At 44.6% G+C, this 72089-nt stretch overlaps 2 protein-coding genes and 2 pseudogenes across 2 annotated transcripts; 2 read left to right on the top strand and 2 right to left on the bottom strand.

Annotated features, from left to right (window-relative positions):
* Positions 1-10337: 10337 nt before the first annotated feature.
* On the top strand, positions 10338-12618 carry LOC136538495 (thaumatin-like protein 1b). The gene is made up of 2 exons (XM_066530456.1): positions 10338-11237; positions 12059-12618. Exons 1-2 carry the CDS (start codon positions 10429-10431, stop codon positions 12237-12239), a joined length of 990 nt encoding a protein of 329 aa, XP_066386553.1. The 5' UTR covers positions 10338-10428; the 3' UTR covers positions 12240-12618.
* Positions 12619-16519: 3901 nt separating this feature from the next.
* Positions 16520-20667, top strand: LOC136538485 (pentatricopeptide repeat-containing protein At1g63330-like). The gene is made up of 2 exons (XM_066530446.1): positions 16520-19932; positions 20009-20667. The coding sequence occupies exon 1, from the start codon at positions 16525-16527 to the stop codon at positions 19063-19065; it is 2541 nt and encodes an 846-aa protein (XP_066386543.1). The 5' UTR covers positions 16520-16524; the 3' UTR covers positions 19066-19932; positions 20009-20667.
* A 6567-nt stretch (positions 20668-27234) lies between these two features.
* Positions 27235-64929, bottom strand: LOC136461012 (polyubiquitin-like; annotated as a pseudogene).
* LOC136510412 (uncharacterized) lies at positions 45903-49519 on the bottom strand (annotated as a pseudogene).
* Positions 64930-72089: the final 7160 nt, after the last annotated feature.

The raw sequence follows: 72089 nt of genomic DNA, 5'->3' as shown, positions 1-72089 counted from the left end.
AGGAGTTCCTATTGTGCTTCCTCCTCTATACAAAAAGAAGGTGGGTAGACCTCCTAAGAATAGAATGAAAGAACTAGTGGAATTAGAAGGAACTAGTGGAACAAAAATGTCAAAACATGGAATGCAAATGACTTGTAGCTACTATGGGTATCAAGGCCACAATAGAGCAGGCTATCAGTTAAGGAAGTCAGAAATAAGGCCTAAATTGCAGCCTGTGAGGAAAACTATGGAAGAACCACAAGAAGAGGACCCTATATAGCAAATGGATGACAACTTAGATGAAGAACCAGTTATTACACAGGTAGTATGGATTGACCAAATATTTTACTCACAATACACCAATTTTACACTATGCTTGCACAGCTAACTGTCTATGCTTGCAGGTTGCCATTCATTTTCTAGAAACCAACACACCACTACTGTCATAGTTAACAAACACTATGCTTTCACAGCTAGAAGAAGAGGTAGGACACTATGCTTTAACAACTACTATTGTCACATTTAACAAACACTTGTTTTCTTTCAGTCTTCACAGACCAGCAGCATGGTGAGGCAACAGGAACCCATGCCAGCTTCTGTATTCATTGGCCCAAACCTACCAACCACAAGACCACTGTCACCTACAACTACAACAAAGCTGGGGACGTCAACAACATCTGAGAGGAGTGCCAAGTAGTGTGACAAGTCCAAAGGTTAGCAGAAGAAGGGAGGAGACCCTAAGAAGAAGAAGACCTAATCTCCAAAGTCTACAAACCAACAGTAGAAGATGACAAGTCCTTTTGTGCTTTTGTGTAGTCCTTCTATGCTTTTGTTCAGCACCAGCATAAGGCTTTAGATTGTGCTGTACAATCTTTTGTAAAGCTTATCATGGCCCCAAAACAATGTTTGAGATGGTGGCAATAGTCTTTTGTTTAGATCATCACATGAATCACTGACCAAAACAGTGTATGTGCACATGGATGCTATTACTGCTATCAGGTGAACTATGAAATAGATGGAAAATTGAGATAGAAAGGATGGTTTCCATTGCTTCTGATGTTCACATTACACAATGAGTACTCTTACACAGTTGTGTTTGAGTTTATTTGCACAACTGAACAACCACAACACAAGTGCCAACACTATACACACGCAGAGAACACATATCACATTCAGCAAATGAACTATGTCTTGGTCCTTCCCTTGATTTCCTTGAGCTTTGTTGGCCACTGCATTGTCCATCAGGCCAGCATAGGGACGTAGGTTTGATTCTCTTTTGGACTGAGCTTCACATGTGCCATTGCCGCCTTCTGTAACACCCTAGGTATTAGCCTTGCATAAATTGACTTGCATTGCATGAGCATGAGCATGAGCATCAAGCATTCATATTTAAGCTTTTACAATTGAAACATGTGTTTGAAACATTTGCAACATTACTTGTTATTTCATGTTTCCCTGTATATATGCATATGATCATGAGTGAATACATGTAAGTGATGGATGTGAGTTACTAAAACATATTAGCTACACTTGTGATGACTAGTGGAACAATGTTTATGAAGATCATTTTGACTAATCAAGTACTTAAGTGATGCTAGGTGTGTTGAACTGAGAAGCTCTATGTGTAATCAATGCATGACCACAAAAGTCTCAAGTATATCTTTACCCAACCAGAGCTAAACATGAGACAGCGAAGATGGTTAGAATTAATTAAGGACTACAATTTGGAAGTACATTACCATCCTGGGAAAGCTAATGTTGTAGCTGATGCACTCAGTCAGAAATCTCATTGCCACACTGAGGAAGCATTATTGGAAGATGGCTTTAATTTGTTACATCCTGTTGTACTGCATAATATCAGTATCAGTTGTTCACTTGAGAGCAAAATCATAGACCTGCAGCAAACAGATGTAGGTATAAGTCACATCAAGAGAAAGATGCAAGAGCAAGAAACCAAGCATTTCAGGTTGGACGAAAGGGGTGTGCTATGGTTTGAGGACCGACTTGTGGTACCGAAAGATCGTGAGCTTAGAAATCAAATTCTAGAGGAAGCTCATTCGTCCAAATTATCCATCCATCTGAGTAGTAGTAAGATGTATCAAGATTTAAAAACCCATTTTTGGTGGACTAAGATGAAGAAAGAGATCATAGCCTATGTCGCTAGGTGCGACAACTGCAGCAGAGTAAAAGCCGTTCATATGAAATCTATCGGATTACTTCAGTCGTTGCCTATTCCAGGTTAGAAATGGGAAGAAATCAGTATGGACTTTATCATAGGCCTTCTATTGACACAGCAAGGTCATGATTCCATATGGGTCGTTGTAGATTGTCTCACCAAGTCAGCCCATTTTATACCAGTTAACACAGGGTATGTAACTAGGAGGTATGCCGAGTTGTACGTTTCTCAGATTGTGAGGCTACATGGAGTACCTAGGACCATAATCTTAGACCAAGGACCACAGTTCATAGCTCGTTTCTAGGAGCACTTACACTAGGCCTTGGGGACTAAATTGATCAGAAGTTCGGCATACCATCTGCAAACTTCAAGACAAACAGAGCGAGTGAACCAAATCTTAGAAGATTTGCTAAGAGCTTGTGCTATATCTTCCAAGGGTTCATGGGAGAAATGGTTACCTTTAGCTAAGTTCTCCTACAACAATAGTTATCAAGCAAGCATCAAGATGGCTCCATTTGAAGCCTTGTACGGTAGAAAATGTAGAACTCCGTTGAATTGGATTGAGCCCGGTGAAAGGAGATACTTTGGTATTGACTTTGTCAATGAAGCTGAAGAGCAAGTGCATGTTATCCAACAGCATATGAAGGAAGCTCAATCGAGACAAAAGAGTTATGCTGATAAAAGAAGAAGACCACTGACTTTTGAAGTGGGTGACTATGTATACTTGAAGGTATCACCCATGAAGGGAGTGAAGAGATTTGGAATGAAAAAGAAGCTTGCGCCTAGATATGTAGGACCATACAAGATTACAGAACGAAAAGGAAATATTGCTTATAAGTTACAACTTCCACCAGAGATGAGTGCAATAGTTGATGTCTTCCATGTTTCTTAGTTGAAGAAATGTCTTCGTGTACCTGAAGAAGCTATTGCACCCACCAACATGAAGCTTCAATCGGATTTGACTTATGAAGAAAAGTCAGTCTGAGTGTTAGAAGAAATGAAAAGAGTAACACGGAGTAAGATCATTAAGTTCTATAAGGTGGTGTGGAACAATCACTGTGAACAAGATGCTACATGGGAACGAGAGGATTATTTATGAGAGGTTTATCCCGCCTTTTTCCAAGAATGGTAGGTCTTACAAATCTCGGGACGAGATTTTTATAAGGGGAGGGGTTGTAACACCCTAGGTGTTAGCCTTGCATAAATTGACTTGCATTGCATGAGCATGAGCATCAAGCATTCATCTTTAAGCTTTTACAATTGAAACATGTGTTTGAAACATTTGCAACATTGCTTGTTATTTCATGTTTCCCTGTATATATGCATATGATCATGAGTGAATGCATGTAAGTGATGGATGTGAGTCACTAAAACATATTAGCTACACTTGTGATGACTAGTGGAACAATGTTCATGAAGATTATTTTGACTAATCAAGTACTTAAGTGATGCTAGGTGTGTTGAACTGAGAAGCTCTATGTGTAACCAATGCATGAAATGATTGTGTGACCTTACAAATAGCTTAGACATGTTCAAAATAGCATCATGAACAACTTTGGTATTCATGGTTAAGGGTAATTTGGTCACTAAGCCAAAGTTTGAGTGTATACCATCATTTGAATGTAGCATGTTTGACCAAGTTTGAACTATGTGCTAGAGACCTTGCATGGAGATGGTCACTAAAGCAAAGTTGTAGTATTTGGCAAGAGGAACAACTTTTATTCTTGGGTCATAGACTAGTTTAGCTCCTAACATGCTTGAATTAGGCTCACAAGAATCATCAATTTCTTGTTTTCAACACTCTATTTCTAAGTCGAGTTAACTGACAGTTTGGTCGCGTCGACTTTGGGAGGATATAACTCGATTTTGGTTGAGAGTTAGCACATGGTCCTTCAAGAACAATTGAAGCTGGTACATAGAGCTACAAGTTTGGTTTAGATCGTTGGCGTTAATTCCTCATGGTTTAGGAGATCGAGCGCTGTCAATTCTAGCTGTCAGGCTTGCATCGCGGTTACTGAATGAACTGAATCAACGCCTTCGGTGGCCGACCGTCGCCAGAGCATGCGCACTGCGTGGACGCGAGGATAGCCGCACGTCGCCAGCGTCCTGCCCAGCGCGACCGTGTTGGGCCAGAGCGCAGTATAACGCGTCCCGCACCCGCTGCTCCATCCCCGCGCTCTCCATTTCATTGCATTGCTTCCTCTTTCGCCATTCCCATAGCGCAGCCTCGTCGCCGAGCTCCGCCTTGCCTCCACCGTTGCCTTGCGTGCGCTCCACCGCACCGCCGCCGTCTCCATCTCGCCCGTAGTTGCACCACGTCCGCCTCCACCGCCTCGACGTAGTGGCTGGGTCAATTGAGCCTCGGTAAGGGCGTATTGCCTTTTCCCCCTCTCACTGGAACCTTGGCCGCCATAGCCGCCTCCACGGCAAGCTTGCCACCGCTCGGCACTCGACGCAATTTTGAATTGGCGGCGATCGACGCCATTTGAGAGTTTTAGCATCATAAGTGTGATCTTGAATATAAATACAATTAATATTAGGCTTAAAACATTATTAGTGCCAGTTTAGGCTCTTAGCTTATTGCTTTAGGTGTTAGCATATAGTTAGGTGATGTTTTGCATATCTCTTTGTTTGTCGGTGGTTGTGTGCACTACGAGTTGTAATCCATGGTTTGCAAGTATTGCGAGACCCTCCAAACACGTTGTGGAGTAGTCATAGATGTTGTGTGAGGGAGGAGAGTCTCTTGATAAGGTCTTCGACTATCCACGGAGTTAGCTAACCAGAAACTTGGCTTTGCAAGGATCTACATCAAGGACTAGTGAAAACTGTGAGCTCTTGAATAAATAAGTAAATAAAATGAGTTATGGTGCGGTGTTCTATATTCTCTACCTATTCTTTACATTCTGCAGTTACTTGTAACTTGCATGCATGACTTTACCTTTCCTAGGATTGCACGCTAGTTGATAGAATTGGAACTAGAGTACAAAATTTTTGTTCGGTAGAGAAAGCAACACTATAAAAACCTGGAACACATGTAGATAGAATTAGTATAAGTTTTTACATGGGTGAAGAAGTTGGCTATAGATTTAAGTAACCCTAGTTGAACCACCCCCTCTTAGGGCTTGTGTAAAATACTAGAAGCCTTCATTTATAAATAGGTGTATAACTATAGCTTGAAGAATAATAAATTGTTTTGCTGTTTCCTATTTATTCTTTTTCCTGCAAAGAAGAAGCTTCCTGTTCCTGCGGAGTGTTGATGTACTGAATTTAATTATGTAGCTCTGGAAACACGGATAAGATAAAACAGAATTCGCGGAAGCTTCTTTATGCTAATTTTAATTTGACTCAACGACCTTGTGATCTAAGCGGTGGCTACGTACGATTACGCACATGGTTTAACTGTTAACGTTGTTTTTGTGCAGGGTGTTAGTTGGGCAGGAAGAAGTATGAGCAGAAGCTTGAGGCAGAAGGTGGCGACGAATATCAGTTAGGCTGTGTTTAGTTCTAAAAAAAAGTTTTCCAAAAAGTGTTACAGTAGCCATCATATTAAATCTTGTGATGCGTGCATAGAGCATTAAATGTAGACGAAAAAAAGCTAATTGCACAGTTTGGTTGGAAATCACGAGACGAACGTTTTGAGCCTAATTAGTCCATGATTGAACACTAATTGTCAAATAAAAACGAAAATGCTACAGTAACTAAATTCTCAAATTTCGCAAAATAAACACGCACTTAGGCTACAAAACACCAATAAGTCAGAGTTGTCCATGCCCATGCATGCGCTGGAAAATAATCCAGCATGTGTGCTAATTAACCTAGCTAGCTAGCTGATTCCCGGTAGGGTGTTGACTAACTAGAGGCAGCCAAGTTGGAACGTCAATAATAGACCACTGCGGTGAATCGAGAGAGGTCGTAGTCGCAGACGTGGTTGCGGTGACCGGTGAGTAGGTATTTTTAGATGGGGAGACGGAAGTGACTTCGTGTGTTACAATACGTTTTAAGTACGATTCATAGAGCTAATAATTAGATGTGTTAATAATTCATTTCTTTATCTAAATGAATCCAACAAATAGTTTAGTGAATGGTTAGCTATACCTAACTAGTGGCCGACCGAGCTCGTCAGTATAAACTTAAAAGAAGATTTTCTTTATAGGTAATATTTTTTATAATAAAAAATTAACCAAGCTCCCAAAAGCTTCGGAGCTCCGCTATTGTACCTGACTAACAAACCAGCGAATAGTTAGCTAGCCTAGTATTAACTATAAATTACTATTAGCTAGCTAACTATTAGTAGTTAATGGATACAAAGATGACCTTAAGGCTCCGTTTGCTTTGCTGAAAAAACAAGCCGAAACACTGTTCCGGCTAATTTGTTGTGAGAGAAAAATATTGTTCCCGCTGAAAAAATAAGCTGAAAATCATGGATTATAAGAGAAACAAACTGGGGCTAATTTCCTTCGTTTTAGGTGACTACAACTATGGTACACTGTAGTACTATTAAGTGGTAGGTAGCTGTTTGGGATGCAGTTTGCCAAGTGCGTTCATTCTCCGACTGAGCACTGCCGGTGCCGGCCGATAACCGAGCATGATCGTCAGAATTAAGATTTGTGACATCTGACATGCATGCATATGGCCTGCATGCCATCACGATCGAGCGGGACGGACGGACGATATAGTATGATATAGACCGGGGCGGCCGGAAGATGCTAATGCTACGCTTCTCTGCTGACTTGCCGAGTGCTGATGCAGAGGAGAGGCGAGCATGCAATTGGAACGGACGGACGGCCAGCGTGTGCCAGGCCGGCTGGCCGGCGCTGTGGATGATGTGCAAGCACAGACAACGGGAGCTGTGCGGGAAGATTTGCCGGCGGGCCGGGATTCCTTCCTTGCCACCATCGACGGCTCACACTCACAGCGAGGAACGTAGTCTGTACCCACCAGGTTCCGTTGTTTTCCGGTGAGGCGAGCCGGGCAAGCAGTGCCGCGGTGGGCCCAATTTTTTATATTTTAATTTTTTTTAAGAAATTTTACGTTTAGCTCTTTGAAAGACGTAAACGGACTCTGGGATCGGCGTCAGGACTCATGGCTTCGAGGTAACACGTCTCGGCGTCATAGATCTTGGCTCCGAGGTGTCTGTCCATGCATAGCAGGACATCTTAGATGGTGTTGACGTGGCCGGTACATCGGAGCCACAGATCTTGGCTCCGAGCTCAGAGCCATGGATCTCGGCTCTGAGCTCGGAGCCATGGATCTTAGCACCAAGCATGGATTCAAAACCTATGGCCAAGTTTTCCTTGCCAAGACTGTTTTCATTTCTTCCTCCTCCCTCTCGGGTTCTTCCTCTCCCTAACCCGCCCAATCTTTCTACCATAGTTTAGTCCAGGACATCTGTACCCTAGTTTGATATAAGTTATCACATGCCATTTCATGTGTTGTGTGTGTTGAATTAGATAATACACTACTTCGTTACGTTTTATTTGCACTATGTGAGCTCGTTTCACTACCTATACAATATTAAACTCAATATTATGACAACAAATAATGAAACCAACAACACTATGAAAGGTCAATAATAGAGCACATCAATCAACATAACAATATTTGAAGTACATGACGACAAACTAAATAACGCAAAATATGCCCCAGGTACGTCCATACTTAAAGTGCATTATATGACAACACAATGCAAAGTCCAAGATTAGACAACATTGTTCATGAATAAACCATAAAACTAGCAAGTTATGAAGACTACTGAGTACAATGAGACTACTTTCCCTTCCTCTGGGCATCGGAATTCTCCTCCATTGCTGCCTTCACTCGGAGCGCACGCTCAAGGTTCCTCTCTCTCCTCCCTGTACGCAGCAACACGCCTCCTTTTCTCCTCTTTCTTGTCCTCCTTTTCTAGAGCCTCATCTCCGCGTCTCTTGTCCATCATCACCTTATCCTCTGTCTCCCACCGTAATAGTTCTGCATCCACTCCTTGTCTTCTGGCTTGATCTCAGTGTCGATCCACTGCTCAAAATCACAGAGCAGTGGAGGGGTCTGCAACAAATGCAATTGTTACAAAACAAATAAATCATGCAAGACTTCATTTGACACAAAATAATTATTACACAACATCAATTTCTCACCATCTTGTTAATGCGGCGCTGACGAAGTGTAAGCTTAAACGCAAAATTGGCACAAATATAATACATCTGCATATACGTGTCCTCTTCATCGGACTTGGCTACCTTGCAAGGATCACCACATCAGCACATAGGCAATAGAACACCACTTGGCAGAGGCAATAGGTTGAAGGCATTTTCGGTCATCCGGCCATAACTACAATTGAACCAAATTTTTTTCTAAGAACCGAAAGCAATGAACATTAAACCCTAAACCTAGGGTTTTTTCCATTTGTTGCACACAAATGAAAACATAATATAACACGATGATAATAGATTACCTTGGCTTACTAGCTTTACCACGCCTTGACATCCTACCGTTACATAATATAAAAAATAAAAAATCACTTCAAATATTAGGTAATAACGTATCTAGGGTTGCAAAATAGACGTAATATATACCAAATCAATGCGTAAAAAATGATAAGGGGAGAGATGATACCTTGCTCGTGAAAATGTATGGATCAAATCTAAATACCAAGGTCAAATTCGACGATTCAAGAGATTGGGCGGGTTAGAGAGAGGAAGAACCCAAGAGGTAGGAGGAAGAAATGAAAAGCGGCCTCGGCAAGGGAAACTTGGCCGTGGGTTTTGAATCCATGATCGGCGTCAGGATCTATGGCTCCGAGCTCGGAGCTGAGATCCATGGCTCCGAGCTCGGAGTCAAGATCTGTGGCTCCGAGGTACTGGTCATGTCAACGCCACCTAGGATGCCCTGCTGTGCATGGCCAGGTACCTCGGAGCCGAGATCTGTGGTGCCGAGACGTGTTACCTCGGAGCCATCGGTCCTAACGCCGCCCTCCAGGGTACAAAGATGAGTTTACATCTCTCAAAGGGCCAATTTCTTTAAAAAAGGACTAAATTGCAAAAAAATTGGGCCGGGCAGGGGTGGGTTTTGGATTGATGCAAAGCGGATTTGACTGGAACGATCAGGTTACAATTAACCAGCCGCAGCCGGTGTGTACTGAATACTGATCCGATCGACCGCCCCCGTTTCGACTACTTTGCACCTGCCTGCCCGCTAGTACCTCCTTCGCATGGACAAGGAGTGAACTGAACTCAATGTGCAACGAACCCTGCCGGCCTGCAATATTATCTTACATTTCTGGACCTACGTTAACGTTACTCTTTCCTTCCATTCCATACTATAGGTCAGCTTATCTTTTTATTTTAAGTCAAATTTATCTAACTTTAGACTAACTAATATTATATGAATATCATCGATGTCTATAATACCAAATAAGTACGCTGTTATGGAATATTGTACGATGGATTGAATTAAACTAATTTGGTGATATAAATGTTGGTAAATTTATAATAGACTTGATCAAAGTTAGAAATTAGAATAGTTTGATTTACTGCGAACACAAAGTGATTTATAATTTGGAAAGGAGCATATATATATACAATGGTCAAATAAAGTTGAAAATGTTTTGTATAACGGTACAAAATATAAAATTAGCATTAGCATACAGTAGTACGGAGTAAGTATGTACTACTAGTAGTATAATCAAGGGGAACGAGCATCAGTCTACGGGACAGCAATTACTTTTTTACAGTCAATTACTAGCTACTACTAGTGACGTAACCCAAGCTGTTATATTATAGTAGGTGAGGTTGCAGACGCGAAGCCACTGCTAATGGCTGCCGAATTAAGCTTTGACCACTTTGCCACCCTTGCTGCTCTTTTTAAATCCTCTACTTAACTAGTTTAGTATTTATTAGTAATCGCTGGTCGCTGCTTGGAGTATGAGTGGCAGATGAGACTGGATTGGTCAGTTTCCAAGCGGCAAGAGCGAGCACGGCGGTGAGAACATGAGTCAAAGGACAACCGGACAAGGTACACCTCCACGTAAGACACAACGCACCAATGCACCTCTCCAGCTCTGCTTCGCTTCGCAGCCAGCTCCTCCTCCCCTGCTTCTCCTGCGCTTCCCCTGTCTCCATCCTCCACCGGCTAGCTACCTTACCTTGCCTTATAAATACACCCATCCATGGCTGTTGTTAGCACCGTCATCCACCGCATCCATCCATCGACTGAATTCTCCAATCACACTGTTGCCAGGTTCTCCAGCTGCAAGCGCGCATCAACATTCCACAAGCGAAATGGCGGCGCCGGCAGCGGTGCGTTCTTGGCGCCGGGCATTCGCGGCGTTCGCGCTGCTCCTTCAGCTGCATCTGATTCAGCTGCGCGGCGCGCGGTCGGCGACGTTCACCATCGCCAACAGCTGCGGCTACACGGTGTGGCCGGGCCTGCTGTCCAGCGCGGGCTCCGCGGCGCTGCCCAGCACGGGGTTCGCGCTGGCGCCGGGGGAGTCCCGTGCCGTGGCGGCGCCCGCGGGGTGGTCGGGCCGCCTCTGGGGCCGCACGCTCTGCGCCGCCGACGCCGCCACGGGGCGGTTCGCGTGCGCCACGGGGGACTGCGGCTCCGGCGACGTGCAGTGCAACGGCGGCGGCGCCGCCACGCCCGCCACGCTGGCCGAGTTCACGCTGGACGGCAGCGGCGGGCTCGACTTCTACGACGTCAGCCTCGTCGACGGGTACAACCTGCCCATGGTCGTCGCGCCCACCACCACCGCCTCCTCCACCACGGCATCAACCGGCAAGTGCGCGGCGACGGGGTGCGCCGCGGAGCTCAACGCGGCGTGCCCGGCGGGCCTAAGGGTGGAGGCCGCGGCGGACGGCGGGCCCGTGGCGTGCCGTAGCGCGTGCGACGCCTTCGGGGACGCGCAGTACTGCTGCAGCGGCGCTTATGGGAATCCTAACACATGCCGGCCATCAACGTACTCGCAGTTCTTCAAGACCGCGTGCCCGCGCGCCTACAGCTACGCCTACGACGACGCCACCTCCACATTCACCTGCGCCGCCGGCAGCACCGACTACACCGTCACCTTCTGCCCCGCCGTGCCCACCAGGTACCAGCAATGACTAATTCGCGCTGCCACTACACTAAGAACGACTAGTTTCATCCTTCATTCCCTGCAATTAGCAGTAGTATATATAGTAGTTAAAAATGACTAATAAGATACTATTAGCAGTAGTACACCATTCTGTCAGTACGTACTGTAGCAGTAATTGTGGGAGTGGCTAGTCACTAGTGACAAGTCACAGGTGGGCTGGGTTGGTGACGCATTTCGAGGAGGTAAGTTACCAACGGCTAGTGAGAAAACGGCTAGGAAGGCAGGCACGCGCGGTTGTCCAGTCCACGTGGTCATACTACGTAGGACAACTGGACAAGGGTTGCCTCTGTTTTAGCCGTTAGGGCTCTCACAGGTGGTCCTGGCAGTTGGCACGCCCCAGCAGGTCAAAATAACAGAGCAAACATGTTTTAGCCCTTGTTTAGTTCCACCTCAACTTCCAAAAAGTTGCTATAGTACCTGTCATATCGAATGTTTGCGGCTCGTGCATGGAGCATTAAATGTAGACGAAAAGGAAAACTAATTGCACAGTTTGGTGGGAAATTGCGAGACGAACGTTTTGAGCCTAATTAGTCCATGTTTGAACACTATTTGCCAAATAAAAACGAACGTGCTACAGTAGCCCCAAAATCCAAATTTCTCCAACTAAACAAGGGCTTAGTTAAAAATATGGCACCATGCCACCAATTTTTATCTACTCTTTTTTTTTTGGCAACAACTCATATATAGTATTATATTAAAGAGAACAGCAGCTATCAGTTACTGATACCGTGTACTCGCTGTGATACTGACCACTTGAATACTGTTGCATGCAACAGCGTAAAGTCGACGGGGCAGAACCCGCAGACCGCCGGGTTACCGCAGCAGCTGAACAACGGCACCACCATGGTCTTCTTCGGCGGCAACACGCAGACCAGCGGCGCCGCCGCTTCCGCCAACCTTCTCTACGCCGTCACCATCACCGTGGCGCTCGCGCTCTCGGGCTCGGCTCTCGTGTGAGCGCACCCGGTCCGGTGCTACCGCAGCACTAGGTTGATCGGTCACCGTCGCTGCTAGGTGGGGCCACGAATATCATGTGCTTTTGACCGTATGTTGCAGCCCCCTAGCGACTGGGACGGAACAAGAGCATAGTACTGTACCGTATTGTAGGATTGTAGCCTAGGTAGGACAAGTAGAAGTAGACTAGTTTCTCTCTCTCTCTCTCTTTTTGGCTCCGAAAATAGTCTTTTCATCTGTTGGGCAGAGACAGGCGGGTAATTCTTTCACCATCCTTGCTCCTACTGCAGGACTAGCTAGATAGGTCGTCTCCATCAGAAGGATTTGTTGTAACCTCAGAGTGATTATTGGTTGATTGATTCTATTGGGGGAAAATAATCAAATCTTAAGCTTCAATTGGTTTTCTTCTCTCACTTAAGCTCTGAACATTTTTTGCAACAATTGATAGCAACTATGCCCGTGATGAAAGTTTGGGAGTGCTCTGGGGCTAAAAATAATGTGCTGTTGTTGACACTCAAATTTGAATTGGACTCATGTATTGACACTATTCCTGGAGGAAGCGAGCAGGCAACGGTGAATCAGCTAGCGTCACGTGTATATGTTGGTTGCTAGAGGTCAAATATATCGTGTGCGTACGGTTTTTTTTTCTGCATGTAAACTTGCTAATGGGCCAAAATTTGAACCACGCCCACATCAAACCATTCCTTAAAAAAACTATCAATTAACCCAAACTGATCCAACCCGTCAATCTCTTGGGCCCGAACTAAACCAATCCATTTTCTTCTAAGCAGTGTCAAGCTATTTTTAAACCATGGGAGATCTAACTCTCACAAAAGTGCTCTGTCTCAATCTTTCTTCTTCCTCAATCTTTAGCTCTCGTCTCGGATGATTAGGCAAGTAAAGTACGTCGCCGCCGCGCGCGGCAAAGAGGGTTGGCCGCTGTTGCCATTGTCGTCGCCGTCGCTGTCGGCCTGCTACGATGTCCAGCTCCCACGCGTGGCGTGGTGCTTCTCGAATGCGGCTGCTGAGTGTGTCGTGGCTATCCTACGCTTGGGCACTGAAGTGGTCGACCTCGCACAACTCGAGCACATGTGCACCGCGTAGCAGCACAGCTCCTGTTATTGCGACTATGCACCGCTGTAGCAACTATGCACCGCTGTAGCAGCACAGCTCCTGTTATGTGCGTGGGCTTGAATCCATTAGCCAAGAACCGGTTTGAGGTGAGGATTGAACCCATTATGCACCTGAACGATTAGAGTCCAACCTAAACTGATTCAAACCTTTTTGACTTCAAAACCAAATGGGATCAAACTGTTTGTGGATGATAACCCATTCCCACCGAGCCAAAGCCTAACCACGACAAAACCATACCATAAAAACCGGTTGCACACCGAACTATTAACACATTTAATAGTTCAGGTGTGTTAATGGTTTTAGAAAGAATATGAAACCGGCTTTGTATTTTTCGAGTAAAAAAACAAAATTGCTATGAACTTTTGAATATTAAATCAGATTTTAGTATTTTTAATGCAAATTTATTATATAAAAATATTTGGATATTTTTTTTGAAAATTATTTCTGAAACTTTTTATAAAGTCTATCATGAATGAAAGTTTAAAGCACCTTCCTCGTGGAGCCATGTAGGATGGCTCTACGCCGTCGCCATCACCGCGGCCGGCGCGCTCTAGCTCTCGCGCTCGGCTATCGTGCGAGCGCACCCGGTCCGGTGCTACCGCAGCACTAGGTTGATCCGTCACCGTCACTGCTAGGTGGGGCCACACATGTCATATGCTTTTGGCCGGGTCACCGAAGAGAAGACATATACATATGTTGCAACCCCTAGCGACCGGGACGGAACAAGAGTAGGGATGATAACGGATCGGATACGGACGAATATCAATGATATTACATTTGTTTTCATATTTTTATCCAGCTTCAGATTCGAATACGGATATTGTTAACTATGCCGGATAGGATACGATTGGATATCGACATCATAAATATGTGATTTGAGTATTCGGATACGAATACGGTATCGGATGTTGAATATCCGAACTCGGATACGGACAGATCTCAACTCCTCTAAATGGATTCGGTCTCGAATACGGTTGGAAAATATCCGTACCGTTTTCATCCCTGAACAAGAGCATACTAGACTGTAGCTATTGTAGGCTGGTAGCCAGGTAGGACAAGTAGAAGTAGACTAGTTTCTCTCCTCTCTCTTTTTTTTTTTTGCTCCAAAAATGTTCTTTTCATCTGTTGGGCAGAGACAGGCGGGGTAATTCTTTCACTATTCTTTCTCCTAATGCAGGACTAGATAGGTCGTATCCATCACAAGGATTTGTTGTAACCTCAGAGTGATTATTGGTTGATTGATTCTATTGGGGGGAAATAATCAAATCTTAAGCTTGTCACACTGTATGTATCAGTAGTTGGTTTTCTTCTCTCACTTACGCGCACAACATTTTTGCAACAATCGATGGCAACTACTCCCGTGAAAGTTTGGGAGTGCTCGGGGGCTGAAAATCAACATGTTGTTGACACTCAAATTTGAATTGGACTCATGTATTGACACTATTCATGGAGGAACGAAGCGAGCGGGCAACGGAGAATCAGTTAGCGTCAGGTACGCATGTTGGAGGTCCAGTGTGTCGTGTCCGTACGCTATTTTTTTTTTTTTTTTGCTGCATGTGAACTTGCTAACGGGCCGGCCTGTTTGCTGGATGGTTTCTAGGCTGATAACTTATTGTGAGAGAAAAATATTATTTGCCATAGCTGAAACCAACAAACGAACAGGCTGAAAATCTGAACCACACCACACCAAACTTTACTTAAAAGATCTATCAATTAACCCAGTCCACCCCGTTGTAGCAGCTCATTTACCTAAACTGATCCAACTTGTCAATCTCTTGGGCCCAAACTAAACCAATCCATTTTCTTCTATGCAGTGTCAAGCCATTTCAAAATCGTGGGATCTAACTCTCACAAAAGCTATGCACCATCTCAGTGTTTCTTCTTCCTCGATCTTGAGCTCTCGACTCGGATGTTAGGTAGGTCCAGTACGGCGGCGTGCGTGGCAAAGTGGGTTGCCGTTGTCGTTGTTGCCGTCGTCGTCGCTGTCGGCCTGCTGTGATGTCCACCTCATACGGGCGATGAGCGTGTCGTACTGTCGAGAGCTCGCACAACAACTTGAGCACGTACGCGCTGCTGTAGCAGTAAACTCCAATGACGAGCGATGCACGCCCAGGTATTGCGTGAAAATGCCAGTCCTACCACTTCTGTGATTCGTACCGACTTAGCTACCACAGCGGCGACTATGAGCACGCGCGGAACTCTTCAATGGAAGCAGCGGTCGTGATGACACCGGGGCATTGGGGTTTCGGACCTCCTCCCGCGTGCAGTAGAGCTAGGTCTTGAGGTCGAGGATGGAGACAGTGTTGACACCCTTGACAGTAGAGTTTTTTTTTCAGACAGTGTGTTGGCTTCAATCCATTAGCCAAGAACCAGTTTAAGGCAAGGGTTGAACCCATTATGCACCTGAACTATCAAAAGTCCAACCTAAATTGATCCAAATCTTTTTGACTTCAAAAGCAAACTGGGCAAACTATTTGTGAAATATAGTCCATTCCCAAACAATAGCCTAACCACGATAACACCGTACCATAAACACCAGTTGTAAACTTTGAGCATAGTTCAGATGTGCTATTGGTTTTAGAAAAAAAAAATGAAACTGGTGTTGCATTTTCTAAAATTTAAAAAAAGTTCTATGAATTTTTTAATATTAAATCATATTTTAATATTTTTAATGCATATATTTATTATATAAAAATATTGGATATTTTTTGAAAATTATTTCTAAAGCTTTTTATAAAGTCCATCATGAAAGTTCGATGCACCTTCCTCGTGGAGCCATGATGGCTGACGTGGTGTCACATTAGCCACGACTATTTGGAGAGATAAATCGAACGTTTTCAACAGTTAGAAAAAGGCTAAAAATCTGATTTTTAATTGAGAGAGATAAATCAAACTCACGCTATAGTTTGAGAGGGCGATCAAATGATTTTTTCCCACCAAACTAATATTCCGGGCCCAAAACAAGAGCTTTAGCACAAAAGTAAGCCCAAACAGGAAAAGAGTTAATGTCCACGTAAGTGCCACGCAGGATCCTACATAGCCACTGGCCCACTACCGCTGCTGACTCACCAACGGAGCCTTCTTCTTAAAAAGAACTCCACTTGCCTCCGTTTCCGTCGCCCACCTCCTCCCACTGCCGCCGCCGCCGCGCCAGATGCGCCTCCTCGCCACGGCGGCGAGACAACCCAATACACCGCACCGTATTCTCGTTAACCTCCACCACCTCATATCCACAACGACGACGACGACGACCTCCTCCTCCGCATACGATCCAACCGCGCAGTTCCTCCATCCCGACCACCATCGCCTACTGTCACTGCCAGCATCTCTCCGCCGTGACGCCCTCCTCGCACTCGCGCGCCTTCTCAAGACCTCCCTGCAATGCCACCTCGCGCTCCATGCCGTCAGCCCACTCTCTGGCTCCCCCTCCTCCACCCCGCTCGCCGCCCGCTTCGCCGCCGCATCGCGCCTCGCCACGTTGGCTCCCGCGCTTCGCCCCTTCGCAGCGATCCTCATCGCAGCGCTCCTCCCGGTCGCCTCCTCCGACCTCCTTTCGTGGTCGTCTAGTGACAGTGCCAGCGGGAGCTCGCGCGCGCGGTACGGCGCGCTCCGGCTCGCGCTCCACGCATTCCTTGCCGCGGGCATGGCAGCCGAGGCACTCGATGTGCTCAAGCGCGTCCGCCGCTCTGGGAACACGCCCAGCCTCTCCGCGTTGGCGGCATTACTGCGCCTTCTATTCCGAAGCGGGGAGGTCCGCGCAGCCTGGAAAGTGTTCGAGGAAATGGCCGCGAGGGGACCGCGGCCGAGCCTTGCCACCTTCAACGCCATGCTCCTCGGTTTCTGCCACAGGGGGCTGGCGCGCGTCGCCTCCGGGCTGCTTGGGATCATGGGGAAGTTTGGTATCGTCCCAGACGTGTGCAGCTATAACATCCTCATCAAGGGGCACTGTGTGTTTGGGTGGTCACAGGACGCCTTCAAGCTGTTTGAAGAAATGCACAGGTCAGGGTGTGAGCCGACAGTTGTGACATATAACATACTAGTGGATGTTCTGTGTCATGAAGGGAGGATGCCGGAAGCAAGGAGGCTGTTCGATGAAATGGCCCAGGTGGGGATCCAAGCAAATACAATCACGTTCAATGTTTTGATTGATGGATATGCAAAGACCAGACGGATGGATCAGGCCTGCGCAGCCTATAGCGAAATGAAAGCAAGGGGATTAGTGCCAGACTCCTGCACATTCAACATTATTGCTGCTGGAGCTTACAAGTTCGGGCATGCTGCCCAGTTAGTCCATGATCATGACATGTTTGGTTCACATATGTTGGCTGATGGGTTGGATATGTTGGTCTGTAGGCTTTGTTGGGATCGTCGATTGGATGATGCCTGGGAGCTTCTGCGTGGTGCTATTGAGCAGGGTGTTCCATTGACTGTTACAGGATTTAATGCATTGATCGCTGCTTATAGCAAGGAGGGACTCCACGAAGAAGCTTTTGAACTGTATAGAGTTATGAACAAGTTAGGGCTCGCACCGTCATCGTCTACTTTGAATTACTTGATAATGGGGCTGTGCAATCAAGGAAGGCTTGATGAAGCACAGCTTCTTTTAGAGCACATGGTTAGTAAAGGATATTGTCTGAGTACATCATTTACTATCTGCTTGCATGCATCTTTCAGAGAGGGTAATGCAGTCTGCGCATTGAGATGCTGGGATGATATGGGCAAAATTGGTTTACAGCCTGATTTTATTGCTTTCTCAGCATATATCAATGGCCTGTGCAGATTAGATTATGTGAATGAGGCTTATCAGGCATTTGCTGAGATGACAGCCAGAGGAATTGTACCGAACAATTTTACTTACAACTCCATCATATCTGCACTCTGTAGAGCAGGCAATATGACTGAAGCCTTGAAGTTACAGCAGAATATGAGGCAGAGTGGCCTTGTTCCTGACATTTACACAAGCAACATTCTAATCGATGGTTTATGCAGAGAAGGAAAGCTGGAGGTGGTGGACAACCTTTTATTGGACATGTGCAGTAATGGTCTAACCCCAGACACAGTGACATATAATACGATAATCAATGCATATTGTAGGGCTAAGGATATGAACAGTGCCATGAATTTCATGAATAAGATGCTCGCAGCTGGTTGTGAACCAGATATTTTCACATATAATATTTGGATGCATAGTCTCTGCAGCAACCATATGTTGAATCAAGCAGGGAAGGTGCTAGATGAGCTTGTTGCTATGGGTTGTCCTCCAAATTCTGTTACATACAACACATTGATGGATGGCATTTGCAGCGATGTTCTTGATCCAGCTATGATATTGACTGGCAGGCTTATTAAGATGGCTTTTCAACCAAACACTATCACACTTAATGTTTTCCTTTCTCATTTCTGCAAGCAAGGATTTGGGAAGAGAGCCCTTATGTGGGCTGAGAAGCTCAGAGAAGATTCTTTTGTTTTTGATGATGCTACTAGAAATATAATTGACTGGGCACGAAGGGAAATGGAGGATGACCCCCACGCTAACAACGAGGACATAGAAAGATGCCTATTTCTTGAGTTCTTAATGTTCATGACATATGAGACTATGCATAACGGCAGATCCTCAAAGGCTACACATATGCCTACAGATAGAGGTTTTGATCCTGCTGGCAGAAGCATGATTAGAATTTTGGATACTGGTTGATAAATGAATTTTATAACCCTATAAAGTATTAGAAAACTTTTTGGTAGCCGATGGTGCCTCTGTGAGATACCATATCACTACCCTTGCTATTCAATATCCACTATGAATCACTCTGTTTGAGCTATGAAAGTTTTTGGAGCTATGTACCATCAGGAACTGTCTAATCGCTGATCTTCTGTTCCAGCATTTCCTTGCTATGAATTTTGGATGGTGATTGATGGTTGCATAGGCAGCGACGATTTCTTGTCTTCTGTGATTGTCGGTGGGGGTTGTGCTTGTTCATGCAGGTTCAAGGTGGTTTTGTGACTGTGGCTGGGATGAGCTGCACAGATCATTGGCTTCTCACAGCATACCATTCTTTGTTCCTGTTGCGCACTGCTATTTGTGCGGTTGGTTGATGGTGGCCTGGTATGCATCTGTTACTGTACAACCTCCGATGGCTGAGAAGGCACCTTGTCCCTGGGTGTGGCTGTTATGGTGATTGAGGTGGCAGAAACTGTTAGCTGGCTCCCAGGTGTTTGCCCTCAGTCACATATGAGCACGCGCTTCTCCCTGGGTAGGGAGAGGGAGAGGGAGCTGAACTGGAGGTGCAGCTAGCCTTATACCTTTCATATTTCATATAATACATGGCAAGCACTACATTGTGCCAACTACATGGACATACTGCCAATTCTACAACTATCAACTACTAGGCCATAAAGGCCACAACTACAGCATGACCTGTTGTATAGACAAGGAAGGGCATGGTCAAAAGAATGGAGCACTACATGCTCATGACATAAGCAACAACAACAACATCCAATCCAACAGAAACTGCAGTGCAGCTAACAGCATATAGATACTGACCAGCATCAATGGCATTCACTGGTAAGTGGTCTTAGTTGCTTTGTGCAGTTCAGTTTTGTCCTTGTGCTTATCAATTTGTGCATTTGTTGTCTTTCAGATGATGCCCCTGATGACTGGAACAGAACCTGCTCCTTCGGTGGATGCAATGAATTTTAGTTTGGCTGATGTGATGTGCCATGGGTTCATTGGATGGTAAACATCATAGTGCAAGGTTTCAATTTGTTTGTGCAGAAACAAGTAGTGGTTAGAAATTTAGAAATATACAAGGTTCCCTCTAATTGTGCAATTTTGGTACCATTGATTTTCCTTATCAATAAGAAGTGCAAGATTATGTGCTGTTATGTTACTAATATGCTAGATCATACTGTTACACCTTTTTTTTAATTCTTGATTGGACATAAGCTGCAAAGTTGAAGTCCATAGCAGTTTTCTTTCTCCTTGTCAACTGCCTTCTCTATCTTCTTACTAGCTACTTTTCTTGTTCTTTTAAATGATTATTTTGTCTTGCCGCCAGAATGGGTTTATAATCAATAAATTCTAAAGATGGATGCTGCTGTCCAATCCATCCAAAGGATCATAGATTCATAGTATGGATTCCATAATCCATACTACTGTAAATGTGTAAGAAGCTCATCAAAGCATACCCTTTAACTGCAAACTTTAGTTAGGTGTAGTCAGGTGGGACTTCAAAGCAAATTCTTTTTCATAGAATAATTGATTCCGCTACTGCATATAATAAAATTTGTGAACAGATTGTTCTACGCCCTGTCAGCTTAGATTTGTTAGTCTAGTGTGACTGCACTTGTAAAATGTTCTGATGATGTTGATTTTTTTTTTTTTTGCTTGCTGTCTAATTTTCAGTTTTGAAGACACCTTGTTAACTGTAGGAGCTTGTTTTTAGTTTGGGCCCTACCAAAAACTGTTAATGCCTAACTTTTCAGCTAAGGTTTGGATGGCTTCCTGCTTTCTAACTGTGGCTGGCCAAGCCCAAGTTTGGCATGCATTGTTCCCTTGTGGGGCTCAAAGTTGTGGTGCATCAACCGTGTGCCCCAAAATGTTGGCAACGAGACGTTCCAGCCTCGTTGTGTAATGTTGTTCTCATCCAATTTGGAGCTTGTTTTCCTTTTCCTCTCAGCTCTAAGCTGCGGTACTGAAAATTGAGCACGAGATCCAACATAATCCCCAGCCGGCAGTGCTCTGGTAGTAGCCAGGACGGCACCCTTTCTCTCTGCACTAGTGAACCTGGTAGCAGAAACAAGTTTTCTCCAACGACCGCATCTTAATCTCCTCAAATGTGTCACTGGCTTATGCATCAAGTGCTTTCTGGTGAAGATTTGCTGCATGCGGATTATTTATCAGGTTTGTGAAATTATGTTATTTTCTCAAAATTTTGGCAACTATTCTGGTCCTATCCAAACATCCGCATTCCAAAATTTAGCCATGTGTTTGCTTTGATCGCGAACAAATTTTGGTTGGTCTAGATGGGCCTGAAACCAAACAAGCTATGATCGTTTGAAAATAGTTGCCTTAGTCAAAATAGTACTAGTAAAAAGTAGTATGGTGAAAACAAAAAGTAACATTCTCATCTTCATTTTAATACAAGGGACGATCGTGCGCATTTGCTCAATTGGCATAGTCGTTTTCTTGTGATAGACCTCATTGGATATTTGTCATGTGGGGGCGCACGTACGCGAGACGCCGTGCGCGTGACGTGCGCCGCGCTGCAGAGCGCGCCCAGCTCTCGGCTGGGAAGGCCACCGTTAGTGGCTAAGTTTAGCAAGTACCAATTAGTTATTTGGCTTTCCTATTAGTTTGTTGGCTTTCCTAAATTGTAGGCATGGCTGTTCCAGCCATGGGCTATTTATTATTGTATCCGGCACTTTGCAAATTAAGAAAGATCATTATCCCTAATCTCTCTCTTCTCCCTAACCAAACCTACGGTGGAGGGGCAAAACCTCACCGGAGGCGACACGGACCGCGGCTACAACCTCCGTAGCCAAGGGCCGGCTACCCTATGCGTCAAGGCCCTTGACAATATTGGAACAGAGTGCTCTAGACCAACCTCTTTGCTTTCTTTAATGGAGCTGTTTAGCTTGGTTGTGCTAAAGACAGTCTAGTGTATTTAAATATAATTGCATTTTGACTTCCTTAAGTTTTCATCTCCCGCACAGTATTATACTTGGTTTTTTCTTTTGCCTGCTGATACTCTTTTATCAGATGGAATAATGACAGAGCTATTGGCAACCTGAAGAGTGAAATGCGGTTAAGAATGTTGGTTGGTTTAGTATGAAGTTCTTATCGCGGAACTTCATCTTACTGTCAAGAGGATGGCTAATTGGGTATTGATTGGTGAGATGGGTGTTTGGACCGAGCTGCCTGGAAACACCAGGGATAACAGATGACAAAGCCTTCAAAAGGTCAGCAGCTCTCAAACTGAAATTTAAAGATGTCGGCTCAGCTTTCCTGAGCCAACACGAAACGTACTCTTGTTTTGTTACTGATGTTTGCCATTATGTTTTGTTTGCCAGAATGCCACATCTACTGTAAAACAGTTTGCACGTAATTTTCAGATGCCATTACTCATCGGTAAAAGGTATGTTTGTACTGTCTGTGCTCAGCATACCATTTCTTAATTTATGGGAAGAAACAATCTTGTAATCGTAATTTTCTTAGATGGACATGTTGAGTTATTAATCAAAATATATGCCAAGTTCTTCCTTGCAATTTTTTTTTGGCAGCTCTCATTCAACCCCTTCCGGTTGCCATTTTGGCCCTTCACACAAATATATAGACAAACTAAGGGCTCACTGGAGTTCAGGGAAGAAACGTAATTTGAATACTTGAAGTAAAGAAATGGAACTGCAACACAATTAACGAAGAAAAAGGTCATGTATAAGTATAATCAATAGATGAATTAAAAAAAGGAAACAGGTGTAACATCCTAGATGTTAAAAAGCAATTAAAACCTTGATCATATTCATCATCATGCATAATCATGAAGTATTAAGACATAAATGCATTGCATATTTTAATTATAGCATTCATAGGTTACATATGTGTTGAGATGTGCTTGCATGAAATGTTATGAAAAACATTAATTAAGGTCCTTTGTGATTTTATGGTTAGAAATTTTCCTTAAACAATTAAAATTTTTCCAATATAAATTTTGTAGTAGAAAGTATGTGCTTTAAAATGAAATCAAAGTTGGGGTATGTTTTCAAGTCAAATATGTTTAAATTTGAGCTCAAAGATTGAATTCAATAACTATTCTGATACATTGGCCATTTTTTACTGTCCCTGAATTTTAGTTATAAAGTTCAATGTTTGGGATTTTATTAAATCAACTTTCATAGATAAAAATTGGGCAACTTTTGTTTCATTGGTTGGTACTATGCTTGAGCTATGTTAATGTGAAATTGGTTGATATGTTGATAGATGTTTGTCCACTAATTAATTAACCAAAGTTGCTAGTTAACAGTTTGCAAACCCTAACTCTGAAAAACAGATTTCAAGTTCTATCTTCGAAATTAAAAATCTCTCAATCTGATGATCTTTTGATGTTGGTCCTTGAAGCAAAGATGAAGATGAGAGAGGGATGAATAACTTTGGTTAGTGGAGCTTGACAAGTTTCTGCACAAAATCAAGAGAAAAGAAAGAAGATGCCTGTAGATATGAACAGTACCCCAGTGCCGTCCCTCTCTTTTCTCCCTCTCATTGTTCACCGGCGTCCGCCATGGCCGCTGCGGCGTTTCTCGCGCATGGACGCGCGGCTGCCTGCGTGGCCATGCTCGCGAAGACGCTGGCATGCCGGAGTTCGCCTCCTCGCCCTTTAAAACGTTGAGCATCGGCCACCATCGTCTCTTTTCTTCCTCTGCTCCATCATCGGCCGTTTCCCTTTGTAGGGTCGAGATGGCGGACTAGAGGGGGGATGAATAGTCCCTTTCTAAATTTAATCGCGTCGGCTAACCAAAATAAATGCGGAATTAAACATCTATCTAGCCGAGACTACACCCCTCTATCGAAGTTCACAAGCACTTTATAAAGATCCTTAATTAGACAATAAAGGTGCCGGGCTAGCTAGAGCACACCTATCCAATTCTAAGAGTAAGGTCACACAAACCTATGCCACTAGTATTTTAAGCAACGAGGGTGCTCCTACACATGCTAGTAAGCAAAAGCACAAAGCCTACCTAAGCTCACTAGCAATGCTCAATAACAAGGCAACCAATACCAAATTAGAGAGCGCAAATACTGTGCTACACAAACTAAGCAATGTGACTAACAAGGTTACACAAATCCAAATTAGCCACGCAAGGGAGCTACTTCTATGCTACACAAGCGAGAAGGTAACTAGTGAGCTACACAAGCTAACCAATTTCAAGAGCAACTACACAAGCACAATGTATATGAAAGTAATTACAAGCTTGTGTAAAGGGGATTGCAAACCAACGGGAAGAACAAGGTTGACTACGGTGAATTTTCTCCTGAGGTTCACGTGCTTGCCAACACGCTACAGTCTCCGTTGTGTCGACCGCTCACTTGGTGGTTCGGCGGCTAATTGGCATCACCCTGCCAAGCCTGCACGTCGGGCACCTGCAAGAACCTACCCTAAAAGTGAAGGTAGCTCAATGACACGCTCAACTAGAGTTGCTCTTCGCGGCTCTCGCAGGGGCGAGCACAATGTCCCCTCATAAAGCTCTTCTACGGAGCACCGCACAAGATTCTTGTGGGCTTCGACGGAGACCACCACCAAGCCAGTCTAGGAGGTGGCAACCTCCAAGAGTAACAAGCACCACCGGCTTGCAACTCGATCACCTAGTGCCACTTGATGCAATCTCATGATGCAATCGCACTGGAATCGTTCTCACACACAATCGAATGATCACTATCAAGCATATGTGAGATGGAGGGCTCCTAAGCACTCTTAAGCATGGACACAAAGTCCCCCAAGGTGCTCTACACCAGCCATGGTCGAGACCACCTTCTATTTATAGCCCCACAGGCTAAAATAGTCGTTACCCCTTCACTAGGCCGTTTTTTCGGGTTGACCGGATGCACCGGTCGGATCGACCGGACGCACCCTGCCAGCGTTCGGTCAATGGATGGCTGCCATGTCATCCCTGGCTTCAAATACTGAGCGTCCGATCTCAACGGTTAAGTTGCGACCGGACGCACCGCGAGGATGACCAGGACGCTACTACACCTGAGTCTGGTCGTTTCCAGATAGCTCCCCGAGCCTCTGTTTTGCGACCGGACGCGTCCGGTGCTGCACGACTGGACACAGACCAGCGTTCGATTAGCTCAGTGCACGCGCGTCAACACTAGCATCAGCCTACGTCACCATATGTCACGCGATCGGATGCGTCAGCTCCTGCACGACTAGACGTAGACCAGCCAGAGTTCAGTCATTTCCAGAGAGCTCCCCGAGCCTCTGATTTGTGACCGGATGCGTCCGCTCCGGCACGACCGGACGCAGCACCTGAGTCCAGTCATTCTCCAACTATCATGCGTCACTGTTCCTCATGCCACCATGTCAGCGTACGTCAGCACTGACCGGACGCAGGCCCTGAGCGTCCGGTCACTCTTCGCTCTAGCGTTCGGTCACGAGACCGAGACCACGCGCTCACTGCTGCCACTGACCGGACGCGCCGGTTCCTACTGAGGCCAGCATCCAGTCACTCACAGTGACCTCCTTTTCTTCGTCGAGTTGATCTGTTTCAACTCTAACTTGTTCTCCTTTGTAAATGTGCCAACACCACCAAGTGTACAACACCTTGTGCACATGTGTTAGCTTTTTATAAATATTTTCCAAAGGATTAGCCAGTTAACTTGCCACGGCACTCGATCTTAGCGACGATGCAAAGTTAGATCACTCGAGTGGCACTAGATGATCGATATGCAAACAAGTTTGCCCTTCTTGATAGTACGGCCATCTATCCTAAACCCGGTCATCAACTTCTCTACACACCTATGACCGGTGAAATAAAATGCCCTAGGTTATACCTTTGTCTTGCGCATTCCATTCCATCTCCTCCAATGTCGATGCAACACATACACCAACACGATCAACAATGATATGATCCACTTCATATCATCACGTGATCATATTGGTTCATCGATCTTGACTTCACTTCACCATTGCCTTTGTCTATTGGTGCCAAGTCTTGCTCAAGCTTCACCACCACGCGGTTCATCACTCCAAAGCCTCTGACTTGCCCTTCACGCTTGCAACCGGTCCATCAAGCCAAGTCATGTCTTGATCTTCTCCACCTTGATTACATGACTCAATGTCATGTCTCATGTGTAATGAGCTCCTACATCATCACATGTGTGAGCTTTGCAACATCTCCGAGCCATTTCCACCTTCATGGCATATGTTGCTCACACACAGGTACTTGTAGACTAATCACCTGTGTATCTCACTTAAACACATTAGTCCACCTAAGGTTGTCACTCAATTACCAAAACTAAGCAAGGACCTTTCAATCTCTCTCTTTTTGGTAATTGATGACAACTCTAAAAAGATATGGAAATTAAGCTCATTTCAAGCTAGCACTTCACACAAGTGTAAATTGTCAACTTGATTTGGATTTTATGCCACTTATCCAACATTTAAGCTCTATGTTAAGATTTAGATAAGCATCATAAAACCCGAGTTGGTAGTGATAGCTCCCCCTACATGTGTGCTCAAATGATTTGGTTTCAAGTTTGCACACATGCATAAATATGAAATTTGTGGGTGTGTTATCACTACTAAGTGATGCTAAGGTGTATAGAATAACCTTTGAAGCGAGATACCAATCAGAGTTGCACTTTTAACACCATTCTTAGCATCATGAGTAACTAGACAACAAAAACACTAGAAACCCCATGAGATCAACATTATAAGCAAGGTTCTAGTACCACGTGTAAAAATATGAGTGTAGCTACCATCCTATGTATGCTAGTTATCAAATCATCATTCAAATTCTACAACTAGCATACACCACACAAGCATGCATATTGAATTTAAAAGCTTATGCAATGCAAGCAAGCACATGACTATGCACATATCAAATGCAATCAATCAAAGTTCATGAGCTTGCTCCCCCTACTTGTGTGCTTTTCTTGTCCAAGAATTTTGATCCTTTCACATCCTTCAATGTTGCTCCATCTTTGTCCATGTCCATGTCCAACCTCTACTTCTTTTCTTCAATGTCTCCCAAAGCTTTCATATCTTTGTACAATCTCTCCTCCTTTGTCATCAATTTTCATAAAAGATGTGCCTCAACCAAGTAGCCGATCGTGATCGCGGTGAGCTCCTGGTGCTAACCTGAGCCCTAGTTAGGTCACTACTGGAGCGCCGTCATCGCTTCGCTGCCGTGTCGCCACGCTCTGCGCCGCCGTGTCGTCATGGCCGCGGGCGAGCTCGTGCGGCTCATTCAACCGGTAGCCTAGGCGTGTGTGTGAGGTCGAGGGGAACACGTAGGTGCAGGTCTCATTGTCGGCGAGGTCGCCGTCAGTGAGAACCCACCGGTCAACGGCCGTGCGCGCCATGGTCAATGCGGGCGCACTGTGCTGCTGACCCGGGCCCTGCCTGTCAGCCGCAGTGGTTGGCTAAGGGTGAGTTAGAAAAGGAATTTTTGTCTTTTTGAATTTCTGAAAACGAATAAATGTGTAGTTTCTTCTTAAATTCATAAGTATTTTTAGGGTGTGATAAAGTTGTCAACATTTTTGTGTAGTCTCTTCATGCTATGCTCTACCTAGAAAAAATATGAAATGATGAAAATTAATAATTTTTGTATGCTTAAAAATTCCATCTTTTAATGGAAAAATGCTAGATGTAAGATTTTTGTAGGCCAAAATAATAATCCTTTAATCATGAAACTTTTTGTGTAAATGTCATGTGCTAATACCTAGCTCCACAAAAAGTTTTGTACTGTTTTGATAATTTTAGTTATTCACTTAATTTAAATGCCTTTTCCTTAATTAATAAATACTAAAATGAATTAGGAAAATTGTTAAATGATCTTGATGTGTTTTGATCATTGTTTGAGGACCTTGGAACACCAAATCCCCTATTGTTCCTTGGCGTCCTAATTATTTCCTTGATGTGCTTATAATCAACATGTTTTTATAATAATTAAAATGGCTTAATTAAATAATTAGTTTTATGAGCTCCTTATAATGAGTGTGAGTTAGGAAAGATGTTAATCACTTGCTGGTACATGTTAAGTTATTCCTTTCATGATAGACAAAATAATTAGTTTTATGAGCTCCTTATAATGAGTGTGAGTTAGGAAAGATGTTAATCACTTGCTGGTACATGTTAAGTTATTCCTTTCATGATAGACAACTAATTAACTTGTTAGTTAAATAACTGAAATGCCTTTTATAAAAACAACCCTAGTTCTTTGGTGAAGGAAAGTTGTACTCAACTTTCTTAAGTTTGTTAAGTTTCATTCATGCACTTGTATGCCTCTCATCATGCATCATGGCGTGTAGTCCATCATGTCAAGCAAAGCATCATTTATTACGTGTAGTGCACGAGAGTGAGAAGATTCGTGTTAATCAAGTTTCGAGGAAGGTCCATCCACAGTGGTGTTGGTGCCAAGTTTAACCTCTGGATCTTTCTAAGGAAACTAACCTTCTCTGCAACGCAGGCAAGCCCCGGAGCATAAACCCTCTCTTAGTCTTTATAAATCTTTATTACATTTTAAGTCTTGTGAGATGTGCATTAAGTGATTAGGAGTTGGTCGAATACCGTTGCTGCATGATTACCTTGATAATCAGTTATCATTAGCTATACCCTGCTAGTATGAATAGGTCGATATCTCTTATGCTTAGTAATGCTTAGACTTCAATAGAAGTCGAATGATGGTTTCATCATTCGCGGGAAATAGGTTTACCTTGCTCTTCTCAACTCTCGTTATGAGTTGTGAAATACCATGGTTATGATAATGTTAAATTGAGACCCGGGTGGGTAGCTTGCATCGAGAATGGAGTCTCAATGTAGTGCTTCCGCCTGTATCGATTGAGGACCGTACCGTTGTAGACCTGTGTGAGTCAAGACTTTGTAGTACTAGCCACATACTCCGGTAAGCCTGAGTACCTCGGCTATTTCATTATGTGAATTGATAACACACACTGGGAGTGGAAAGATGGTGGGAGTAGCATGTACACACCCTGCAAGATAACCGTCAGGTACGGAGCAGGGCGGTGGAGTACTGTGCTCCCGGGTGGTGCGATCCAGTTCATGTTTTGGAGGATCCGTGGGAATGGTTGATATATTTAGGTCAGGGACCTGCATATATCGTGTGGTTGGGAATCCTAGCTGAGTTTTAATCGATTCGAATCGCCGTTACTTCTCGAAGGAGACTCGATTCTCTGATCTGCATCATAGTTAATCAATGGAACATGGTTACTTGTGGATATGATATAAGATGAGATGAGATGTTTAATGAAGTGATTGAATTAGATCAGGTGCAAACTGGATACCGATGATAACTTAATACGAAGCTAAAACTCTGAAAGTAAGAATCCACTTTAGGAAGCTTTTCTTCAAAATTTATTGTCGCTTCAAACCTTCCCTTAAGCTTTCATACACTTGGAGTCTTTTCTTTTAGTCGGGTAAATCTTGTTGAGTACCCTCAAGTACTCAGGGTTTGTTAACCCCGGTTGCAGGTTCTGACTTGTGCTGCTAATCAAGGTCATGTCGGTGGGCTCGACATGATCTAGTTGTCCCTTCTATCTTAGGTACTTCACTTAAGTTACTTCCGTAGTTCTACTCAACTTTTGGAACTCAAGTGTTACTTAAAGGTACATAACATGTTTTGTAACCTAACGTTGTAAATCTTCCGCAACTCCGATGTATAAAATTTTTGTATCAATGTTGTAATGTTGTGCTAACTCCATTGTTGATCATGTATGAGTTGTAAAATGTGGATGATTCGGCCGAGGACACCTGACAAACTACTAGATTATCTGGCTTTGTGTACAGTAGTCATAGGTCTTCGGGATAATGATGGGGTACACGTGGGCTAGTATAATTTGGGTGGTTTTGCCACAACAGGTATTTGGGTATAGTAATTGGGTCAAATGAATTCTCTAAGTGCACCTCTGCTGAATATTACCAGTGTCAACAAATGCTTAGCGGAATGAAATGACAGCACATCTAAGCATCAATGAATTTAAAACATGGACAGTTCACAGTTCTGAGAAATATGTTAGCAAAGACGCATGTTCTTACTATTACATTACAAAAAAACAAAGACAGATAGTCTCAGCTTGAAAGACATGCTTGCGAAGTATACGAACAGAGTCATCACACGATTCCAACCAGACACTAACAAGGACAACTAGTCTAGAAGAGGGAAAATATATTAAGTAGTAGAGCATCAAAATAAAAAAGACGCCAAATTTTTCTAGTTAAGCATAAAAAAGGTGCAGGGTAAGCTCGTTGCCATAAAAAAATGAGACTCTGGTGGCCACTGATCTTTTCCTTGACATTGTCAATGGTGTTCGATGGCTCCACCTCTAGAGTGATTGTCTGGCCAGTGGACGTCTTTACAAAAACCTGCATGGGACAGTCAAGGTGCAGGGTGGATAGTCTCTGGACATCGTAATCGGCGAGCGTCTGCCCATCCACAAGCTGCTGTCCGTTAAAGAGGAGCCTCTGTTGGTCCTGAATCTTTGCCTTCAAATCACCAACCTTGTCAATAAACTCCACCTTGAACCTGATCGCCTAGCTGCCATGGAGTGGGAGTGTCTTCACGGCAATCTGCATGCCATCACACGGACAGAGGTCACGGTGCAGTGTCGAATGGTTCTGAACCTTGTAAGAGCCAAGCTTGCGCTGATCATCAAGTCGGCTGCCGTTAAAGATGATCCTCTGCTGGTCCTGTATCTTTGCCTTGACATCACCGACTGTATCAGATGGGTCTACCTCAAGGGTGATGGTCTTGCCGTTGAGCATCTTCACGAAAATCTGCGTGCCGAAGTCGAGATGCAGGGTAGCGTCGTTTTGGATTTGATAGTAGCATCCAAATGTTCGATCATCCTCGAGCTTGTTGCCAGCCAAGAAGAGGCTCTGGTGGCCACTAATCTTTTTCCTGACATCAGTGATCGTGTCTGATGGCTCCACTTGGAGCGCGATGGTGTTGCTTGTGCGTGTCTGTACCTGTCAGTACAGGATGGACAACGACGACAATTAAGAAGACGCAAGACAAGGTGCACGGTGGCAAACTCCTTGACTTTGTATTTGGAAAGTTTGTGCCCATCCTCAAGCTGCCGACCACCGATAAGCACTACTACACAAAACATCTTTAGAGGCGGGTAAGATAGGTTTTCAGGGGCGGTCAGCCCAACTGCTGCAATGCCACCGTCAGTGAAGATGGGGTGTCTCTAGCGACGGGCTTTTAACCATTCCTGAAAATGCATTTCTAGGGGCGGTTCTGATAGGATCTCTGCCTCTGAAAACGGTATTTCCAGGGGCGGTTCAATTAAGAGAACTGTCTTTGAAAATGCATTTTCAGGGGTGGTTGTAGTAGGCAAACCGTCTCTAAAAATTCTTTTTCAGCGGCGGTTCCAATACATGAACCGCCCCTAAAAATACATTACCAGGGGCTGCTGCTGCAATGCAACCATCCCTGAAAATGTTTTTTCAAGGATGGTTGTGGCAATGCAACCGCCTCTGAAAATGTATTTTTAGGGACGGTGTTATCAACCGCCTCTGAAAATCAGTTTTAAATTTTTGAATTTGAAATTTTCCGCCAAATTTGAAATCACGTTTTCTCACCAAATTTCATGCCCGATTGCAAATGATTCAAATTAACTTCATAAATACACAGTAGTGCACTAGTTATACACACATGGTCAACAAAATATTTGTACATTACAAATTACAAGTCAACATTATTTGTGCTCCTACCCAATGAATGAAAAGAAGGGATACATGCATTTTAGGCGAAGGGACTCAAACTTGGGATGTGTTGGATACTCCGAGTCATGATCATAGAATAAGCCCTTCGGATTAAGAACCTCCCGCACTATGAACTTGCAGAAATCTTCTTGAACAAGTTGAACATCGCTTTATGGTAATTACTTCGTTTGGCCTCGTTACTTCATGCTACACAAAAAGGGAACAAATTAGCTAGATTCATGTTAATGAACATATGCATATGATATGGTTTGATAGAGCAGCTTACGTCTTTAGGGTTATTGTGGTAAGTTCCGTTGGCTCTCATCCATTGACATACATAGTAGCCACAAAGCACGCTTCCGGTAGGCTGCCTCGAGCACTGTAGGTCGGTGACATGCAAAAAATAATACAGTGAAACACATTGTTCTATATAAGGAATATGAGAAGCTATTTGAGTTAGAAAATGGTCGTACCCATTGATTTACACAAACATCCATCTTCTCCTTCTTCGCTGGGTCATGCACCCACCTTCTTTAAGGTACCTATCTGTACGCGCTATTTAAGGAACAAAATAATCACTTTCACTATAACGATAATCGGATGAAAAATAGTGTCACAAGTAATGAACTACAATTACTTACGTTTGTAACACGTTGATGAAATTTTGGTACATTTTTCTATCTTTTCTCATAGAGTCAAAGATGGAAATCCTGCCAACTCTCAAATTGATTCTTGCTAAGATGAAGTGATCGCTACATCAGTACAAAAAAAACATAATAGTGTCAATGTAAACAATCTACCAAATAGCATGAAAAAGATAGTAGTCGATCTTACCCGAAATTGTATGGGGCTTCTATATATTGGAATCTCTGATGAGCTATGAACGCCTTCCCGATATATAATGCAGCTTCATTCCTTGCTTCCCTGTACGAATGCCTTCCTAATTGCCTCTCTCACCTTGCCCTTGGCACCCTTAAATGCAGGACGATCATTTTGCCACAATAGAGGTCCATCGTGACGATGCCTCGCAAATGAGATTTGGGTCAAGGTATGCGTTCCTCAAGTTCAACTTAGCCAAATCCATCCACTCTTTCCTACATGAAAGTAAGGCAAATGTGTGGTTAAAAGGATAGCACAAGCACATAAAACCAAAATTGAGGATGAGTTTAAGAAAACACTACTTGCATGCACCACAGGGTAATCTGACTTACATCTGAGTCTCTTCTGTCGGTATAAAAATTGAATGTCCTCAAAAGATATGGTCAGTTTTGAAAATTCTACACCAGTAGCGAATATATCGTTAGCAGGGTAATTCACCGGCACTGACTCTAAGCCAAGTTCTACCGCTTCCAAATACCACATCTGAAAGACCCTCATGTGTAACAATCTCTTGTTGCATTCTAGGGCAAAATCAGGTAGGAATTCCTTGCGTGGCACGTATTCATAGGGGCACTCAGGACTGTTTTGTTCCATCATGTCTTTAACGAATTCAATGCTCGCCTAGGGTTTTGCTCAAATGGTGTTGGCCACCAAAGATTGTTCCAGATCCTTCCTTAGCCATGCTGGCCTTGGCATTTCTAGCTGACGAAGGCACTGCCTTGCTCTTGATTGCAGAAGCGTCCTGGGGGTTCTTTTTGCTAAGAGACCTCCACATCGTAGATATGCCAGCATCGGGCGGGTTGCTACCCTTCTCAAATTCCCTCACCATCTTAGGAAACATTTGTAGCTGCGGTGGCGGTGGAGGTGGCGGTATCGCTGTTTGTGGCTACAGTGGCGGTGGGGGCGCAACCGGTTGTGGCTTGTGAAGGAGGTTGGGAGCTCGGTGGCGGTGGCGGTGCTAGCACAGCAGTTTGTACCTACAGAAGCAGTGCCGGTTGGGGTGGCGATGGTGGTGGCAGTGGCGGGGGTGGTGGCGGTGCTACCGCAGCAGTTCCTCCCTGCTGAAAGTGGTTTCTGATAGGGGTAGGGGGTGGCAGTGGCAGAGATGGTGGAGCGCTGCCCCCGAACACTTGTTGTGTTCCTTGTTGAGTCTGGTCCTGATGTGCCACTTCATTGCATGTTTCCTCAAACTCAGGTACTCTCCTTCCTGCGATGATATCTTCCATGAATTCTTCATTGGAAAAGCTAAGATTGGGGTTTGCCTGGACTACTAAAACATCCATGAATGGATCCATCATCTGCTGCTCATATGTCAGTGACAACTATGCACATGCTTCGCCTGTGGGCCTATTTCTGCTTGTTCCTCTACCTGAGGCAATTGCAGCTGACGCGAAGCAGAAGGCGCACCAGACTAGGGTGGTTAACAGCACAATGTCTCGTTGTTGCCAAGCAATGAAATAGCCTACAAGGTTGCCCAAGACCGTCTCACCATCAGGAGAAGGGATCTCAACTTCATAATCAAGATGATTCGAAGAAACCTGACAGCACTTCAACCCTGGCATAATCATTCGGAAGTACATTGCTGTGCATAGTGCGTCCTGGATAAGCAGTTCCGCTAGCAACCTTTACCGTCTTCCCCTTCCTGTTGTATAGGAATGTGCAGAGCACACTGGTGTAGGCCTATCAATGGTGTCCACAGGAAAAGTCTCAAGCGTGATTGATGCAACACTACTTGGCACTGGCACTGGAGATGATGTTGGCTCCACGGTAGACAAACCTTGTGAAGCTTTCAACTGATTAATCTTTTCATCAATATATGCGTTGGCCCTCTTGCGAAGGGTGTCAAAAAGGTCATCCTTGTAGCGTTGCCTTGTTCTATAGCTACTCACCTCCTGTGGAAAACCATGCTTAAGTCCTAGCTTGGAGGAGATGCCCTGCACATGCCAGGGTGTTCCTTGTTGCCTAGGGCGACACTAAGCTCATCCACCTCCCATATGGGTTTAAATTCGCCTTGCATTTTCTTCTGAGCAAGTGCCTTTATGGCCTCCGTGGCTACTTCAGTACATGCATCAGGGATTACTAGTTGCCCACTTTCTTTGTCCTTAACTTCCCTAGCTCCAACCCAGTGCTCTACGCGTTCATCAAAGTTCTCATATTTATAAGGCACACCAGCTTGCCTAGCAGCCTCAGCCTCTGCTCTCCACTTTTCAACCTTCGGGCCATATCTAGTCGAGCCGAGACTGGTGAGGGTGAATGTTCTTCTTCGTGAGCTCACTGTTCAAGACACTCAAGGCTAAGGCCTCAGGTGTGGACTTCTAGTTCACAAAACCTGTGCCATTGATCAGGTTTGATCTTCCCGAACTCCTTGAACGGCGTGCGACCCTTTAGTCCAAAACTAGTATTTAGTTGGGACCTCCAACCACAGAAACGTTTTGCCACCTGTTTCATTGCCAACTTCTTGATGAGCTCTTTCGAATCAGGAGGGAAACTAAATGCCCCCATCATCTTCTTCCATATCTTGGTCTTGTCACTATCGGGCACATCGTTCCAATGCTTGTATTGAGCAATCCAAAATGTCCTAGGACCGCCGCTCCTATCGCGCTTGCAAAGCAGGGAGCGTACGCAATCAGTTTGTATGGGCTCGCCGATAGGGCTAACCACTTCTACAACAATAGTCTGTCCTTTAGGGAACTTGTTCCGCATTCTTTGCCATCGCTTCCATTTCTCTCTTTGAGGAGCGGATGATGTAACTATAATCTCTATCTGTGTCCTTGATTGCTCTATGGTTTGCCTAGGCATATGGGTAGACACATGCACCTATAGATATAAAAAAATAAGGAAAATGCTCACACACTTATGTGAAAAATAAATGTGGTCAACTAATAGCAAGTATAGGCTTACATCCTGGGTCAGATCATATTCTAGGTCCTCAAGTTCGGCCCTCAAAGCCTTGTGGTCAGGCCTAGGACTAGGATCCAAAGCTTCTTCCAATGAGGTCGATGATGTGTCGTTGTCGTCGTCGTCCGACAACCACTCCAACTTATCTGCTTCGTTTGTTGTCGTTTCTTTATCCATCGCTAACGAATGTGGATGAATTTATCTAAGTCATGACGGAAGGGCGTATTATTGTTATAAATATTTAGAAACAAGATTATCATTCTCATATGAATATGATTACATATAGCAAAATCAACACATGGCTAATACACATGCAATAAAAATTATAAATTTTAAATACTTAGTACATTCCATTGCTTCATATATATATCCGCTACTCATGCATATAACACTAGTATCTAAACATCAAATGTTATGCAGCATTTCTTGTCTAATATAGAGAAGATTAAAAAGAATCAACCTTTGGTAGATGAACAGGCCGGAGTGGAAGATGGGGAGCACCGGGCGGACGACGGGCCGAGGGAGCGCAGACGCAGAAGAAGAAGCCGGGGGAGCGCCTAAGAGCACTGGGGGAGCACGGGGGAACCGCTGGGGGACCGCCGGGGGCCTCCGGCGGTAGGTTCGCCGACGAGGCAGGGAACTAGCAGTGCTGGGGAAGCACTGGGGACCTCTACCGAGGGAGCACCGGGGGTAGCGCCGGGGAGCGCCGAATGGGGGAGTGCCGGGGGAGCGCCGGACGGCCAGGGAACTTCGGTGGTGGCGGCGTTGGATGGAGTAGGCGAAAAGGCGCGCGCGAAAATTTTTGGCAGCGCTTCACTACACTATTGAATTCTGGCCTGCCCGATGACTTAGAAAATTTTTGACGTTGCGTTATAAAGGGCAAGGATCTTCAACAACGGTTTTCTTAAATCAGCTGCCGCTGAAGATGATCTTCGGAGGCGGCTGACATAAGCAACCGCCGCTGAAGATCATTTTCAGGGGCGCCTGACGTAAGCAACCGCCCCTAAAAATACATAGCAAGGGCGGCCGAGGACTTCCGTCCATCGCGTTCAAAGTTTGGACGGTCGGACCGTCCTACCAAGTTACACTAAAAAATACCGCTGCTCTCCTTGTCCGGCCTGTCGATGTTTTACTCGGCCGGACAGTCCTATGCTCCGTTTAAAAAACTTTAGCACCCTTTGGACGAATTTGCCTCCGTTCGCTAGTGGATAAGGACATGTCATCCTTGTTGGCCTTCACGATCGTCGTCAGTCACCATTGTTGCCGTCCGGTGCTCCAAATCTCCCTGGCCGACCACCTAGGCCTGCCCCCGCCGTTCCTCTCCCCCACCACATTTGTTGCCCCCACCGTTCCTCCGCCCCCAACCCACCCCCACGTTCCTCCACCCCCTACTCCGCCGTCCTTCCCCACATCTCCTCGGCACACCGGCAAACCACCTCCACGTGCTTCTCCAAGCCTCCCACGCCCTAGTAAGCTATATCTAGTATTATTACGTATTTGTTTCTCTCATTAATATTAACTTCTTGCATTTACCTAATGGATATATTTTCCTTGATATAAACTAGTTTATTAATTATCTCATACAATAATATTTCTTGTATAATAATATATGTAGATGCAGATTTAGAGATTATTTAAATAATAATGGAGTCCAGTAATTAAACCAAAATTTAGGAGTTTTCTTTTTTATTATTTTGCATAGTTGTATAGATATGTTCTTTAAATTGTTTTAAATGGGTGAATTTGGAGTAACAATATGTGTTACTTTAAATCATTTTTCATAATTAAATGGGTGAATTTATTGCTGCAAACTAGTTCATTAATTAACCAATGAAGTGAGCACATATGTCTCTTTGCTAGTGATGTGTTTCTTGCTACTTATTTTTATCTGTAGCTAACAAATAACTTTGATTTTTTCTTTCTAATCTAATCTAATATATTTGATAGCTTAGCAAGCTATGACGTGGTATGTTGTGCATCGTGGTCGGACCCCTGGTGTCTACTCCAACTGGCATGATACATATGCTGAAGTGGATCAGTTCAAGGGAGCTGTCCACAAAAGTTAGAAGTCGAAACAAGAAGCTTATGCAGCCTACTATGGTTGTCAGGAGGTTGTTAGACCACCACCACAACTTGAGCCTGCAGCACCTGATAAGAAGATGAGGCAGAGTGCATTTGATGTCCTTGCATGTCATTATCTTAGCTCAAGCTTTAGTCATTTCTTTTTTAGTTTGCATAATTTGGAAGTTAATGTAATGTTAGTTATTAGCATTGCTTGTAAGTACAACTCCTGGTACTAGACTTGGTGGTGCTATGCTTACCACTTCATGCAGGAGGTAACTACAACTATTTGGATGCAGCCAACAAAACAAACTTGCTTGCAAGTTGTACTAAGTCTAATCTCAGTGTTAGTCCTTGTACCCAGAGTAATCTCAGAGTTATGTCTAATCTAGTGGCAGCGACTGTCCCTGTCTCTCTTGATATTTCGTGGTTGGTGTAGGATTATGGTATGGGTGCATAAGACCGAGTCTATAGCCACAATGCCATAGCTGTGTGCGTTCTTGTACATATCGTGCACGGAATGTTCGCCTCTAACATGAAGTCGTGTGCTAGTAACGACAAAATCAATAAGGTTGCGGGGCACACCATAGTGCCTTGGGTGGTATTCCTATTTCTATAAGATCTATAGACACAAAATTGCACACTCTAGTGGCCGCGAGTGTCCCTTGGCTCTTGATGTTTCATGTGCAAGGCATAGGGCTAGGCCAGACAACACTAATTTAGTCCGGCCCTGTCATTTCTAAGGTGGCTGAACTGTCCTATCGTGGGCATGAAAAGTTAGCCAACTATTCGTCGATCGTGGTTGGTTGGTCTATGGTTAAACTTGTTACTTTGTACTATTAGGACCAAAACCAATACCTACACACCTTTTTCCATGAATGTTTAGTCACCAAACACATGAACACACAAAACTCTCGCTGCCCCATAATCAATGCAACTCTCGCTTTATTAAAATGTCAAATGCTTTGAACTATGAGCAAACATACATGAAAGGCTACTAACATTTATGATACGAGGTAGTTACCATCAATTTAATCATATGATATATGTTCATAATATATTTATTTGGAAACATAAATGTACAAGGTAGTTACCATTAAATGAATCACATAATATATTTTCATAATAAATTTATTTGGAAACATAAATGGTTGATCAATCTTGAGAAATATTGAGTAGCATGAATAGTAGCCATGGTTTAGGTAGACAATACTTATAGAGAAATATGGCTAGGGAGATGGAAAGCGTTTGACCATATAGTGGGCGTGATTTTAAAGAAGTAGTCATGTGACGGAGAGTATTGGAACGCGTAGTGGGGAGGAAGTTCGTGCAGGATCATGCTATGGGTGCATAAGACTGCGTCTATAGCCACAATGCCATAGCTATGTGCGTACTTGTACATATAGTGCACGAAATGTTTGCCTCTAACATGAAGTCGTGTGCTAGTAACGACAAAATCAATAAGGTTGTAGGGCACACCATAGTGCCTTGGGTGGTATTCCTATTTCTATAAGATCTATAGACACACAAATTGTATACTCTAGTGGCCGCGAGTGTCCCTTGGCTCTTGATGTTTCATGTGCGAGACATAGGGCTGGACGGACAACACTACTATAGTCCGGCCCTGTCATTTCTAAGGTGGCCAGAATGTCCTCTCGTGGGCACAATGAGTTTGGCAACTATTTGTCGATCGTGGTTGGTTGGTCTATGGTTAAACTTGTTACTTTGTACTATTAGGACCAAAACCAATACCTACACACCTTTTTCCATGAATGTTTAGTCACCAAACACGCGAACACACAAAACTCTCGCCACCCCATAATCAATGCAACTCTCGATTTATTAAAATGTCAAATGCTTTGAACTATGAGCAAACATACATGAAAGGCTACTAACATTTATGATACGAGGTAGTTACCATCAATTTAATCATATGATATATGTTCATAATATATTTATTTGAAAACATAAATGTACAATGTAGTTACCATTAAATGAATCACATAATATATTTTCATAATAAATTTATTTGGAAACATAAATGGTTGATCAATCTTGAGAAATATTGAGTAGCATGAATAGAAGCCATGGTTTAGGTAGACAATACTTATAGAGAAACAGGGCTACGGAGATGGAAAGCGTTTAACCGTATAGTGGGCGTGATTTTTAAGAAGTAGTCATGTGACGGAGAGTATTGGAACGTGTAGTGGGGATGGAGTTCATGCAAGATCAGGCTATGGGTGCATAAGATTGTGTCTGTGGCCCACAATGCCATAGTGGCAGCAAGTGTCCCTTAGCTCTTGATATTTCATGTGTGAGACATAGGGCTGGCCAGACAATACAACTATAGTCTAGCCTTGTCATTTCTAAGGGGGGCGGACTGTCCTATCGTGGGCATGAAATGTTAGACTACTGCTCAGGCATTGTCCGGCCGTCTTAAATATTTCATGGCCATACTATTCTATTGAGACAAAAAAGATTGTTAGGCACAAAACATGTTTGGCAACGAAGTGTGAATTGACAAGACATATTGTTACCACTACAACATAAACTTTACTGGAGGCAGGCGATTTGGGTTTCCCGCGGCGGGCAAAGCCGTCCGCCGCGGCCTAGAGGCCACGGTAAATCGTGGCTTAACCGTGGTGGGCGGCTTTGCCCGCCGCGGTTAACCGATTTACCGCGGCAGGCGGTGTAACGTGCCCGCTGCGGTAAATATACTTTTACCACGGCGGGCACGTTACACCGACCGCCGCGGTAAATACGGCGGCGGACACCTTTTGTGGCCCGTCGCGGTTATGTTGAATAGCCGTGGCGGGCTTTATTATTTGCCCACCTCGGTAAATTATTTCCTGAATTAAAAAAATACAGCAGGCATATAAATTCAAATAAAATACAGCAGGCATATAAATTCAAATTCAAATTCAAATCACATCTAGATTTCACAGATTAAACTTAAAAAGTATGCAGGCATTACACATGAGATAATATACATATATATACATTCACTTAGTCGTTCTTGTCATCGTTAATTCATTACATTTACATATTAAAGTCATTATACACGCGCTAAGGTGTAATCCTGCGGACGCATCATCGTGGGCCATTTCCTCAGCCTCTCGTACTCCGGTAACATCGCTAGCGGGCTGTTCTCATGGAAGAACGTGCCCCCTTCAAGCACGCATTTGTCTAAGACAAACTTACATATGTCCGCCTTTGTCTGCTTGAAGCTGTGTTGGATGCTCTGCATGTCTCTCGACCAGTTCAATCCATTCTTGAGCACCCTCCAACTGCTGCTGTACTACTTGCACACCCTCAAGAACTCACAGGCGTAGAAGCCATAGGTTTGTGATCCTACCGGTTGTTTGGCACACTGCATGATCGATACGCAAGCATTACAACACAGGCATTAGAACGCATATGAACGGAAAGCACAATTAAACCTTTCAAATACTTACCAGAAAGTTGCGTCTGATTTTGATGCGGTTCTTATGCTTAGCCTTAAAATTCTCTGTTCTTCGATCATAGCATTCAGGATCCTTCACGTACTCCTTATAAGCGCTATACGAAATGTACTAGTATTAGGCAGGGCATTAGAACGCATATGAGAAGACAGTTCAGTCACTTACACTCTGAGGCAATCTTCAAAGGCCTTGTACCCTTTTAAGTTTGGCACTGTCAACGAATCAAATACGCAGGCCCTACCATCCTGAGGGTAGATGATAAATGCAACCCAGTGACCCTCGAGGCCTTGGCTACACCATTGAAACAAAATACAGGTTACAACGAGAAATAATAATACTAGCTAGCTACCCACTTATCTCTACAGGCATGTCTTCGACTTACCCAAAGTGGTAGGCAGCTAGGATACACCCATTTCCCCTAATCTTCTTCATTGCTCCTAGTATGTATCTTGAAATGTTCAACTTCTCATTGTCCATCAGTTTCTTCTTGTGCGCCTCTCTCTGTCGCTTGGTCAAGTCTTTCATGGTTGGATGATTGTCATCTAGGTGGTAACCAATGATGATTCTTTGAGCAATATGCATTGGAGATAGATAGATAACATCAAGTTTTAGTTCCTTGGATATATAGGCCATCAACCTGCAAGGACAAGCCATCGTGGCATATATAAGTAGTCTTGACCGATTCAAAGGCAGGTGATATGTGAAACTCGCAATTCATCACTTACATAGAGAACAAGGTGACTTGGGCGATGTCAAGGTCTTATTCCCGTAGTAGTCTGTACATGTCGTGGAAGTCCACGGGGAGTTCTACATCGTTGCTGGGCAAGTGGAAGTACTCCACCACAACCTTGACTAGAAAACCATGCAGGCCAGCTTTTGCCGCTTCCATGTACCAGAGATGAAACCTCCTTGTCTCCCACCTTTCCTTGTCGACAAGTTGGGCCTTGGTTATCATGAACTTCCCATGCTCGTAATGGCTGGGACAGTCATCCGATTCAGGAAATAGATGGAAAGGTGATCTTGGCCTGGGATAGAAATGTTAGTACCATATTATGGCAAAGAAAAGTTATTAGCAAATTATGCTTGCCGCTACCATACCTTTCGAACTCAAGTGAGTATGTGAGCAGCCCTTGGTCACCTTTAGTCTTCGCCGGCGGTGGAGGACAGTGGCTTGTGCTCGCAATGGCAGCAGGCGGTGTCTTTGCCCCCGATTCCTCCGTGCCTCCCGGTCCTTTGCTCGTGCCCTTAGACGGACTGCTGGGAGGTGGAGGTGGACTTGTTGTTGGAGGAGGAGAATGAGGGTGAGGGCTTGTGCCTCCTAGTCCTTTGCTCATGCCCTTAGACGGACTATCGGGAGGTGGAGGTGGACTTGTTGTTGGAGGAGGAGAACGAGGGTGAGGGCTTGTGCCTCCTGGTGCTTTGCTTGTGCCCTTAGATGGACTGCTGGGAGGTGGAGGTGGACTTGTTGTTGGAGGAGGAGAACGAGGGTGAGGGCTTGTGCCTCGGGGTGAGTTCCTTCCCTTGTCATCCCCGCCATTGCCTTTGTCATCGCCGTCGCCGTGATCCGGATCATCGGGGGACAAGATCTGGCAACGGATGGTTGTGATGCTGGTGTCGCCGTCAGCATAGAAGTTGGCGTCGAGAGAATGATCTCTATGTCATCCTTGTTCCACAGGACTTCGGAACCCAAGGCAACTCCAAGGATCGTTACCCCTTCTGCATTTGGACATTCCATTTCAAATTCTTCGTATTCGGTCGCATACCATGTAAGTATCACGGCAGCATAGTTGGCAGGGATCTGGTCTTGGTTGAAATCTTTGATATCTTCTTTGGGGTGCATGTAACCCTCACCCACGGTCAACTTTTTCGCCCTGCCGAACGGGATCATGAGCTGGATGCACATGGGTTCCCGAATGGCGTCGATGGGGTGCCTTGGGCGTTCCTCAATCATCGGCAGTGGCTGCCCTTGTGTCTGCCCTTGTGGAACTTGAGGCACGGCCACGCCAGCCTGGCGAAGCATCTGTGACCTCATCGACACCATATCTGGGTCATTGCTCATGAAGGCTTCTTTTATGGACCGACTGATCATTTCAGCCATGCCTTGATCATAGCCCTTCTAAAAGATGCCCTCCTTGTACCTCTGCCTTGACCGGTATGTGGCAGCGTCGGATTGCCATGACTCCACTGAGTTCTAGCTCATCTTCGACGACATGCCATGGACGCGGCCACGGTGCTCGGGGGTTCCCAGTGCCAGGGTCAGCAAGTCCTGGCCCCTATGAACCTCGAAGCTATCCTTGGATTTAGCAGCCTCGATGACAACCCTCTCTATCTCCTCGAACTTGGGCTCATTGAACTTGATCGCGCCCTCCTTGAGCTTCTTCAGCTTGCGGGCATAGATGAAGTCCTTAGCCCTCAAGTCTACACCATCGTACGGATCAGGAAGCCCGGCGGTAGCTCCAGCCCTTTCTTCCTCCCACCACTGGGGCCTCTTACCAGCAAACCCAGTCATGCCCAAGTGGTGGGGGTGTAGGTTCTTCTTCGCAAGTGCGCTGAACTTGGCGCTCTTTGCCTTTGCTTCTTCTGTTGTTCTTTGTTTGCAGAACTCTTCCCAGTGATGTTCCTTCACCATAGTGTATTTGACACAGGGTGACTTGCCTAGCTTCAGGTAGTACCTGGTAAGCATGGACTTGAAGTTTCTAAAGGCTCTTCTTGCCACGTGCATGACCCACTCCCTGCACTTGTTCAGATCGGCGTCCTCGGGATAATGGAAGCTCCTCATCACCTCACCCCAAATATGTGTCTTGTAGTCGACCGGGACATTGTTCTAGTCCTCCCAAGTGATCTCCACCTTGTCCTTGACTATACATGCCACCTAGTTGCTGAACTTGGCAAGGACCATGGGTGGCGACAACGGGTTTCCCTCTGGTCCCACCTCATGGATCAATTTAGTTAGCAAGAGCATAGTAGAGGAGTAGGCAGTAGAGGAGGAGGGAGTAGAGGAGTAGGCAGTAGAGGAGGAGGGAGTAGAGGAGGAGGGAGTAGTAGTAGGCAGTAGTAGTAGTATACTTGTAGTAGTATACTACTAGAAAGTAGTAGGCAGTAGTAGTATACTAGTAGTAGTATACTACTAGAAAGTAGTAGGCAGTAGTAGTAGTATACTACTAGAAAGTAGTATACTAGTAGTAGTATACAATAGTAGTATAGCAATAGTATAGGAGTAGTATAGGAGGACAGTAGTAGCAGACAGTATAGGAATAGATTAAGTAGAGAAATAGGTAGCACCACCACCAAAATTATATCAAATTTGGCAAAATTGCAGCAGAGTGACCAATTCATCTCAAAATTCTCACAACTTTAGCATGTGATCAGTTTAAAGGCAAGGTGCATCATAGGCAGTGGCATATGCTCAGAATTTTGTCACAAATTTCTTTGGCATCATAGGCAGCAAAAAGAATTGAATTCAAATGCTACGGTTCAGCAAAAGCATCATAGATCAGTAGTATAGCAGTTCAAAATTCACCAAGTGTAGTTTATCCTGTACAATTTTCAGCCGTCCATTCCAAAAGGAGTTTACTATATCCTGTACAATTTTGGCCATATCAATATTCAAATATAAATGAATTATAGAAGATGTAACTGTAGGTACACATCTGAGTCAAGTTTATGAATTATCAACATTATAAAATCAGTCTAACTGTGCCACTAGAAAAAACACAATGTGAGATTGTTTATTTTCACTACAAAAACATGATATTCCATATGCTTATACCCCTTGTTCACAGCTGGTCAAGCTGGACAGAAACAGAGACACATAGACCATTCTTCAGAACAACATATTTCTATGGACAAACACTAGATGATTTTGAGGAAAGAAAACCTGTAACCTCGATAGCAGAAAGCACCTCATAATAGTTTCACTTTGATAAGTAAAGTATTCCAGCTTGTTTATGTCAAACGCACATCCTAAATAAGGTTGGGGAAGTAATAGACCTAAGCACATTATTTTTTTGCACTGAGCTTATAGTGCTGCAAATCAAAGAGGGAGGATCCACATTGTTAAATTTTGTGTCAGAAAACATATTCTACTAGCAGCTAGCACTTGCAGCTTGAAACCAAGCATGACAATTGACAACTACAAGCTATGGCTTTACAAACATGGAACCAAACAATGTGATTCTCAGACTGCAACTGTTGCATGTTCAAAAACTCGTACTAGGATGCTTGCTAACAGGGCACAAGCAGTTATGTCCATTCTGCAAAACGGCCAATCCGCCTATACTGTTCGGTACATCATCATTAACTTGCTTCAGGTCATTAGCTATGTGTCATAGCATGGTTAATATAGTATTCATGGATTTACAACAAACAGAAGGACAAAACCTGATTTCCTGAGAACAGTTTTCCTAGTTTTGCAAACATCCAATTACATTTCTCATGCAGAAACCACACATCTATCTATAGTTTAGCTGGCCTTAATTTATCAGAGTATATTGTAAGGTTATGCACAAATAGAGGACAAGAACTCCATGTCTGCCATAGTAACAGACAGGGAGAAATATCCCACTAGATAGCCATCCCAAAAAACTTTCACAAATCAAAAAATTTGCATCAAGCTATAGAGTGTAGGCAGTAGAGTACCAGTAAGGTCAGCGGGGGCGACGGCGGCCCTCGGTGTCGGCGGCCGGCGCTAGGGTTCCGGGGATGGGGCCCAGCGTGGAGGAGCTCGGCGGCCAGAGCAAGGGTTCCAGGGACGGGGCCCAGCGTGGAGGAGCTCGGCGGCGGCGCGATCCTTCTTAGTGGCTGGCGCTAGGGTTCCGGGGACGGCGGCCCTTGGTGTCGGCGGCCGACGCTAGGGTTCCGGGGACGGAGCCCAGCACGGAGGAGCTCGGCAGCCGGAGCAAGGGTTCCGGGGAGAGGAGGACGGGGGCAGGGCACGGGCACGGGGGAGGAGGACGGCAGCGGGGGTCACCGCAGAGGAGCTCGGCGGCGGGCACGGGCACGGGGGAGGAGGATGGGCGCGAAAGACTTAGAAACTTTGGGCACGGGCACAGGCACATATATAGCCACGGATTAACCACGGCGGGCAATATATGCCACCCGCTGTGGTAAATGTTTACTGCAGCGGGCACCTTATACTGCCCGCCGCGATTAATATATTAACCGCGGCGGGCGCTGTTACGTGCCCGTCATGGTTAATATTTTTGCATTTGCTCACTCAATCTAACACTGATATTTATTATCAATCTAAAACTAATTTTTGCATTTTGCATTTGCTGTGTAGTAGTAGTAGTAGTAGTAGTAGAGTAGTGTTGTGTAGTAGTAGAGTACATGTGAGTAGTAGAGAGTAGTATTAGTACAATAGATAGTAGCAGTAGGTTGAGTAGTACTAGTAGAGTAGTATTGTATAGTAGTAGTAGATTCAGTAGTACTAGTAGAGTAGTATGGTTCCATGATATTAATAATAAGTTACAAAACTTGTCTTCAATAGATCGGGCTATATTATTACATATATGTTTCTGGGATACATATATCATTTTGGTGCAGGTGCTTTCACCGTCCTCTTCTCACCGTCGGGGCGGGCCCACGGCATCATCCTGGACTTGTTGAATCGGTCCTTGACGGCCTTGATCTTCTTTGGATGATCGGTAAAAAGCTCAAGCTCTGCGTAGTTGTTGTATTGTTCGGGACTCTGCACCCCATCAGCTCCCACAATCCGCCGCTTTCCAGACACAACCACATGCCTTTTTGGGTCCTCTACATATATATAGTAGGCCACTTGCGCGACATTGGTTGCTAGTACCCACGGGTCATCTTTGTAGCCGATACTTTTGAGGTCCACAGTGGTTAGCCCATAACTATCCACTGCAACCGCATTCGGTTTGACCCACTGGCAATGGAAGACGGTTATGCATAGGTTTTGGCCGTAGTCAAGTTCCCATATTTCTTCGACTTGCCCATAGTATTGCCTCCTCTGCCCCGTGGAGTCTTCTTTGCCCTCATATCAAACACCGCAGTTCTGTGCCGAGCTCTTCTTGTCCTTGTCTTTCGTGTGGAACCTGTAGCCCTGGACGTCATACCCTTGCCACGTGGTGATTTGGCTGGATGGGCCTAACACAAGCCTCTTAACGGTCTCCGTATCTTCATCAGGGCATCCTTCAAGGGGTATGTGTTGCTCTTTGAGCCACTCATTGAAATTGCTCTTGTGATGGTTCTAGACCCATGCCTCTATGCGCTGTCCGTCATTAGCAGCGCGGATCTCTTCCAGGTGCTTTTCAACATATTTCTCCATGCTCACTAACTGATGAAGGATGTTGTAATGAGCTTCTTGCACCGTTCGGTTTGCCACATCGATGCGTACTTTTCGGCCTGTGCACCCCATCCCTGAGGTTTTGCCTTCATGGTGATGGACAGGCAGCCCAATCACCCTCCCATCTCTTATGTACCTCATACACCAGTTCACGGCCTCCTCTGTTGTGTATGCCTCGATCATAGAGCCCTCTGAGTAAGCGTGGTTATGAACGTATCTGTTGAGGGTGGACATGAACCGCTCGTACGTCCACATCTGGTGTAGGTACATGGGGCCTAGTTGATGGATCTGATCGACCATATGCATCATTAGGTGTGGCATAATATCAAAGAAAGATGGTGGAAAGCACATCTCGAGCTGGCAAAGGGTCTCCGTGATAAACTCCTTCAGGACAGGCAACTCAGCCTTATCAATGACCTTCTAGGTGATGCGGTTAAAGAAGTATGACATCCGTGTGATTACCATCTTCACGTACTCTGGACGGATAGCCCTAATCGCAATTGGTAGGAACATCGTCAGCATGACGTGGCAGTCGTGTGAGTTGTAGCCGGTCATTATGAGGTCTTTCATGGAGACCAGGCTCTTGATGTTGGAAGAGAAACCAGTCGGCACCTTGATACCCCTAAGCAACTTAAGAAAAGCCATCCTCTCATCTTGTGTTAGGTTGCAGGCCGCACCCGGGATATCGACTTTACCGTTCTGAGGCGGTCCTGGGTGAAGGTCCGGCCTGATGCCCAGATTGACAAGATCCGTTCGTGACTTGATACCATCCTATGTCTTGCCCTTGATGTCCAGCAGGACACCGATCATGCTTTCAAAGACATTTTTCTCTAGGTGCATACAGTCGATGACATGGGGTGTATTCAGTGTTTTCCAATATGATAGGTACTTGAAGAAAATTGACTTCTTCTTGAAAGGAATGTCGGCGGGGACTTCCTCCGTCTAGTCCCGCTTTTGCTTCCTTGTCTGCTTGGGCCCCTCTTCAGGCGGCTTCTTCTTCTTTCCAAACTCCACCTGATCCATGTCCTTGACCATCTCATACACCTTTGTCCCCCAACTAGTCAGCGTCGGTTGATCACGCTGCGGCTCGTCCTGATTGTCAAAGTATTTGTTCATAATACTTCTTCTATACCTGTGATTTTTGGCGAGGAACCATCTGTGCCTCATGTACACCTTCTTATTGGATCCCTTAAGGTAAGTGTAGTAGGTCCCGTCGATGCAAATTACATAGCCGGTCTTCCCTTTGATCTGCCCCGATAGTGAGAAGAGACCGGGGTAATCAGTGATGGTGACAAAGATGATTGCTTTTAGTGTGAACTTCTCCTTGCGGGATGCATCCACCATCTGGACCCCAACATCAAATAGTATCTTCATTTCCTCCATGAACGGCTCCAAGAACACATCTATATCATTGCCGGGCTGCTTTGGTCCGGAGATAAGCATGGTCAGCATAAGGTACCTACGCTTCTAACATAGATGGGGAGGTAGGTTGTACATGGTGAGCATGATGGGCCAAGTGCTGTGCGAGCTACTAAGCTCACTGAATGGGTTCATCCCGGCGGTACTCAGCACGAACCTAACATGCCTGGGCTCCTTGCCAAACTCCGGGTAGGCCTCGTCGAAATCCTTCCACTGCTTGCCATCGGATGGGTGTCGTAGCTTGCCATCGTCTTTCAGGCGGTCAGCTGATGCATGCCAGGACATAAGCTTGGCATCGTCCGGGTTCCTGAATATTGCACGTAGGCGATCGGTCACGGGCAGGTACCACACCGACAGTGCTGGACTTTTCCTGTGCGTGTAACCCTCTTCTTCATCGTCGTGCTGAGTCGAGATCTATTTGGCCACACTGCTCTTCTTTGCCCCCTTCTTGTTCTTCTTCCGACCACCCCGCAAGCCTCCCTTGTCTTCTGCATCCATGCGACAACCAGCATTTTTCTTGTACCGACTAAAGCCGCAGTGCAGACAACTCATCAAATTCTCATACTCATTGCCCCGATACAGGATGCAGTGGTTAGGGCATGCATCAAACTTGCTAAGCTTCATCGCCACTGGCCGGATCAGCTTCTTGGCCTGATAAGTATTGGCGGGCACCTTGTTAGCCATTGGGTACGTGGTGGCAAGGTAGCTTAACAACTCATTGAAGCTAGTGTTAGACCAACCATGACGAGCCTTCAACATCAACATATGGAGGTTAAAACAGAGCGCCGTGCACTCCTTCGGACAATCGCCGCCGTCCTTATAGAGAGGATCAACTGCCGCCTGCTTCAACTCTCTGAAATTCTCCAACCACTTTGGGCAACCCAACACAACATCATCTTCATCGAAGTGTTTGACTAGATCTTCAACAAGCTGCACATCCTCGGGTTGGCTCACAGTATCCTGACCATCCCCACCGTTGCCGACTTCATCGGCCATGTCTTGCATTAGATCATCCACCATGATGTAATCACGACAACTGTTGTCACTATCGGCTGGCGCAGCAGCTGCTGAAGATGATGAGGAGCCGGGTGCTCCTAAAGGATCTTTATTCACCGGTGGTGCTGTCGTCGTCGACGTCGAAGGGCTCACTCCAGATGCACCGCCACTCGCACCAACTCTTTCGCCGTGAAATGTCCAGACTGTGTAGCCCAGGACGAAACCATACATGATCAAATGAGTTTGCACCTCGTTGTCTCGATGGGCTTTCAGGTTCTTGCAACGAGAACATGGACATATGGTTGTCATCCACTTTAGTCTCTCACGGTGAGCTTTATCAGCAGTAATAAACTTCCTTAATTCAAAGAGATACCGCGGATCATTCACTCTATCGATCCGGTACATCCATTCTAACCTATCCATCATACCTGCAAACATTATCCGTCACAATCAACATTAAATAAAGAAGAATTAGGAGAAATTGATGATTTTTACGTCCAAAATCATGAAAAAGAGAGGAAATGATGATGTGAAAGATGAAGCATACATCTATGATGAATCTAAAGTTAAAGAAATACATAACATCATTTTTTCTATTAAAATTGATCTAGATCTAGATCTAGATCTAGACTAGATCTAGATCTAGATCTAGAGAGAACTCTAGGTGATGGAAATAGAGAGAGAGAGGATGGAAGGAGAGAGGGAGAGCCTTTATGGACCTCTTATGATGTCCTCCTCCATCAAATCCAAGCCCTTCAACTCAAATCAAAAGTTTCCTCAAATTTTAGGGCAAAGCCTCCCCCCATGAGTTTGAGAGAGGAAGACCCGTGGAGAAGATGAAGTGGTTGTGCTGTGTATTTGTACAGGCTTTACCGCGGCAGGCAAGATAAAGCGCGCGCCTCGGTAAATCAACTATTTACCGTGGCGGGCAGTTTAAAGAGCCCGCCACGGTAAATAGTATTAACCGCGGCGGGCGATGCATACCGCCCGCCGCGGTAAATAATGATTTCCTACGGCGGGCAAGTAAGCTGGCCCGCCACGGTAAACCCTTTTCCCGCGGCGGGCGCCTCGGTGGCCGGCCTCGCTGGCCGGCCACCGGTTAACCGTGGCGGGCAAAAGAGGTGCCTACCACGGAGCCTATTTTGGCCATGCTGTGCAAATTGATTCCTGTAGTAGTGTACGAAGACTACATTGATGAACCCAAATGTGATCATATGTTACTTGCAACAAGCACAACTAGCAAGAAAGAAAAGGTGATAGTCGATCCATAAATAGTCATACATAATAGTTCTCATAAGTAGAAGCCAAATATCAAGTCTCATAGGCAAAAGAGAAATAACAAGTCTTCCTCATCAAAAGTTATCTTAACATCCATACTTCCATCTCACCCCCTAACTCTTGCGTCATCTCCTATCTATCTATGGTGACTGCACATCTGAGGGACCATCCAAAGCACCTGCTGCCGATAAAGGAATAGGAGGGTCGGTGATGTTCTCTTTGACATTGGCGTCGATGGCATCGTGAACCTCGTGGGTAGTGTCATTTGGAGGAGCAACAATAGTTTAACATTTATGATACAAAATAGTTACCATTAAATTAATCAAATAATATATTGTGATAATAAATTCATTTGCAAACATAAATAGTAACACTATGAACTATAAATTTGGTCAATCTTGAGCAATTTTGACTGACACGAATCCCATCATTGCACATTTGATACGAAATAGTCTCACCTGTAGCACCTATTGTCGAAGAAGGCCTAGGAGTGTCGGTGATGTTCTCTATGACACTGGCGTCGCCGGCATCATGAACCATGTCAGTCGTCTCATCTGAAAGAGCAACAATAATTTAACATTTATGATACAAAATAATTACCATTAAATTAATCAAATAATATATCTTGATAATAAATTCAATTGCAAACATAAATAGTAACACTATGAACTATAAATTTGGTCAATCTTGAGCAATTTTGATAGATACGAATCCCATAATTGCACATTTGATATGAAATAGTCTCACCTATAGCACCTACTGCTGAAGATGGCCCAGGAGTGTCGGTGATGTTCTCTATGAGTCTGGCATTGCTGGCATCATGAACCGTGTTAGTCATCTCTTATGAAGGAGCAACAATAGTCTCAATTGTAGGAGAAGATGATGTCGACGAAGGCATAGGAGGGATGATGATGTTCTCTCCGAGATTGGCGTCGACGTCATCGTGAACCTTGTCGATCGTCTGTCCTATAGGGGCAACAATAGTTTAACATTTATGATACAAAATATTTGCCATTAAATCTATCAGATAATATATTTTCATAATATATATATTTGAAAACATAAATGGTAACACTATGGACTATAAATTTGGTCTCACCTATAGGAGGAACAATAGTCTCTATAGTGGTAGTGGAAGTCGTCGCTAGAGCCTTAGGAGCTTCGAGAGTATATGTACCTAACTCCATGGTTGTCCTCACTGTACTCTGCTCATGCACCGTCCGAGGTGATGACTCGGTGTATACAGGGGCAACTGGACTAGGAGCCAGAGCAATTGGCCGTGCTAGTAGATCTGTTTGAATGTGAGTACTCGATGGGAACATCTGGAGTGGTATAGGCAGGAAACCACCGATCCCCTAGCTAGCTGGCGACATAGCCTGAAATTGACCCTGAAGTGGGGCAAGGACTTTAAAATTAGGGGGTGCAATTCCTGTGGCACTATAAAGCTGATTAAAGCAGCCACTAAACATTGTGTACATATTAGCCATGTGTGCCTGCTGATTTGCCAGGGCTTGAGAAAGAACCTGTGACTGCTGCTTCATCTGCACTTACATCATGATAAGCGTATCTCGATTCTATCTCGACTCGGCCGCCTGATCTTGTATGGCCCATGCCATACTCTAATTGGACTCAGTCAACACTCTAAGTATCTAAGTAAGCTCTGATGGTTGCTAAACAATTGTCGAAGTCACCTGAGGAGGGGCAGAGGATGCTATAACATGTGGCTCGACGTCACTATCGTCAATGCCGAATGCAGGCACTGAGGCCTCGTCGTCATGTGCACAGTGTGGTGGCGTAGGGAGGTACAAGCTGTCATCTGAGTCTGAATCATTCGGTTTATCTGCACCAATCACCTCTTCTACATTCATCAGCCCTCCTAGTCTAGCCTCATGCTCTACCTACTCTAGGGCTGCATCCTCTTCTTCATGTCTCTCTATTTCCTCCGCTGAGAACTGCTCCTGAGCAGCTTTGAGGGCATGATGTCCACGACGCCGATTGAAACTCAACACTAGATGGTAGGTCTAAAGCACATTTTTTATCGCCTGGTACTCCTTCCGGCACCAATTTGGATAAGTCTTATTAAGCAGGTAGCTGATAATATGAGGGTACACCTACTGTCGTCCAACATTAATAGCATCAGTAATGACATACTCAATCTCACACAACATGAAGTCTAAGAAGTCGAACTGCTCTCTAGTACAAATGGAGAGGAGAAGCCACTACTGCAAGCTAGTTAGCGACTCCTGGTTGCCTGCACGAGGGAGGACTATCTTCCTCATAGCCATGTGTAGAACTTGCACTTCCGATCATAGTTGGTCTGATGTACGTAGAGAGCCATCAGCAAAAGGCTGCTAGAAGAGTGGACGTATCTGCTGGTCTATAGGGAAGGTACCTCCAGCTCTCCCATGTCGCGGTGGATCCACGTCACCATAAACTATCTGGTGTAGCTTCCTATATGAGGCAGCAACTCCAAGATGCCTTCTCATCTCGCCCAAGTAAATTCGTGTCATATGTTCATTGACCATCAACTGAATGAACCGGCAATGCGGGTCGATCCACACTATAGCATAAAACTAACGTACCCAATGAGTCACAACTTGGTCTACCTCGCTGAAAAGGCGAACAAAGCCCTAGAACCTCTCAAATAGGGGGAGGATCAGCATGCCTGCTTCTCTCTCAAGCTCATCCCAGCCAATTCGCCACTGGTCTGCTATTGCAATATTTCTCATCATATAGCTCCTATGGAAGCTATCCTAAGTAATAGTCCAGAAAGCCCTACTGCAATCTTTCTCTCTGATCTGTGGAAACCAGAACGCAACATCATAGAACCTGATGTCCATTATCTTCTTTGAGCTCAATCTCGTAAAGTCACGGAATCTAGGCCTCTCTCCTGCTACTCTGCTCACTTCTGCTCCTCTTTCTGCCACTTAAATCCTCCTCCTTGAGTTTTAGGGCCCCGACGACTCGCTTGCATGCGGTGCGCACGAGTCCGGTGCAAACATATAAGTTTGGTGTTTCTTGTGGAACGTGTCCATCCACTGAATCTGCTCCTCAGTATACTCTTCCATCTGTACTCCCTCTAGGATAACTGATGGGTCTCCTCGCCCCTCCGCGCTAGGTAGGACGATTGTCTAGTCTCCCTCTCTGTAATCCTCAATGCACCACCACGACCTCGACCCTAGCCTTGCCTCTTGGGCCAACATAGCCCTAGTGGCTTGTTCCTCTCTTTCTCGTTGCTTTTCTGTCCTACTCTTCTTCTTCTTTGGCTCAGGTTCAGGAGCCTTGTCCTTCCCCTTTCGTAGGCATCTGCACGAGTTCGGTGGGGGAAAGCCATGAGACTAGGTTAAACAACATAAAAAGCATACAAGCATTTCATCAAACACGTAGCATGCATGATCAGCGGGAGCGAAGGCATCACCTTTCCTTAGCCGATTTGGTGGCTCACCTTTAGAAGGAGAATGCGCATGACATCCGGTTGAATGCGCGTGACACAGGGGACGGCGGCGTGTGTGATGACGGCGCCGGCGTGGTCGGGGTGTCGGTGGCACGACACAGAGACGGTGGCGCCGATCGGGGGGCGGCCATGCAGAACCACCACGGGTCACAGGGATGGCGGCGCATAGTGGTGCTATCGCGAGCAACCCGGATCACGAGTGTGATGGCGGTTTGCGATGGCGACACAACGGTGGCGGCGATGTAGAGCGACCACGGGTGCGGGGGCGGTTAGGGCATGTGAGAAGAAAAACGGTTCGGCCCCTGTTTTTAAATCTAGAGGACCGCAGATTGTCTGGCCATTGTAAAAGAAACTGGCCGGTCTTTAGGGGAACCGCTGCTGAAAATGAATGTCTGGCCTTTTTGTTTTGTCATTGGCTGGACCGTCCTACGCCATGTATTAGATTAGAAAAATTAAAAACAAAATTTTTGGCCCACGTGGGTTCGAACCCGGGGCTGCGGGGAGGCCGAGTAGAGGCTTAACCGCTGCGTTAGGATAGGAAGTTCGATAGAATGGCTTCTTTTTCTCCTTTTAGTCTTTATTGCTGCAGTATTAGTTAAAAAATAAAAATAAAAAATTTGGCCCGCGTGGGGTTCGAACCCTGGGGCGGTAGGGTCGACAGAGTAGAGGCTTTACCGCTGCGCTAGGATAGTGAGTTCATTGGAATAGCTTTCTTTTTTGCTTTTAGTCTTTGCTTGCTAGTAGTACTAAATAATAAAATTAAAAACAAAAAGTTTGGCCACGTGGGTTTGAGCCTAGGGCTACGGGGAGAGAGAGTAGAGGCTTAACCGCTGCGTTAGGATAGGAAGTTCAGAGAATAGCTTCTTTTTCTCCTTTTAGTCTTTATTGCTGCAGTATTAGTTAAAAAAATTAAAAATAAAAAATTTGGCCCGCGTGGGTTCGAAACAGGGGCTGCGTGGAGACAGAGTAGAGGCTTAACAGCTGCTGCTAGGATAGTATGTTCGATAGAGTAGCTGTTTTTTTCTTCTTTTAGTCTTTAGTTGCTGCGCTAGGATAGTAAGTTCGATATGATTTGTTTTTTTGGTTTTAAGCTTTCATAAGGCAGTATTAACTAGAGAAATCAGTACAATCCATAATAATTTATTAGTACAAACAATTATTGAAGTCACTACAAAGCAATTGTTCAAGTACACAACAAAGTTCGTGCAAACATAAGTAAATTACATATTTGGACCACGTCGCATCACGTAGAGGTTGTAGTGCAGGTCATTAATTTCATAGCCTAGACCATCAGTGATGTAGAGCAGCGTATTTACTAGTGCACTCTCCCTTGCTTCACAAGATCGAGCACAAGGTCTACCAACGACTGTTAGCAAAGTTCGTGGAGATGCTGATAAATTTGTCACACGCACACGTTCTTGGAATCCATGTGTAGTGGGTGTTGGCCCACCAAATTCCCACTCATAAGGACCCAATTGAGGCATTGCCTGGTTTAGAATTGCTTCAAAGCTACAAGCTGCAAAGGTTAAGTCATACTCCTCAACCTGTAAGTGTTGAAAAAATAGATATGAGAACCATGCATATAGACATACCAATAAATATAGGTATGAGCTATGAGATTCACTTCGATCTTACCACATCAAATTGCTTGTGTTGAGCAACCATTGCACAAAGACCTGCCACATCATGTCTGACACCCTCATCCAAAGCTCTTATCATCATGGAGGAGAATGAAGGAATATTGTACCCAACATTCCCAAGCGCCCTTAAACATTGTAGCACAGCATATTTTTCCGCCATAACCTGGTAGGCTTGGCGTGGGCCCGTCTCACTGATATGTACAAGCTCACCATGGTCACCCCACCTAGCTTCGATTAAAAAGGTAATTCGACATTGCCAGCCACCCTATATAGTAGGGAATCTCTCAACATTGATCTCGTCAACACCAAACTTTGAGAGTGTCTGTTCGAACCATTGGAGCGATTGAATTGTCTATAATAAATTTAAGAATCATATATATCAGGAAAAAGGATATATGCGTAGGTATCTTTAAAATATATTATTTTACTGAAACCATGTTCCTTACTATGCTTGGATATGGGTGCTTTGCATACGACAAGATTGGTTGGAATCCATTGTCATATATGAAGTCAAGATCCTGGGGAGGCAGTTGTCTGGCCATCTCTTCTCCTAAATTTATGTTAACATAAAAATAATAGCCTCCTCTTTTATTTTTTTAAAATATTATATATTCTTGTCCTACTCCGGCCATCCCAAAATACAAAACATTTTTTAAAAATATTAATTATTTTATCCTAGACTGTGCACGTGCACTGATTTGTCATGTGCTAGTGACACTATCATACCCTATGCACGTGCATGATTTTGACCAAGATAAATACACGAAATCAGTGAAAAAATACTACCATTTGTGTCTTAACTTGTTGGTAATAATCTAGATCAGAAAGAGCAGTCACTTACTAGATCAGGGAAAGGGAAAGAGGAGTCCACGTCGCCGGTGTTGCCTCCTTGCTGCCAGCAAAACATCGCTCTCAGTCTCGACGAGTGCGGGTGTTATCGGAAGCAAAGAGAAGTAACGCGTGCACGTAAGGGGTAAAGAACAGAAGTTACCAGTGCGCGTGTAACGCATGGGTAACTTCCAGAAGACATTAGAGGCGGTTATGTAAAGATAACCGACCCTAAAAATAGCAACAGAGGCGGTTATTTAAAGGAAACCGCCTCTGAAAATGTTCACGTGCGAACAGGGGGGCCAAACATTTTTAGAGGCGGTTTCCTAAAACAACCGCTGCTGAAAATGATTGTCCGACCAAATAGTATTGTCCGACCTTTTTGTTTCTTCTCTGGCCGGACTATCCTGCTGATCCAGTTTTTAAAATTTAAGTAACTGACCACTTTGTCCGGCCAAACAGTAATGTCCGGCCTTTGTGTTTCTACTCTGGTCGGACTGTCCTGCTGTTCCATTTTTAAAATTTAAGTAACTGACCGCTTTGTCCGGCATTTGTGTTTAAGTGGTGGCCGGACCGTGCTGCGGCTCCGATTTTTTCTAACCCTTCACGTGGCCGCCCCTACCGTAGTAATATTTTGCGTTTTGTTTATTGACAAATTCTTCAAAAGCACGAGCCAACAAAATAAAATATACATATAAAATTATCAGTTCATTAATGTGCCACATGGTCTTAATATTATTACAAATGTTCCAGACATAAATGAATAATTAAGCTGTTACAACTCTGCCTTCCGTATCAGTGCGCAGGTATGGAATGACATTTGATTTTTCCACCTGTGCTTCTACAAGCTTGATCTTGTTTGGTAGGTCTGTGAATAGTTGCATTTCGCAGTACTGATTGTGCTCCTCCAAATCCTCTACGCCGTCTACTCCTAGGATCCTCTGTTTCCTAGATATAACAACATGCCTCTTTGGATTCTCGGGATCAGCATAATACATGACCTGTGCCACACGAGTAGCAGGCACCCACGTGTGATCCTTGTAACCTACATTGTCGAGGTTGACACGTGTGAGTCCAAATTTCTCGACCTCAATGCCACCCGGTTGCTTGACCCATTGGCACCAAAACATAGTGATCTGTATATCTGGTCCATAGTCCAATTTCCATATGTCCTCTATGAAACCATAGTGTGTGTGAACTTCCCCAAATGCATCGACATTTTCAATATGAACCCCACTATTTTGAGTCACCGACTTCTGGTCCTTTGCTTTGGTGTAGTAATGTGTATCCATTTACATCATATGCCTAGCCAAGATGTGACCTAGGATGATGGCCCCTGAGCCAACCTCCATAAGGTTTCCCCTTCTAGGTAAGTCTTGTTCCCCAAGCCACTTGCCAAATAGATGCTTCTGCTCACGAACGATCCATTGCTCCTGAGCACCCTGGATTTTCTGCTCTTACGAGTGCAATGTGTTTCATCGATAAATGGCTCCATCACCGATAGGTATTGCAACACATAGGAGTGTGCTTCTTCCACTTGAGTGTATTCCTTGTCGGTGAATGTTTTCCTACCCTTGCTGCCTTTCCCCGCCAACCTACCTTTATGACGAGTTACAGGCAAACCAAGTGCACGTTTATCCTCTTCCCGCAAGTAATCTTGACAAGCCTCAATGACTTCTTCAGCACAATATCTCTCTATCATGGATCCCTCAGGGTGAGCACGATTGTGTACATAGCGGTTTAGAATAGACATGAATCTCTCATACGACCACATCTCATTCAAGTACATAGGCCGAGCCACCTAACCTGGTCAACCATGTGCATCATGAGGTGCGGCATTATATCAAAAAATGATGGTGGGAAGCACTGCTCAATTTGGCCCATAGTCTCAGCCATGAAATGCTTTAAGTCACCTAATTCGTCCTCACGGATCTCCTTCCATGCAATTTGGTTGAAGAAGTAGCACATCCGGGTGATGACCATCCTCACGTATACGGGCTTTATAGCCCTAATAGCAATAGGAAGGAAACATGTCAACATCATATGGACAATCATGAGCATTAAAACTAGTTAACAGTCAGGTCTTTCATTGAGACTAATCTCTTGATGTTGGAGGAGAAACATGTCGGCACTTTTAAGCCCCTTAGGCTCAGGCAGATTGCTCTTTTCTCATCATTTGTCAGGTTGTAGCTGGCTACAGGAAGGTACTATCTTCCGTTCCCTAGGTCTTCTAGGTGAAGCTCCGGTCTAGACTCCAAACAGTACTAGGTCCTCCCATGACTTCAGTCCATCCTTTGTCTTTGCCTTAATGTCCATCAATATCCCAATGATGCTCTCAAACACATTCTTTTTGATGTGCATGCCAGTCGATGGAATGGCGCATGGCCATGTCCGGCCAGTAAGGCAGGTACTTGAAGAAGATTGACATCTTCTTGAACGGCACGCCGTCAATCGAAGGTGTATCTCTCTTATTGATCTTTCCATCCTTATTCTTTTTACCATAGGCGACTTTGATGTTCTTCACCATGTTATACATGTAATGCCCGTCCCGCCTCTCTAGCGCATGCCCTGTCTCAATAGTACTACCAATGAAGTATTTCATCATCCTTTTGCTTCGGTACCTATGTCCTTCCACTAAGAAACGTCAGTGACGCATGTACACTACCTTTTGGGATCCCTCCAGGAACTAAGGTACAGTGTCAATCAAGCATTCCGAGCATCCCATGAATCCTTTGATCTGTCCTGAAAGGGAAACCGTCTTGGGTAGTCATTGATGGTAACAAAAATGATGGCTTTGCATTTGAAGGTACTCTTCGCAAGCTCATCCCATATTTTCACTCCATGCTTCCATAGTATCTCCATTTCTTGCATCAACGGCTCGAGAAAAACAACTATGTCGATACCTGGTGCTTTGGGCCCTGAAATTATAATGGGCGACAATATATACTTCCTCTTCTAACACAACCATGGATGGAGGTTGTAGATCGATAGGATTACTAGCCATGTGCTGTGTGTGCTGGTCCTATCACCAAAAGGATTCATTCCATCAGTGCTCAAAGCGAACCTGACGTTTCTCGGATCTTCATGAAATTCTTGGTACTTGCCATCGAAGTCCTTCCACTGTTATCCATTGGATGGGTGAGATAGCACTCCGTCGTCTTTCTTGCGTTCATCTAAAGCCCACCATCGCATGAGCTCTGAGTCCCTTGGGTTTGAGAACAAATGCCTCAAGCGATCAATCGGAGAAAGATACCACATAACCAATGCAGGAATTCTTCTTTGGTTAGTATCATCTACTACTAAGGTGTTGTTTTCCTCTTCAACATTCTGAGAAGCATCATTTTTCTTTTCACCCTTCTTTCTCTTTTTTCCAGTGTTAGTACCCTCACTGCAGTCTTCGTTTACTTTGTACCGACTAGCACCACAGTTAGGACACTTCGTTAGGTCTTTGAACACCCCACGATAAAGGATATAATGGTTTGGACACGCATGTATTCATTCCACACCCATCGTTAGTGGACTGATAAGCTTCTTCGCTTGATATGTGTTGGTAGGCACAAAGTTTGGCTTAGGAAGCACAACAGCCAACAGAGTCAATAGGTCATTGAAGCTTCTATCGGACCAGCCATACTTAGCCTTCAAGATCAGTATGTCTAGCACAAAACGTAGCAACGACCACCTTTTCTCACAAACCTTTTGCTCCGAGTACAAACGTTCTTCCCTTGCCTTTCACACCGTCTCCAAGTTATCTAGCCCTTTCAATAGTAATTCTTGTTCTACGTGGCGCAACATGTCGTCTAGGAAGTCTTCTTCTTCATCTTCTTCGTTGTCTACACCATCATCCTCCCCACCACAGCCTTCTCCACCACCACAGCCTTCCCCACCACCACTGCCTGCAACATCATCTCCTGGAACATCATGCATCATGACACGATGGGCATCGTCATCTTCCCTTACTTCTGGTGGATTTGTACCTTCCATGTTGTCTGCTTCTGTACGTCTCTCACCATGATGATCCCAAATCTCATAGTTCTCCATGAAACCCCCTTCTTACCAAGTGTGATCTTATCGTATTTGGAATCTCAACATACTATACGGTTCTGACAGTCAACACAAGGGACTATATATCTTTTGTCTGCTTAATCAAAGCGTGCCTTTTACCTACTTCAATAAAACCATTCACATCTTGTATGTAGGAAGCTTCATGTCTTCTTTTCGTGTACATTCATGACCTGTCCATATGTGCCCTTCAAAAATAAAAGGTATATTTGCATGAAGGTATTATTCACATATAAATGTTAAGGCAATTGATGTCTATTTTTTATACAAATATTACATTATTCTAGACCTAAAGCTTAAAAAATGATAAAGTAAATATAGAAATTAACTAGAGTTCATGTGAGCCAAAGTACTTAAGTTGGGCAAAATCAGTCTAAATTGCTAGGAAAAATAAAAAATCTAACATCATGCATGTCTCTCTCTATATCTCTAAGTGAAAGAAACGAACATGAAAAGTTTGAAAAGAGTTTAGGTATGCCACTATCTCACCTCTCAAATGCAACTCCTTCAAGGCAACATATCAGGTGCAAACCAACCAACCTGTGCAAACTTAGAAACTACCAATCAGGACCACTAGATGCTGATCCAATGGATGGGGTGAGAGGGCTTAAACGTAAAAAAGGCCGTCAGGTGGGGAGCTTAAGCGCAAAAAAATCCCACCTCTCACCTCATCCATTGGATCAGCATCTAGTAGTCCTAATCGGTAGTTTCCAAGTTTGCACAGGTTGGTTGGTTTGCAGCTGATACGTTGCCCTCCTTCAAAGGTTCAAAGGGTAAAACCTCCCCCTCTATTTTTGCTATTTCTCTCCCTCCAAGTGAGCTAAACAGTGATGCTCAGCAGACTATTCCGAGGAGGAAGAAGGGGTATTTAGGGGGGCATTTTTAGGGGTGGTTGACTAATGAGAACCGCCTCTGAAGATCCATCTTCATGGGTGGTTCTCTTAATGCAACTGCCCCTTAAGATGGACCAATTTCATAGGCGGTTTTCTTAATAGAACCGCCCCTGAAGATGGAGTAGCTTTTTTCCTTCTTTTAGTTGCTGCGCTAGGATAGTACGTTTGATCTGATTTGTTTTTTTGGTTTTAAGCTTTCATAAGGCATTTCAATCCTACACGAGTTAAATTTCATAAACCTAATCAAACATAACAATACGAATAAACCTAATGAACACATGAACCTTACAAACCAGACACAACTCTAGTCTATCTCCATTGCCAGTAGCATATGTCTCAGATGGTGTAACCACAATCATTGTCTATGTGATGCAAGGCCCGCACTACAACACTCTCCATTGTCCTCACAATGCCGAGGACATGACGTCCCATAGATGTAGCCTACTGACGGACTATCGATGACCTGGTTCTGCCTAAATCTCACGGAATATTGGATGCTAGCTGTCATCCTCGGGCCTATCGCTTCCACGAAGTCCCAGGCGTACCCCAATCACTTACGAGCTTGCGTGAGAATTGGCTGCAAGCCACATGCAGCATAGGTGAAATCATAGAGCAAAACCTGCAAGCGGACAAATAAAAAATATTAGGAAGCACTCATATAATAATAAGAATAAATAAACATTACTCTCATATCATACACGATGTACCACATCCATATGGTTGAATGTCGCATGCCTCTCACTTACTCACAGCACATCCAGACTATGCTGAATTAAAGTTTGAATCGTCAAGAACGAGAAATCAGGCATATGGTAGCCAATTCGCTCAATTGCCTACAAAGAAAGTAGCACGACATCGATCTAGACGCCTATCTTGGTCGACGACTGTCGTCCATTTTGCATGATGTCCTGGCGTACCTCATTATTGTACCTAATGGGGATGTCGAAGGCGAGACTGCACGTCTATAAATCGGCTCCTTCATCATTCACAACCTCACGTGTCGTGTTCTCGAAGATCTCCCACACCCCGAGCATCCATAGTGTTGCTTCCAGTCACTTGACCGGTTTTATAGTATGTGACATATGCAACAATCATATTATGAATGAATGTATATATGCAAAAATTATATTAGCACGTAAAACTTAAAATATTCCATACTATTGATGGGTTTGGGTAACGCAAAACGGCCCTATCTGGAGATGGCGTGAATGGAAGATCGCCAGGGTGAAAACTTGGGTCTTATGGCTGGGGAAGTCCGCCGCCATTCATTGTCACTAAAAAAACTAAAAAAACATCGCAACAAATATAGAACCCCCATATAAATATACCATGCAACAAATATATATTAGAAACATGTAAACAATAAATGATGCATAAATAAAAATAAAATCCACCATTATTATTCCTAATTAAAAACCACATATTTGAATATTTCTATGCTTATTACTAAAGAAAGCATGAAAATGATCTACATTATCAGCAATGAAAGATTAGAATGGATGGAAGAAGATGCTAACCTTTAGAAAAATGGTTGGAAGAAGACGCTTGATGGCGGCCGGCAAGAACTGCTCTTGCTCCTCCAAGCAAGAACGCACGCGCAAGTGAGCTAATGGTGCTCAGCATGCGTACTGTCCGAGAAGGAAGAAGATATTTAGGGGGTGGCCATTTTTAGGGGCGGTTAACTAAAGAGAACCGCCTCTGTTAATTCATTTGTAGGAGTGGTTCTCTAAATGAACCGTCTATGAAAATAGGACACTTTTAGAGACGGTTTTGTAAAGAAGACCGCCTCTAAAGATCCATTTTTAGGGGTTGTTCTCTTAATGTAACCGCCCTCCTGAAAATGGACGGCTATCAGAGGTGGTTTTATTAATAGAACCGTCCCTGAAGATGGATCTTCAGAGGCGGTCATGAAGCTACAATGCCCCAAGCACGGTTAGAGGCGGCGTGCTAGGTGAACCGTCTCTGATTGAAAACGGGGACATCGCTGAAAATGATTTCTGTAGTAGTGAAGAAGGCGCTTTTGCTTAGCAGGAACGCCCTCCAACTCCTCGACCTTTGCCTTGAGGCTGTCAACCGTGTCAGAGGACTCCACTTCGATGGTGTAGTGTCTACCAGCGAAGCCCTTCACGAAGATCTGCATCTAAACACAACACACAATAATCAGTTTAGTGAATCATATAATAATCAGTTTAGTGCACCATATTCTGTTATACAAAACCAAACACAAACTCAAACACGCGATGGGTCACGCCTTCACGCGCTCGCGCGACCCATCGATGCGCCGCCGGAGTGGAAGAAGAGTCGTTCGGGGCCAGGTCATGGTTTTGGTTTCTGAAGGGGTTTCAATCACCGGCGGTGACAGGAGAGAAGGCAGCGGGGCGGGGCGGCGGAAGATGGCAGTTGGACGGAGCTGACGGTGGGGGCATCCGGTTGCTGGTTATTGGAGGGCGGGGTCGAGGAGTGGGTGCGGGAGTCGCGTGGCACGACGAGGTGGTGGGAGCCGCCGGCTGCGGATGGTGCAGGGCAGGGCCGGCGAAGGCGCGCGCTCCTCAAACATGCAACCTGCAGCGAATTAACTTGGTCCCAAACCACACTGTGAGTTAACTTTGTCACAAACCTAACGGCGGCAAGGGAGGTAGATGAAGACAATCAGCACGGTTCAATGCAAATACTCGCACACACGTCCAACACACGAATGCGCATATCCTGCCAGTACAAACGTCTCTATAACGGCCGGGATAGATATAGTTATATTTATTATTAAAAAGTAAAAAGTATGCAAACCTTGGTCAATCGAACATGCAAATTAACCTATAACTACTAAGATATTTGCTAAGTGGATTTATCATGCCAAGAGAATAAAGCTGCGGCGAACACAAAGAAAGCAGATCAATGCGGAGACCGGGTCAAAAGGATCACCTCGTCTTGGTCGTCGTCAGTGGCGGCGGTGGCGGCTACCACGATGGCGTCGTGTCGTCTGTCGTGGGAGCTAGGTCGTCTCGATCAAACGGAGGTAGGAGTAGTCTTCATGATACCTAATTGATATATAACCAATGTACAGCTCGGCCCAACTCATAGTCAGTCTATCGCGCAAGGCCCATGTCACCCCACGGTGCTTTCGTGGGCCGAACCGATCGCATGTGCGGACGTGCCTAGCTAAGTAGGCCCAGCCGCTGCTGCTTCTCATCCGTTTTGCCTCTCATAGAGCAGGTTTTATCTTTTCGTTTTCGTTTCGTTTTCTCTCTTTTTCCTCTTTTTTTCAAATCCTTATGAGTAGTCCAATAATTTTATGATTCTTATATATCCATGTTAATTTTCATGAAAAAATATTTTTTCTTCTTTCTTTTCTTTCTTATATATATGGTATTTCTCGTTATTGTGAGAGTTTCTAATTTTTTTCCCTAGCAAACTCTAGAAAGGATTGACATATAAACTCAGATGGAAACTAGTAAAATTAAGATCTTGAGTCCATTATATTTTCTATGCTGGACTAAACCTTCAATACACCTAGCATTTTATGGGATTTGGGCTTTATTTCATTTAATTGAAATAAAAATTTATCACAGTTAATTAAATCCAACATTACTAGATGGAAAACTAGCTATTCAGAAACCTTAATAGAAGAATACATCACCTATGAAACGACAAGTTAACTTAGTAATTTTCTTAAAAAACTCAACATGACAACACCAAGCTACACCGCCGGCAAAAGTTTATCCTGCCTTCCTTATCTTTAAAAGTCTATTTTCCTCCCTCAGTTATAAACTTCCTGAAACTCTCAGCAAAAAGTAAAACTCATATAATGAATCCTATTCTATGTCATAGATTTTGTGCACTTTTTTATATATAAACTTGTTTGACTTAGAACAAAACTAAAACAATTTATAATTGGGAACTTAGTTGTAGCAAGCCAAGCCAGCTTGTTATTAAAGTAGCTCCTTAATGAGCTTAATCACTAGCCACACCAGTGTTGGGTTCCGCATTATTACATACCAATATAGATGGCCATATAGCCCGCCCTATCGAACGTGCTCGTGCTGGCCTGGCATGATGCAATGTTTCATGCCTGGGCCGCTCCCCAGGCACGTCGGGCAGCTTAGCACAGCCCAATAAAAAAGGGAGGTTTGGCCCCATAGAACCCCTACCCCGGCGCCCCTCAGCCCCTGCTCATAACCCCAATTCATTTCCCCTCCACCCTCGACCTCACCGTTGCTCTCGTAGTCTCGCCTAAACCATGTGAGTTCTTGTCCTCGTCCGTCCATCCTCTGCCGCTCGCTATCTTTTTTGATTCGTGCATCGTTCTCGTTGCTCGGGGTCTCCCTCGTCTTCTCTGGCATAGGGCTCCGGTTGCGCATGTATGATATCAACTCCAAACCCTAATCCGAACCCTATCATCATAGTTTTGTTGTGTTGTATACAGTATACTTGTATGAAATGTGGATATATTGATATGTTGTATGAAATGTTGAATAGAGTACCTAAAAGGAGCATTTTGAGATGTTTGTTTGACTATGGTAGCCTGACCTACTGAGTTGGCCATGCTTCTCGGGCTAGCCCGGCCCAAAAAAAGTGGCCCCGCCATAGTGGGTTGTGCTTTTGCTGGGCTCGTGCCGTGGCATACTCAGGTATGTCCCTTTTTAGTTGCACATGTTTTCAAACTCCTAGTACGGAGGAACTATCACTACTTAAAAAACGTTTTTTAGCAACATGACAAATTTTTTGTAGGAGCGGCTGGTGATAGAGCCGCCCCTATAAATGGTTGCCAAATGAGCCGCCCTTACAAAAGAATTTGTAGGGGCGGTCGGTGTTATCAGCCGCCCCTACAAATGGCCCGATTTGTAGGGACGGCCGCCCCTACAAATTGATTTATAGGGGCGGCTCAATATCCAGCCGCCCCTATAAATTGATTTGTAGGGGCGGCTCAATATCCAGCCGCCCCTATAAATTGATTTGTAGGGGCGGCTCAACAATAAAGTACCTCTACAAATGGACGCCGAATATTAAAAAGTAAGCACTAAAATTCAAATTTTGTAAACGACCTCGGCTGAAGAAACAATTAAAATGAAAATTGTAGATCTCGAAAAGTTATGAAACTTTGTAGTTGACAACTTTTTCAGTTGAGATAATTTACTACTTGAAAATACTGTTTGAAATTATTGTTCTCGTTTTGTCCTCTAATTCGGAGCCAATTCTTAAAACTGGTCTAGTTTTCGCATACAAACTCCGATTTCGACGTTCCATATATCAAAATCGATCGGAAAAAAATTTCGAATCCGTCCATCCCCTGCCTTGCTGGGGTTCGAAAAATTTAGATTGGACAAAAAGTGGTCACAAGATCCTCTTTTCGTGGTCACAAGGTTTTTGTCGATTTTGAGCAAGTTTTCTGAAAATTCCACAGGCCACGTCTTTCACTTGTTTCAGCTCATATTTTCTGTGGTTACTTCTTTTGTGCTCCTAAGTAAAGGAAAAATATCAAAAAAATAAAATAAAAAAGTCAAAATTTCTCAAAAAAACAACAACAGCCCAAAAAATAGAAAAAAAAGAGGGGCAAAAAAGGAACAATATTTAGAGGAGCACATAGAGAAGGCCAAACGTTATTTTGGAACACTAATTGATTTCAGATGAAAAAATCATGAACATAGAAGTTGCAGAACTTATCAAGATCTATAATTTTTATTTTGGTCATTTCTTCATCCGATAAAGTGGTAACAACATTGTTCACAAAATTTACATATTTCTCTTATAGTTTCATAAACAATAAGAGGGATATGTAACATTTGTGAACAATGTTACTACCACTATGTCGGATGAATAAATGATCAAAATAGAAGTTGTAGATCTTGGAAAGTTATGAAACTCTATAGTTGACAACTTTTTAATTTGAAATCATCTTGTCAAGGAAAATTACGTTTGAATTTCTAAAATTTAAAATTTAAATTTTGTAAATGACCTCGGATGGAGAAACAACCAAAATAAAAGTTGTAGATCTCGATAAGTTATGAAACTTTGTAGTTGACAACTTTTTGATTTGAAATCATCTTGTCAAGAAAAACTACGTTTGAATTTCCAAAAAATTAAAATTTGAATTTTTTAAACGACCTCGGATGGACAAACAGTAAAAATGAAAGTTGTAGATCTTGAAAAGTTATGAAACTTTGTACTTGATAACTTTCTCATTTGAAACCATCTTGTCATGGAAAACTATGTTCGAATTTCTATTATTTGAAATTCAAATTTTATAAGTGACCTCGGATGGAGAAACTATCAAAATGAAAGTTGTAGATCTTGAAAAGTTATAAAACTTTGTAGTTGACAACTTTTTATTTGAATTAGTTTAGGGCCTCAAACAATTAATTTATGCTCAATTTTGTATAATACATGGGGAATCAATTTAGAGTAACTATGTATATATTTTATTTTCGATCTATGTAGACTGTAGTACGTACCATACGTTGACTGATGGGAAGATATTTGTTTTAAAATTAAAATAAAAACAAGGAGGACATTAAAAGGAGCTCCGATCCTTTGGTAGTGGATCAGTGTATGCAAAGCATGCGTAAAGCAAGTGCCAATCAGGCTGGCAAAATGATGGTCTTGCAGAGGCGATGACGAACTTCCCCTCATACCTAATGATGCACGTTTGCGTTGCTGTGCTGCATCGGCGGCAAAGCCTGCTCGGTTTGCTAGGAGTACTAGCTGCATGCCAGAGCCAGGCCTGCTACTGGTAGCGGTCCATCAGGTACAGCAGGTAGGCTAGCTACCTCTGTGCTGTGCATGCATGTATTCCCGTGTTTGTGTGTGCGCGCGCGCTTATACCGGTCGCTTCTTCCAATTCCTATGTGTGTGTGTTCCACAGTTTGAGAAAGAGAGACAGGGGGACTGGACCAGCCATGATGCATGCATGAACGCGATCGATCGAGCATGCATGCTGCCGCATGCAGAATTGGCCGGGATCACAGGCACAGGCAGCGACGGACAGAATTCCGAGCCCAAGTGCAGGTGCTCCCATTGTTGCAATGCATCCATGCAGTAAGTGTAATATGGCGCTGCTGGTGCATGTGACATTCTGATGGATGTCGATGCATGCTGGCCTCTCTCCTGCTCCTGCTGTGCCCACCGCCAGGCCCAGCAAAACTGAAGGGTACGCAGAGCTGCTGATCAATCGGTAAAGATGTTTGTAGAGAACAGTAACGTGGCAACAAATGGAGTCTGGGTCGATGGCTGCTTAATAAGCATCAAGTCGATTATACAGTATTAACCAACCCCAAATAACAGCATCTGAACATAACATTTAATTTATTTTCTTGAGGGAATGATCTGATAAACATATAACATATCACCAGTTAGAATAGCATGCATGCATGCATGCATCATCAACAGCAGCAGCAGCAGGGCGACCTGCTTGAGGATTTTTGCAAACCAATGTGCAATGCAAAGGACAGAAAAAGCAGGAGAGAAGAGAAGGATAGATACAAGCTTAAGGCATGATGCCTCATAACGCTCCATATCTTTGTGTGAGTCATGCGAGGACTGCATATGTATGTATGAATGAGATCAGGTCAGGATCTCCCAAAGGTATAAAGTACACACACAATGCAAGCAAGGGTCGTCGACAGGACTGGGTGCAGCAGCCAGCAGGCCTGTATGTATAATAATACTCGATGGATCGATTCCTCCCTCACTCCTCAGGTACTACCACTACCATATGTACATATGTCAATGTCGTCCCTGACGAATCGATCGATACATTACTTTAGCAGCAAACAAATAAAGTGTAGTAGAGTCGGGGCGCTTTTGGCAAAGGCGTTGTCTCATCTATACACTACTAGCTTAGACGTTCCAAAAGGCAAAAGCTAAGGCGGGGGGGTGTTGTCACGAGCAGTGTGCGTGTGTGATGGATACACTCATTTCACTTTCACACCCCTCGATCTCTCCGTCTTTTTGTCTGTCTTTCTCTCATGCATGGTCGGAGCAGTATGGTAGTACAGCACGCACATACATAGGAGTACCGTACCACACACACACAGCAGTAGAGGCCACCATGCATGCAGATGCAGTTGTGTGATGACTCGATCGCTGTGTGCTCTACAGCCGGTCAGCCACCATAGAAAGCCATGCATGAGGATCGGCGGACGACGGAGATTCCAGTTCCAGCTGCCGCAAACCCAAGTGGAGGTGGAGGGTATGCAATGCGATGCATGATTCGTAATGAGTAGAAACATACGGTAGTGGCATGTGCCATTTAGCCTGCAGCAGGCAGGCGCAGAATACCCGCTTTGTCTCGAGTACGTAGGGATCGATCGGACTCGGAGGATGTCGCGGCAGCCCACGAGACCCGGCGGGCATCATGTCCCCTTCCGCCGGCTCCTCCTTGCTGCTCTCGTCTCATCCATCGTCGCTGCGTGCCGCGCCCGCGCAGCATGATGATGGAGCTGAGCAATGAGCATATGCAGGGCCGGGCAGACCCGCTGTACGCCTGCCGCCTGCAGTGGTGCTGGCTAGCTGGATTTACGCCTTCAAATGGCACTACGTGCATATGCTTACCATCAGAGACATCAGACAGACAGCGTACTGATGTGGGACAGGACCCCAATTATATAGTTAGTTCGATCAGTTTCAGCAAACTAACTCAAATTCAAAATATTGAACTACTGCTACTCTGCTACGGAATGCATGTTTAATTTGCTAATAAGAAGTTGAGCTGATAATGAGACTAACCTACTACCTTGCTGCATGCTCATCAAAGTTTAATAAGGATGCAAATTAATTAAATCCTACCATGTACTTGTTAACTACTACTAGAAGCAGAGCGGCAGGGGACGGCCGGGGTGTCGGCCTGAACATGCGGCCATCATTGGCGGCGAGCCAAGCTAGAGGATTCCGGAAACGACATATAGTCCATATCTCCATCACCTTGCACTCTTGTAGCCTCACCTCACTTTGACCGGTCATGCAACATCAATGACATGCCTTGTCGTTAGCAAAGCCAGGGGGACACCCACGCAATGCAATGGCCAATATATAGGGCATGCGTGCCGCTTCAACTTAGGATGCAGGTTGGGACTATGTAGTAGAGTAGTCTATTTTCACGTCATTGTCCTTTTAATTCCTAGGATGGCCTAGAATTAGGGGTACGAATGCCCAATTGATAGCTTCCTTAGTCCAAGTGCTGCCTAGATAGCGTGCACGGCCAACAATGATAATGATCTGAAATTTTGGTTTGACCGCTATCACGAATTGTACACTCTATCATCAATCCTGTTTTAAGAATCCCAAGTTGTTTAGGTCATTCTTCTATTTTCTCGCAGAAACAAAGCTATATATGTCTATTGCATACATGAGTACGTGACCTCAAGGTAGTAGATGCTTGTCTCTAACCAACACTATATTCCCCATATAAGAGAGAGAAACCTTAACTTCTGAAGGACTTCACTTAATTGGGCTCCAAACAAAATTCCAATTTTATTTTGACCGCTTATGAACATGACACATAAGAGCCTGTTTGGTAGAGCTCCACCAGCTCTAGGATCACTAAAATCAGATCTGGATCTAACTTTTGTAGCCAAACAGTTTTGGATCCATCAACTCCACCAATGTGTCTACTCTATCAAAACGGAGGATCTACCGCAAGATTCAACAAATTGGTGGAGCACCTTAAAGGGTGCTCCACAAAATTCAAATTTAGTGGAATTTGAGAAAAATTATTCACCACTACTACTAGTTACACAAAAATAATGGTCCCATCTCTAATTTCTCCTTCTTTCTCACGAGGTCGTGGCGCTACAAGGTAGGAGCCGGCAGAGTGTGCCGCCCCATCGCTGGCCATGAGCCCAGCTCCGCCGCCGTGCGCCCCGTCCCAACCGTGCCGCCGGCCGCGTGCTCCCGGCGCAGCCAGCCTCTCCGCCCCGCGCGTGGAGCCGCTCCGACCATCGACGCTTGCAACGGGTCGACACGCGCATGCTCCCGTCCCTCTGCCCCCTGCCCGGTCTTTGCCACGCCCACCGTGGCCCGCGCTCGACCGTGGCTGCGTGCCGCATGGTTCCATGCAAACCAAGGAAGAGAAGCAGTTTTTTTTTTTCATTTCGTCTCCTGCCCCATGGGCCTAG

Source organism: Miscanthus floridulus, chromosome 1, assembly GCF_019320115.1.
Source record: "Miscanthus floridulus cultivar M001 chromosome 1, ASM1932011v1, whole genome shotgun sequence".
NCBI classification, from domain to species: domain Eukaryota; kingdom Viridiplantae; phylum Streptophyta; class Magnoliopsida; order Poales; family Poaceae; genus Miscanthus; species Miscanthus floridulus.
The sequence above is the reverse complement of the archived record's forward strand: the minus strand, read 5'-3'. Positions and strand labels throughout refer to the sequence as shown.

What these genes read in the sequence shown, in the direction of transcription:
- LOC136538495 (XM_066530456.1), top strand. Translation starts at nt 10,429, where the DNA reads ATGGCGGCGCCGGCAGCGGTGCGTTCTTGGCGCCGGGCATTCGCGGCG. An exon ending in TGCCCCGCCGTGCCCACCAG is followed by an intron (nt 11,238 to 12,058) that starts GTACCAGCAATG and finishes TGCATGCAACAG; the next exon opens with CGTAAAGTCGACGGGGCAGA.
- LOC136538485 (XM_066530446.1), top strand. Translation starts at nt 16,525, where the DNA reads ATGCGCCTCCTCGCCACGGCGGCGAGACAACCCAATACACCGCACCGT.